The 72,089-nt window shown below is 38.6% G+C and overlaps 1 long non-coding RNA gene across 1 annotated transcript; it reads right to left on the reverse strand.

The window, feature by feature from the left end:
- Positions 1–11,904: 11,904 nt before the first annotated feature.
- Positions 11,905–44,147, reverse strand: LOC128314363 (uncharacterized). Its single transcript, XR_008295912.1, has 4 exons — positions 43,937–44,147; positions 29,847–29,906; positions 14,387–14,499; positions 11,905–12,688 (listed from the first exon to the last, which is right to left on the reverse strand). It is a non-coding gene; the product is annotated as an uncharacterized LOC128314363 (long non-coding RNA).
- Between the last annotated feature and the right edge of the window lie 27,942 nt (positions 44,148–72,089).

Raw genomic sequence — 72,089 nt, forward strand, 5'->3', positions numbered from 1 at the left:
AAGTATGTAAATTTTCTCTCCTCCTTTTCTTTCATGTACTGCTCCAAGGGATGGTTCCTTTTTATAGCCTGGAAGGTTGTACAAGATCATAAAAATTATGAAAATAAGTTAGAAAACATAATTAGAAAAATTAGAGTTTATGGGGTTAAAAATGGAAATCAGGTTAAATCTTAGACAACAGCCAAAATTGTTGTGATTGAAAAACAAACTTAGAAGATTCTGGTCTTGTTTAATATTGGTTAACATTGGACTTTATAAATTTAATCAGGAATATTAAAATTTCCAGAGTAACCAATAAAAAGATATGGTGGAATAATTTTAAAGAAGTAGAGAAAAAAAGGGGAAACAAGCAATATTAAAATGCCTAGTCTAAAATCCACAGCTAATATCGTCCTCACCGGGGAAAATTTTCACCTACAGTCAGAAACAAGACAGGGATGTCCACTCTCACCACTGTTATTTAACATAATCCTGAAAGTTCTAGCCACAGCAATCAGACAGCAGTAAGAAATAGAAATCCTCCAAATCAGCAAGGAAGAAGAAAAACTTTCACTATTTGCAGATGATGATAATCTGTATAGAAAACCCAAAAGACTCCACTAAAAAATTGCTAGAACTGATCCACAAATTCAGTAAAGCTATAGGATATAAAAATCAATGTATAGAAATCTGTTGCATTTCTTTTTTTTATTTTCTCAAACAATTTTAATATTTCCGGGTGATAACTCCATCACATAACATTTGTATTCAAATTATTCTTTAATGACAGTGAAGACAAAGGTGAATGTTAGAACATTTTCTAGGCAAATAATCATAAATTCTGAATAATGAAGATTTTATTATACTTTCCTACCCTCTAGGGAAAATGCAAGTGATATGCAAAATGTTTCTTCCAGTGAACAGGAGTTACTTCTATATTTTAAAATTATGTTAAGTTTCCCAGAGGAAACCATGTCCTGGTAATGTTAATTCTTTTCTTTTTTTCCCCTTTCCTTTCTTCCCCCCCCTCCTTTTCTCTCCTCTTTAATATTTACATCCAAGTTAGTTAGCATAGAGTGCAATCATGATTTCAGGAGTAGAATCCAATGATTCATCCCCTACATATAACACCCAGTGTTCATCCCAACAAGTGTCCTCCTTAATGCCCTTTGCCCTTTTAGCCCACCTTGCTCCCACATCTCCTCCAGCAACCCTCCGTTCTCTGTATTTGAGTCTCTTATGTTTTGTCCCCTCCCTGTTTTTATACTATTTTTGCTTCTCTTCCCTTATGTTCATCTCTTTTGTATCTTAAATTCCACATATGAGTGAAGTCATGATATTTCTTTCTCTAATTTTACTTAGCATAATACATTCTAGTTCCATCCACGTTGTTGCAAATGGAAAGATTTCATTCTTTTTGATTGCTGAATAATACTCCATTGTGTATATATACCAATCTTTATTTATCTGTCAGTGGATATTTGGGCCCTTTCCATACTTTGGCTATTGTCATTAGCCACTCTTCTAGAGTGGCTGGACCAGTTTGCATTCCCACCAGCAAAATCTGTTGCATTTCTATACATGAATGATGAAGCAGCAGAAAGAGAAATTGAGGAATCAATACCTTTTACAATTGTACCAAAAACCATAAGATACCTAGGAATAAACCTAACCAAAGAGGTAAAAGACCTATACTCCAAAAACAATAAAGCACTGATGAAAGAAATTGAAGATGACATAAAGAAATGGAAAGACATTCTATGCTCATGGATTGGAAGAACAAATATTTCTAGAATGTCTATATTACTCAAAGCAATCTACACAGTTAATGCAATCCCTATCAAAGTACCACTAGCATTTTTCAGAGCTTGAACAAACAATCCTAAAATTTGAATGTAACCACAAAAGACCTCAAATAGCAAAAGCAATCTTGAAAAAGGAAAGCAAACCTGGAAGCTTCACAACTCTGCACTTTATATTACAAAGCTTGTAGGGATCAAGACAGTATGGTACTGGCACAGAGGCAGACACGCAGATCAATGGAACAGAACATAAAACCCAGAGATGAATCTATAACTATATGGTCAATTAATTTTCAACACAACAGGAAAGAATATCCAAAAGAAAAAAGACAGTCTCTTGAACAAGTGGTGCTGGGAAAACTGGATGGCCACATTCAGAAGAATGCAACTAGGTCACTTTCTTTTACAGCGTAAACACAAATTCAAAATGGATGAAAGACCTGAATGTAAGCTAGGAAACCATCAAAATCCTAGAGGGGAGAACACAGGCAGTAACCTCTTTGACATCAACTATAGCAACTTCTTACTAGATAGTTTCCTGAGGCAAGGGAAGCAAAAGCAAAAATAAACTATTGGGACTCGATCAAGATAAAAAGCTTCTACACAGCGAAGGAAACAATCAGCAAAACTACAAGGCAACCTACCAAGTGGGAGAAGATATTTTGAAGTGTCATATCTGATAAAAGGTTAGTATTCAAAGTCTATAAAGAATAAAACTCAACACTCAAAAAAACAATTCAATGGGCAGAAGACATGAATAGACATTTTTCCAAAGAAGACCTATAGATGGCCAACAGACATGAAGAGATGCTCAACATCACTTATCGGGGAAATGGAAATCAAAACTATAATATCACATCTGTCAGAATGGCTAAAATCAACAACACAAGAAACAAGTTTTGGCGAGGATATGGAGAAAAGGGAACCCTTTTGCACTGTTTGTGGGAATGAGAACTGGTGCAACCACTGTAGGAAATAGGATGGAGTTTCCTCAAAAAGTTAAAAATAGAAATACCCTATGATCCAGCAATTGAACTGCTAGATAATTACTCAAAGGATACAAAAATATGAATTCAAAGGGATGCACCCTGATGTTTATAGCAGCATTATCAACAATAACCAGTGATGGAAAGAGCCCAAATATCCATCAACTGATGAATGGGTAAAGAAGATGTGGCGTGTATATATATAATGGAATATCACTCAGCCACGCAAAAGAATTAACTATTGCCATTTGCAGTGACACGGATGGAGCTAAAGAGTATAATGCTAAGTGAAATCACAGAAAGACAAACACCATATAATTTCACTTGTGTGGAATTTAAGAAAACAAAATGATCGTAGAAAAAAAAGAGCGGCAAACCAAGAAACAGGCTCTTCACTCTAGAGAAAAAAACTGAATGTAGAGAAATGGGTTAAATAGGTGATGGGGATTAAAGAGGGCACTTGTGATGAGCACCGGGTGTTTTATGTAAGTGTTGAATCACTAAATTGTACACCTGAAATTAATATTACACTGTATGTATAACTGGAATTTAAAAACTTAAAAGAAATTCCAAAAAGCATGAAAAAAAATAAAAGCCCTATTTTATCCAAATAAAGGCAAGAAGGGGAAAGAAGAAAGTATGGCAAATAGAAAATACAAAATAAGATGTTATCTGTAATCACAACCGCATAAGTGGAAGATCTACACCTAAAAGACAAAAGGCCTGGGGCACCTGGGTGGCTCGGTTAAGCCTCCCACTTCAGCTCAGGTCATTATCTCACAGCTAATGAGTTCGAGCCCCTCATTGGGCTCTGTGCTGACAGCTTGGAGCCTGGAGCCTGCTTCAGATTCTGTGTCTCCCTCTCTCTCTATCCCTAACCCACTCATATTCTATCTCAGTCTCAAAAATAAATAAACATTAAAAAAAAAAAAAGGCAAAAGGCCTTAGGCATGAAAACATTGAAAACTGAAGTATATGCTATTTATGAAAACATAACAAAACAGTAGACTCCGGTTGAAGGTCAGAGTTAGGAAAAGATAGTGTCACTCCAATAGTGCCCCCTTGTTACACTGACATAACTGTATTAACGTCTGACAAAGTAGATTTTTATCGTATAAAGCATTTTTGGAGACAAAGAGGATCACCACTGATGAAAGTTTCAAATCATCATGAAGATGCAACGTTATAAACTTGACTGCTTCTAATAACCATTTTGAAATACATAAACCAAATTTACACTGTATAAATAGAGATTGGAAAAACCTGCATCGTAGTGAGAGATTTTAACACATCTCTCTTTGTAACTGTTAAGCAGGCAATTTGAGCAGCATAATTGTTCTTTACCAATTCACTGGTTTAACAATTCAACAAACTTTAACATTTCAATGGTTTAAAACAATACACATTTATTTCTTCTTTCAATAAGTAGTCTAACAGGTGAGCCTAATTGGTAGGAAGGTGTTATGTGGCCTGTGGGAGTCCTAAGTAACATGGTCCTTCAGGGACCCTGGACAGTAGATAGTCTTAACTCACCATCTCCAAGATCATCCTGAGTATCAGACTCTAGCCAGTAGATAGAGAAAGAAAGCATGGAAGAGCACATGGGAAATTTATATAAAAGAGCCTAAAAGTGGCTTGTTTTTTTTTCCATTCTTATTTCATTTGCCAGAGCTGAAATGTATGGCTATCCCTAACTGCATAAAAGGCTGAGAAATATAAGTTCATCTAAGTATACGATCAATATTTTTAAAAGACAAGTTGCATTTTTATGAAAAGTATTAAAAATTTAGAAAATCTTAACATAATAGCAACAGGAATGTGTAGTATTAGGAACAGTTCCTATAAAAGGTATACAAATTGTGGGAAGTCTTACAGAAGACCTGAATAAATGGAAAGAAATATGTTCATGGATAGGAAGAGTTAGTGATCATAAGATGTCCGATCTCCCCAAATTGGTCTAGATATTCAAAGCAATTAACTCAAATCCCCAGTAGGGATTTTTGTGGAATTTGACAAACTGGTTCTCATGTTTGTATGAAACAGCAAAGATGCTCCTTAAGATGAATGAGGTGGTGAGTTGGGGGGGGGGGGGCGTTGATCCAGCAGAGAGTTAAGATTGACATATAGCTGTACTGATTAAAATAGTGTGGTATTGACAGCACATACAACAGATTGATGGAGTAGAATAGAAGGTCCAAAACCAGATCTAACTGTATTTGGAATCATGATTTATGACAGAAAAATACTGTACAAGATTTAGCAAAGATGAACTATTCAATAAATAGTGCTGGGAGAGTTACCCACGAAGGAGAACCGTGATAGGGATTTGTATATATGGCCATGCATACACAAAGATTATTCTTACTAGATCAAAGACACAACTGGGAAAGACAAATCTTTAAAGTGTTTAGAAGAAAATAGAGGAGAGTATCTCTATGATCTCAGAGTAGGAAAGGATTTTTTAAAATAGACAAAAGTGCTAAATACGAAGGCTAACTTAGCCAAATTAACCAAATTTAAACAAAGAAGCTCTGTTCATCAAAAGATGCCTCATGGAGATTCAAATATAAGTAATAAATTGAAAGAAGATATTTGCTGCACAGAACAATCTGCTCAGATCCAAAGTTTATGGATGCGGTCTATGATTTAGTAAGAAAAGATGGTCTGCCAGAAAAATGGGCGAAAGACCAGTCTAGGGACTACACAGGAGAATAAATACAGACAATATGAAAAAAATTAATGTTCTAGTATGTTTATACCAATTGTTAGAACTCAGGAGAAAGAAATGTGAGGCTTTAGCTTTCTTTGTAAAAATATGTTTTTCAGTCTTGTAGACTCTCATCCCTCTATTCTTTACTAGCCATCTTCATTGTTCTGATCTACTGCTTAGCATGACAGCCTGGTAAGTAAAATGTAATTTTAAAAGTCTCAAGTCGGTTTGCTTCCTTTCTTGGGGTATAGTACTGCTTCAGACAGTACTTGGGTCAGTTCCCTGATTTTTGCCTTTATGTCAGTTGAGTGAGTCATGCTGTTCAGTTCAATGGACAAAAAAAATTGATCCCTTTGTTCAAAAATCATCAAGTTTATAATTGTATATCTTGAGCTATCTGATTTTTAACAATAAGGAGACTTAGGTTAAGAGAATTATTTGGTTTAGTCTATTAATTCATGCCTCTGGCCTTTAATATACTCAGTTATATTATTATTCCTGGAAACTAGTTTTCTGTGTACTATTTATCATTTTCTATATGTGAATAATCTGTTCACTTTCCCCCAAATACTTAAAGTTTTGACACAAGCCTAACACCATCGTAGTCTCTTAGGTTTTATTGTTAAGGGCAAAAATTCAGATTTACCTATGAGAAGAAATAACGTTTGTATATTTGCTTACTCAGAGAGTTGAGATGCACTGGAGTACCTCATCTTTTTTGCGTGAGGACCTTGGAATAGAGGAAATCCCCTGCCTCCCAGAGAGATTTATTAGTTCCAGAGAGGAAAGGTATATATTGCCACCTACATTCTCAAGAGGAATACTGCTAATGTTTAATTATTTTCAAGGGGAAAGTGTAGTGAGGTCATGAAGTTTGTGAAAGGAGAAAAGCACTGTAGTGCATGATTTATAGTCAAAATTGGACATAGGTTCGTTTTCCTCTGTGTTTTATATCCTGTGATTTCTGCCATTCACAAGTTCTATTTTCTGGCTCTTTTTCTGACTCATCATTCAGGTTTCAACACGTTTTTAAAGCACAATTACATGCCAAGTCTCTGGGTGCTTGTGGTACATGAGTGAACAAAACTAACAAACATCCTTGTCTTCATGGAGCTTGAATTCCAATGGTGGAAGACTGGCAGTAAACAATACACATAACAAATAAGTGAATTAAATGGAATATTGGAAATTGCTGTGTACCATAGAGGAAAGGAATAGGGTAGGATGAGGGACACTTGATTGTTGACTAGAGGGTAATTATAATTTTTTTTTTAATTTTTTTACATTTATTTTTGAGAGAGAGAGACAGAGCACAAGCAGGGGAGGGACAGAGAAGGAGGGAGACACAGAATCCAAAGCAGTCTCCAGGCTCTGAGCTGTCAGCGCAGAGCCCAATGCGGGGCTTGAACTCACAGACTGGGAGATCATGACCTGAGCTGAAGTCAGGCGCTCAACCGACTGAGCCATCCAGACGCCTCTAGAGGGTAACTATAATCTTAAATAGGGTTTTCAGGCTAGGCTTTCACAGGAAGGGACATCTGAGCAGAAATTAAAGGCAGCAAGGGAGTATGTCAGGCTGATATTTGAAAAGAGTGTTTTAGACAGAAGGAATAATCAGTGCAAAGGCCCAGGGCAGGAGCATGCTTGGTATACAGAATGACAACAAAGAGGACAGAGTGGCTGGAGTGGAGTGAGTACAGGGGAAAGTGATAGGACATGGATTCTGAGAGTCGATGGCAGGGAGTGGAGGGAGGCAAGTTCTTAGAGCTTTGAAGGCTATCAAGAGAAAAAACAAGCATTTTTCTCTAAGTTATGCCTCTGTGTGCCCTACATGGGTGAGCACAGACTGCTAGGGAGCAAATGAGCAAGGAGAGAGCCCAGTTAAGGCACTGTTGTGTTGCCAAGCAGAGATGTTCCTGACTGAGACCAGGGGCAACAGTGGAAGGAATGTAAGTAGACAGCATTTAAGAGAAAGAAGTCAAGCATGACATCAAGGTTTTGGGTCTGAGCAGTGTAAGAATGTTGTCAGGGACAGAAATCATGATGACTGCATACAGAACAGGTTTTGTGGGATGGGAGAAAACCAAGAGTTTGGTTTTGAATATTTAAAACTTGTGCTATTAGAAATTTATGTGGAGTTAAAAAGGTGTGGGCTGGAGATGTATATGGAGGACCTGCCGTATACTGATAACATTTAAAGCTGGGAGTCTGAGAGGCCCAAGGGGAGTGAGTAAGAATAGTAAAGAGATGGTAAAATGCCTGGGGCATTCCAGGGTTAGGAGGTAAGGGTGACCAAGGGCAACTAGCAGAAGAGATGGAGACAGAAGGCAAAGCTAGTAGGACAGAACTTAAGAGAATGTGCGAATCTGGTAACCAAGTGAAGAAAGTATATCAAGGTAGAGGGTTAACTCCATTGTTTTAAAACTGCTGAGAAGTCAAGTGTGTAGAAGACTGGGAATGGGGCTTTGGTTTAGTAGAGCGGAGGTTCTGGTGACCTGATACATAAGGGCTGTATCATTGGTGCAATGGGCATTGAAAGCCTGATGGAGGTGGGTTGCAGAAAAATGGGAGAGGAGTTGGAGATAGTGAAATAGGTAGAAGTATAGACAACTCTTTTGAAGAGTTGGCAAAGAAATATGCAGCTGGCAGGGGAGATTTTGGGGGCTGTTTTTGTTTGTGATTAAGAAGAAAGAAATAAGAGTAGCCAAAGAGAATAATCCAATAGAGAGGAAAAAGAGAAGGGTTTTCATTGCCCTTTTCAGTTTTTTTCTACCATGAATTTTACTCTCTCATCTCCTCAGGTCATCTCTCCACAAAATGCATTTGTTACTTGGCATATCTGTCCAACACAGACTTTGGAATGTCACCCATCAGCACCTCTGTTCATAATAGAGCAGAAATGATTTAAATTGTAAAAAGAATCTATGAAAAACTGACAGCGGGTAATGAATGAAGCACTCCAGATTTTAACAGTCGAATTTTGATTAAACACAAATGCGTACATTTTAAGGATTTAGAGTTTGGAGTTTACAATAAAATTCTAGAAAGAAAACATGAAAAAATAACAAGGTTGTATTCTCTGATGTTCTAGGGAGGTTTAGAAGGGCCTGGAAGAGTCTGCCTTATCTGGCCAAATGGAGAACAATAATTTGCTATAGTGTAGAAGTCACCTTCAATGCTGGTGGTTTCTGTGGTTGTTAGTTACCAGAAATTGGAGATGGAATTCACCCTCTATAGAAGATGCCAGAGAACGGAGAAAACGCATGAAATCTTTGAATACATCATTGCTTTGTAGCCTCTTCTGTGACCTTCAAGAAGTCATTTAACCTTCTTAATCCATCAAATTCACTCCTAGATTTGAGTTCTCTATGCTATCATATTCCTGTTTGATTTCACACACTAATAGCGCTTGAAAGTTTGCCTTCCTTAAGACATTGTCTTGTAATTATGGCAGGGCTTTGGGTATAGGATATGCAGTATTTAAGCCTTTTGATAAAATGTAAAAAGCTCACAGCTATTTTAACACATTTTTGCATGGGTGTGGGGATTTCTTGCCTTTTTTGTTCCCCTCCTCTTAAAGAAAATGAAAAATGACTTCAAGATGAGATCTCGACTATGGAAGAGTGGCTACTCAGTGACCACGTATAGAGGAGATGACTAGAAATACGTACTTCGGAGCTTAAAAAAATCCTAATTTCCATACTGCTTTCAGTTTAAACATCTCAAAGTCTCAGAGCATTAACCATTTCCTGGTGCTATTTTGTACCTATTAGGAATACAGTTTAAATTCTTTTTATTTTTTTAAAGTTTATTTCTTTGAGAGAGAGCACAAGTGGGGGATGGGCAGAGAGAAAGAGAATTCCAAGCTGGGTCTGTGCCATCAGTGCAGAGCCCAATGTGGGGTTCACACTTACCAACTGTGTGATCATGACCTGAGCCAAGATCAAGAATCATATGCTTAACTCAACCTGTGTTGAGATACCCAGGTGCCCTAACACCTTGCATTCTAAAGGAAGCTTAGAAGTTCTGATTGAAGAACAAAGACATAAAAAATATAAAGAAATGACAATAACTTGTACTGATAGCTGTTGTTAACATTATGGTTGTGAAAATAAGTTAAATGAAGCAGCATCTATTCCTTGGTGATTTTTTTTTTACTGTTCACATATGCTGGGAAGTCTGAGGACCTTTAATAACCTTCAATGCTTACTGATTCAGATGCTTATAATTTGATACCAGTGAAGTGCATCACTAGAGAAACCAGCAGCAAAGCCATAAAACCTTTGATTTACATCTTGGGGCTATCTGGAGTGAAATTGCTTTTCCTTTGTGGGCTGCACTCAGAAAGAGACCTCATCATTGGTGGGAAAGCGATTTGAGCTTTATGGTTTCCAAGGAAGATCAATTTTCATTTATTAATAATATCTCATTATGTGGTCCTTAAGTGAAGGATAAATAATTCTTGCTGTATCATGGGTATTACATGGTACTTTTAAGTGCTTTTGTTAAGTGCTTTCTCATTTAGTTAGAGACAGAGCAAAGTAGCTGCTGAAGAATCCTCATTTTAAAACCTGGCTATAAGTTATTGCTCTCCTGTAGTTTTTTTGGGCATATGCTTAGGGAAAAGGTGATGGCTAATGAAAAATATAATTATGTTCTCTTTCCTTGGCTAGGAAGCACAGGTGTGCACACTTTCTGGTAAGCCTGATTCTTAAAAACAAAAGAGCTTTGTGGCAACACAATTGATTAAGAAGGAAAGTACGGAGGATGATGACCTTTGTACAATGACAGAGAAAGATGAAATTGGTTTGAAGTTAAAAAAAAAAGAAAAAAAATAGATTCATTAGACAGTCTGAGGTTTCTATGGAAGGTGACTTTTTCCTTTCCTAATGATTAAAAAAATTCTTAGCAATTCTAAGAAATGGTTCAGTTATTGGTGATATGGTTACCAAGTTTTAGGGAATCTCAAAGACACAAAGGGAGAACTAACTGATTCCTTGTGGTTTCTACTAGCCGAGTGATCTAGTTTAGAAAACCAGACATAGGAAGATAGTATAACTAACTTTACAGAAGTCTAGAAAAAAATGGATAATTAAAGAGCAGCCTGGGTTTAATCTTCATGTTGTATATGAGGATTGAGATTTCCTTTTTGTTGCCCTGCATGATCCTAAAAGTTTAGTTATCCAAGCTCAGGGTGGCAACTTGAAGTGAAAATTGGTGTCTGCCTTTACTGGGAAGGTTTCTGAGGTCAGTTTCAAGGGAAGAAAGGCCTTGGTTGATTAGTGATGCCAGGAGGGAAGGGTAATGGCAGTGTAGTGTGTCCACCATCCAAGTGCTAGATAAGAGGTTGGCAAGCTTTTTCTATAAAAGGCCAGATAGTAAATATTTTAGACTTTGTAGGGCATGCAGTCACTCACTCAGCACTGCCACTGTAGTGTGCAAGCAGCTATAGACAATATAAAAATGAAAACAATTGAGAGTGATTGTGTTCCAATAAAACTTTATTTACAAAAACAGGCAGCAGACCAGATTTAGCCTATGAGCAGTAGTTTGCTGATGCCTCTTGAGTAGACTATTGACCAAGACCTACCTGAGTCAGAGTGGCTAGCTCCCAGCTAATGCCATTGTATTTCTCCAGACACTCTAATCTTTGTGTAAATGCTTCACCCACTGTAGAATCTATTGTGCTTCCACTGAGATTGTCTGGCAACATACTTTCTCAAGGGTAAATGCTGCAGGGGAGGAAAGCTGTGTTACAGTAAATTCTGATGCTTTGTCAAAGGAAGTATTTCGGCAGCACAACTCGAAATGCATGTGCTCACCTTGGCTACATTGGAAGCAAATTTCTGGGGGAACTGACAGAGCATAAAATTAGGTCTATTGAGAAGGAATGCAAGCCCCAAGGTATGGCTAAACTGAGACAGCAGGATGAAGAAAATTAACAGTGGGATAACTTACGAGCTTTAAAAGTACAATATTTTTCATAGGATCAGTGCCTCCTGAGAATGATATTTTATGCAGTTTATTCAATCTTTATTGCTTGAGTAGATTAGAAACTCATCCTGTATAACCTGAATGAAATATCTCCAATTACAATATCTTCTATTATTATGCCTCCCAGATCCTGCCAAGTCACACCTGCACAGGCCTGACTCTGAACAGAGTGCCATTGTGAGTGTACTTTCTAGAAAGGAAGCTTTAATCCATTCCTAGTCAAAAGGAAATTCTAGTTTCCTGCCAAGATAATAGTACGTTTTGGCCTAAGTGTAAGCCAAGTCGGTAAGGTCCTATGTTACAAGACTTGAGCAATGTAGGCTCACCTATTGAAAAAATGATTCCTCTAAAATTTACTTAAATGCTTGAACTTTCTAAATTTATAGTTAGTCTTGAAAGCCCTGTATCTCAAATATGCAAAACAAAGGCATTGAGTAAAAGGGAAAAGAAAGATTCTTTAGGAAAAATTAGAAAAAAATTTTTTAAATGTTTTATTTATTTTTGAGAAAGAGAGAGTACAATCGGGGGAGGGGCAGAAAGAGAGGGAGACACAGAATCCAAAGAAAGCTCCAGGCTCTGAGCTGTCAGCACAGAGCCCGACATGGGGCTTGAACTTGTGAACCGGCCAGAAGTTGAATACTCAACTGACTGAGCCACCCAGGTGCCCCAAGAAAAAAATTTTTAATTTTAGCAGAGACAATGGAAATAATAATATGGCTATGAATTAGGCATGTCAGTCACAAGAAAGATGCTGAGGTTCTTTTTGAAATGGGGACAACTTCCAATTTCATGATGAATCTGATTCAAGTTCAGTGTTCCTATTTTTATGGATTCATCTTTCCAGTTTCAGTAATTCACAGTTGTGAAATAGAAATCCTTTCCCATTTGAAGTGAAGGATATATTTGGAACTAATACAGAGAACAGTACATAGTAAAAGGAGGTAGAGGGAATCAAATGCCATGGAAATGTGGCAGAATTCAATTTTTTACATCATAACTCAGATGCGCACAAAGATACTGTCCTTCATATGTCTACAGGTGGGGATGGTGGGAAAACGCCACCCTTACTTTTGCTGCTGGTAGAACAAAAACTGTAAAGCTATCCCTATTGGTCTTCAGCCAGTTTCAAGTCAACTTTGTTTTGTTTCTCTTCTCCAAAAAATTCTCCCCTCGTCTTCTTTTCCAACTTAGCATAAGGAGCAGAGAATCCTTAGAGCCTGTAGAGAGAGGACTCCTTGGTACAGGTACTGTCCTTCTTTGCTGAATTCTCCTGATATTTGGTTGACCTCTGGTCTCTCAGTTTTGGCATCTGTCTTTATTTCATCCTCCACTAAAGCGACTGTGGGGCTAATTGTTACTTGAGGTCTGTATTCTCTTTGTGGTTAGAAATCACCTACTCTGCCCCATCCAACTGTTGCTATAAGCCTATCTTGGTTCTTGTTTGGATAAAGCTTCTGAGTCCTAACCAGGCCCCATTTTTAGCTCCTGATGTGTAGGCCCTCCCCTCCTTGCTTCAACATGGGAGTAACCATTTCCCATAGGCCTTGCCTTTGCATGCCAAGTTGATATTTCTGTTCTGATGCAGCTGCATCAGCCTAGAGGCACTCTGAAAGGTGCTCTCCTCCCAAGAAACCAAATGTGAACTAGGGAAAAAGCCCCTCTCCTTGACCTCTCCCAACCTCTTTGGAGATGCTGCATTCTTAGAGGCCTCCTTGATTCAGGTCTTAGAGCAGCGGCTCTAGATATGAGATCCTTGAGGGTCCTTGGCATAAAGGATCCTCATGTCCACTCTGAAGTCTCTCTTTCTACTGAGATTTCTGTTCCTCCCACTGACTCCTACAAAGGGGCTGCCCTATGTCCTCCTGAACATCACAGCAAACTGTTGTGGTCCTTGTAGACTTAGAGTGACCAACTATCTTGGTTCACCTGGGACTGAAATGGTTTTAGAACTGAAAGTCCAGTATCCTAGGAAACCTCTTGATCCTGGGCAAACACTGAAGGTTGCTTACCCTGCCTTTGACAAATTAACTTCATGGCCAAGCTTTAGTGGCCAAAAAGCTTTAGGGGAAGGAAAAATAGATTCTCAGAAAAAAAGCCACATCAAAAGTATAGAACTACAAAATATTTTTCTTCACTATAGAAATAATGGTCGAAAGTTTGTTTCTATTACACCTAGCAACTAATTTGTTGAAAAGGAGCTGGTGTCCCAGCAGAAGTAGAAACTGGCCAGAAACCAATTTGTGGAAAGTTAAGTGGCTGCCACATTTGTAAAAACCTCTTTCTCATTGTAGAAGTTTTTGGTCCAGAAAGCTAATCATATTCAAATTTTTGAACAACTTGAGTCATTTCAGAGCATATTTACTGCAATGTAACTTTTAATCTGAGTCCTGAAATAAATTTCAAACTTGGACGTGCAAGTGGATATTTTCATTGTGTTAAAGCAATATCCATTCGGTTTATATTATAATGTTTGAAGTTGAATTAAAAAATGAGGATAGGATTGGAAACTATCAGCAGATTACTAAAACTATGCTTGATTTTAGGCTGTCAAAGGAATGCCAGGTAGCTTAACCTGGGTGTGGGCATGATAGCTCTTGTTAGCATGAGGCAGGCAGCCTGAGATGGGCCTGTGTTGGAAGGGTCCAAGAGGCAGCAAAAAGGGACCACTACACCAGGCCTGTCCATGTCTTAAAGGCACATCCCAAGCCAGTGATGATTCAGGTGACAGACAGCTTTGAAGTTTCTAAGGGGGCAGTAGCTATATTCCAATAAGTAGGTTTAGGGGAAGCCCAGGAGAGAGGACATGGAGACAGAGGAGGATGATGGGCTAGGTGGACAGCTGTTGAGCAGCAGAGGGCTAGCCTTAGGGTAACAGGGCAGAGTTGAAAGACCAGCAGAAGTAAGAAGTCCGTTACCTCAACAGAAGTTTGATCCTGGAGCGGGTGTATGGGAGCAGAAGAGATCATCCAAAGGACCACTTAGCCCAGTGACCTTTAGTGGAGCTGCTAACACTGGATGTCATCAGAAGCTGTAAAGACCAAGGGAGCCAAGTGGGTGGTTGTGCTACAGCTAACAGAACATTACACTACCTATGTTCAAATGCAGTTTGGCCCCTGGGACCAGATGAGCCTTCAGACTGGGACAACCTGGAGGAGCAGGGAAGATACAGGCAGGTAAATAAGATTAGGGACATAGCTGCCTGCTCAAGTGCTATTTTATTAAATTGCCTTACAGGTTGCCTACTGCCAACAGAAACCTTCTTTCATCAGAGTATTAAATTGAAGTATGATTATAAGCAGGAAGGGATTCATTTATTTACATGTTCATTTTTAATATTTATTCTCTAGTAACTGCCTGTATTGGATTCTGGGGATCCAGTGGTGAAAAAATGAGACCAAGTCAAAGGAAGAGTTGGATTCTTGACAGAGGAATCAGAAAACTATACAGATATTTGTGGAGCTGGAATAGGAGAGTCAGAGAGGGTGTAGAAGCACATTGGAGGGCATCCAATTAATCCAGGCTGGGAGGGCTTTCAGCTAGTATAACCTTCTCATTTTATAGTGGGAGAGAGAAAAGATTACGTAAGTTACTTTGTGTCACTGAAAACATCAAGGCTTATGTCCTCTGTGGCAAGAATGTTATCGTCTAGGTGATCCTAGGTACTTGGTTAAGCAAAGCCTTGCCCGAGCTCTTGTAGGACCAGTGGCCCCACATCCTTCCTCCACATGGTGAGACCATACTTGGTCTCACCTCCTCTCAAGACTCCAGGTGATGGGAACACAGGCATGCGACTCCCATGAGTGGTGGGCATTAAGTTCAGATTATTTCTCCATTTGCAAGGCTGCTGTCTTGTTTGCCCTGTACAAGATGGTTGAATTCCAGGGTGGCCACCAACCCCTCCTGGAGCACAGCCCATTACATGTCCCGGCCTCCACATACCTCTCTGTGGGATTCTGACAACTTAGAGGACTATATGCCTCATCTGACTCACCTGCTTGGGAGTTTCCCTGAGACTGTTGCTTCACCCCTGCCCTGCATAATGTTGTGCTATTTGCTTTCATCTGTCCTGCCAAGCTTTCTTTTGAATCTGCCATGTGATGAGGTTTTGGGGGTGATCGTGGGGTTCGTGGCATCCAGAGCTGATGGCCAAGAAAGAATTCTTGAAGACGTCTTTGGTGCAAAAAGGTGATTTTATTAAAGCACAGGGACAGGACCTGTGGGCAGGAAGAGCTGCCCTGGGGACCATGAGGAGAGACTGGTTATATACTATGGAGTTGGGGGAGGTAAAGTCCATGGGAAGTTTCTACTGGGATTTTCATATGCTAAAGAAGAGTCCCAGGATAGTGGAGGCCTAACTATTGTCAAGCTAAGGTTGTTTTTCCCTCTAGCAACCTGGAGAAGTGTTTTACTCTACCAGCCTCAAATATTTGTCAGTGGGCTGCAGGTTATAAGGAAATTGGGTTCTATCTGCCATTTCTGTCTGCCTTTGTTTTCCACATCACCATGCATTCAACACATGGGCAAATGTTCAGGATAAACCTCTGAATGGGTGCAAAACAAAACCAGTACAAATCAAGAATTTGATAGGCAATGCTCAGTGCCATACAGAGTCTGAAAAGTAGGTTGTGGCCCTACTTCCATGTGGTAACCCCCATTAGGAAATTAAATAACCTTACAGAGTATTCACTAAGTGTTCTGGTCACCTCGGGTGAAAAGAAAAAGTAAGATATGTAACACTCTCTTGGAGTGCAAAAACTATTTGGTGGAACAACTGTGCAGTACTGGGGAGTGGAGATCTGTGATTAAATTTCAGTTCTGCCCCTCTGAGTTTGGGTTAGTCACTTAACCTTTTAACATTTTTAAAAATTGGCTAATACTAAGGATACTTTAGAGTTGTGGTAATTGAATAAAAAGTAAACTCGCTGAGCACAACACAGAGCCTGGAATAGTACTGATGCTCTGTAAATGTTTACCAAGTTGAGTAGTGCTAACACGTATGCATTAATAGGGAAGAACCCCAAAGAGCACGCAAAACAGCATATAATCAAGTGCTAAATTGTGTGGAACACAATGGAGGAAGTCATGGAGGCTTATTCACAAGTGGGCTTGATGAAAAATTAGCTGTCACATTGGGGTAATGAATTTCACATGGACTCAGTCACAGGCTGTAGCCGGTTAGATGCTGAATCTGTAATTTTACATCAGATGGAAAGTATTTACGTTTTTCTGATTTTAAACAACATAGACATGTTGTAGAAAATATGAGAGGTATAGAAATGTTTTAAAATCAAATCAACTGTAAACTCATTTTTAGAGATAACCTTATTAATATTTAAAGAATATATCCATAGATGCTTTTTTATATCATGCTTGTGTTTGTGTGGTGAGAAATTTCTCCTTTAAAATTTTTTTTTGAAATACTGTGTTTTTAATAGATACAAAACCCAGTAATTCATTTCTGGATGTACTACATTGTTTTAATTATTCTTTTTATCTGTCAGAAAAGTTCCTTTTTTTATTTGCAGTTAGCAATTCTGAGGTTCAATCTTTGCTGTTATTTGAGATTATTTCCTTAGAACAGAGTCCTGGAGGGGTACCTGGGTGGCATAGCTGGTTAAGCATCTGACCTTGGCTGAGGTCATGATCTCATGGTTGGTGAGCTTGAACCCCCTTTGGGCTCTGTATTTCTCTCCCTCTCTGCCCCTCGTGGGATTCTCTCTCTCTCCCTCTCTGTATGCCTCTCCCTCACTTGTGGTCTTTCTCACCAAAACAAACTTAAAAGACCAGAGTCCTAGAGGTGGAATTGAATGATCAAGTCAAAGTGTATGAACATTTTAAGGTTCTTAATATGAATTTCCAAATTCCTTTCCAGGAAAGTTGTTCCAGTGCATTTCTATCAGGCACAATTCATGAGCAAGCCCATCTCACACGTCCTCATGCAAAAGTATAATTAGTATTTAAAAATATTAAAAAAAATGTTTATTTTTGAGAGAGAGAGGGAGGGAGGGAGAATATGAGCAGGGGAGGGGTGGAGAGAGAGGGAGGCACAGAATACGAAGCAGCCTCTAGGCTCTGAGCTGTCAGCACAGAACCTGACACGGGGTTCGAACCCACCATGAGATCATGACCTGACTGAAGTTGGATGCTTAACTGACTGAGCCACACAAGTGCCACAATACAGTTTTGGGTTTTTAAAAAATTTTCACATAGTCCAAACTTTTTTCCCTTAGTGATATTTTCTCATGCTTATGTTTCTTTGTCTCATTATCACTTAAATACTTGTCTTTAATTCCAAAATTTTAAAAAACAGTTATTTTTAAAGAAATGTCTCTTTAATATCTGTTTAAAAAGTTAATAGATGTAATGTGGCCTTAAGAATACATGCATAAATCTTTTTTTTTTTTTTCAAATTTTTATTTAAATTCTAGTTAACATAGAGTGCAGTATTGGTTTCAGGAGTAGAATTTAGTGATTAATGTTACTATGTATAGAAATGTAGTCTAAGATAAGTCACCATTTCAGATAAGTAAAGAAAGATTTGTCAATAAATATTTTAGGCAATCTAGTTCTTTATTGTTTTACTTACATGTTTTTCTTATTGCTATTATCCTTGTTTCTGTTTTCAGTTTTGTGTATGGACTCTTATTTCCTTGCTTGTGTTTTCTCTAGTATTTTTGATCTACATAGTTTACGTTTTTACTAGTGTTTAAATTTAGCTTTCAAAGGCATACTTTGCTCTGTGTTTTTTTATTGATAAACCATGAAATGTTACCTTTTGAGACTTTTCCACTCAAGGCAAGTTTATATTACTTTCGTTTTCTTCAGCTGTATGTGGAATTCATTTTGTAATTTAGGATTTTTTCAGTTTTATTTTTATCAGTCTTTTCCTTATATTTTAGACATAATATAGAAAATCTACATTACTGTGTAGATGTTTATGTAATCCAAAATGTATATATTTGCACACACACTGTATATATCCATACAAATACTTATGCTATTGACAGTGATCATTTCCAAAGCAGCTTTATAATCGTTATTTAAACTTACTTTAAAACAGGAACATGGGCATTTATTTTCTCTTTTCATTTTCTTTACCCATGAAGAATAACTTGGCTAGGGAAGAATTTTATAGATTAAAATGTTTGCCTGCCAAAATCATGTTGCATTGCTCTGTTGAAATCCAGTATTTCAGAGAAGTCTAAGGCCAACTTGATTTTTGTTTTCAGATTACTTTTTTTCTAAAAAATCTGGATGCTTGAAATAGTTCCCCCTATAAACCAATAATCATGTACTATATGGATGTGGTTCATTTTCTCATTAATATTTCTTAGTATGTGGTAGACTTTTCCTACCATTATATTTTCTTTCAGAGCTGTTGATATGCCCTGGGATATGTAGAGTTCTTATGATATGTCTAATTCTCATGTTTAATAGTAAGTTTCTGGGAGCTTCTATTGCAGGATTGTAGATATCTGGTTGCAGCTTCCTGTTTGGGTAGGAAACTTTACCTCAAAGCTTTCAAGCACATGTTTCCCAACAGGACAGGGATAGGTACTTGGACGGAGCAGGAAACTGAGGCAGAGTCCAGTGGAAGTCTCAGCTCCTGAATTGTCTAATCTTCCTTCACTCAGGAAGGAGTAGGCAGGCACTGGGGGCAGACACAAACTGGTCTCTGTGTGGGTGTGGGCAGGGCATGAAAGCAGGGAATAGGAGTTAGTTTCCCAGATGGGGGCAGATCAGGGACAGGGAAAGATCCAAGGTCCAGTTCAGAGGAATCAGTGGAGGCCAAGAATGAGATCTCAAGAAAAAGTTTGGCATAAAGAGCAGATAATAGGGACTAATAAGAAAGGCAGAACCCACCCCATACTATCTGGATTAGAAGTATGTGTGGCCAGCAGAACTTTATATGATGATGGAAATGTTTTATGTCTACACTATTTAATATGATAGCCACTATTCACTGTGGCTATTGAGTACTGAAGAACTGGATTTTAAAATTAATTTAATTTCAATAGCCTCATGCAAATAGTGGCTACAGTACTGAACAATGCAGCTCCAGAGAAGCTTCTTCTGACTAGGAAGGGAGCCATGGGAGGCTGCAGGGTTAACTCCAATAGTATCAACTTCCTAAACAGTGAAAGTTCATCCCAGGGTTGGCAATAGATTGACTGTAAGCCTTGTTATTTGATATTGGGAAGTACTATCACTTCCTGTGTCTTCATAGATTCTTTGGTGGAAATTTGGGAAGCACTGCACGGAGGTGTGAAATATATATAATGTGAAATACCATTTTAGAGCATAAGTGTACCATATTCTTCTCCCTTTTTTCCCCCTGCTTGCCTGTGTGCCTGTCATCACTTTGTAAACAATGGTAACAATCCTTAAGCCAGGGTTTAAAAAAATCACTTTTTCTTCTACTTCCTTCTCTTTGGGGCCCTTTGGAACCATATTTTATTCATACAAAAATGAGTGTTGAGCTGTTTATGGCAGGTGGGTGGGGTGGCACATAGAGAAGAAATACGTTCTTTCAAATTCTTAGGTCAGAGCTTATCTTAGCCATTTTACAGTAGTATCTTCCTTAAAGATGCTTTAACATGAAAGAAAATTAGAATGTGTTTTCCATGTCAGGAATGATTTTTTAGGGTAGTGACTATAACAGATTAAGCCAGTAATTGATTAACTGATTAATTTAGTAATCAATAAACATGGTGAGTTTTTGTTTTATGTATGTCTGTGTGCTACTCTGCAAGAGAAAACGATAATGTGATGGGATGTACAGTATGGAGGATGCTGTAGGGATTTTTGAGTTAAAATAAAGGTCCAAGAAAGATAAAAATTAATACTTGCTTATGTATTAAGTATATTTACTTTGTGGAAAAGAATGTGATTAGATGAAATTTGGAAAGCCCTAGAAAAACTGGGACATGGTTTTTATATGCACTGACAGTTTTTACCTTAGAGAAGGTGATATTCTAGCTAAGGAAATAAGATATTTACAAAAATGTAGGTAGCCTGCCCAAGGAGCAATACTGAGCACCAACAGATTACAGTAATTAAAAAAAAAATTTTTTTAAATGTTTGTTTTTGAGAAACAGAGCACAATCGAGGGGGGAGCAGAGAGAGAGGGAGACACAGAATCCAAAGCAGTCTCCAGGCTCTGAGCTGTCAGCACAGAGCCTGACATGGGGCTCGAACTCAAAAACCATGAGATCATGACCTGAGCTGAAATCAGATGCTTAACCGACTGAGCCACCCAGGTGCCTCAATATTATAGTCATTTGTTTTTAATTAAAAATTGATCTTTGAGACTTTCTACGAAGACACAAAAACTTCTGCAGTACTCCTTCACCTTCTCTTCTTTATGATCGTATCTTACAGCTTTAATATTTCCTTTATAAGAGTAGGATCTAGGGTAAATCAGAATGAATGATGTGTGTTGTATCTACTACATGCCAGGCACTGGGCTAGGTGCTGGTCAGGGGCAGAAATGCCCTTCACCTAGACAACACTGCAAAAACATAATGGATTTACACTTGACACAAATAATTTCTGCTGCAGAAAGAGAATAAAGTGTGACAGAATCCAGAGGGGGCTTTCAGTCACAACAGAGCTAATGTGCTACTACTCTGAAGTGCAAGTGGAAAGCTTTTGCATTATTTTTAAGTCCTTGGAAGACCTTCATTTTATTTTTTCTGCTTTTTGCCTTGGTAAACCTTAGCATCAGATTGAAGGAATTTTATGTTTTAAGAAAAGAGTGAATGGAAAGGAAGGGAGACCATAAAAAGTCAACCACTCCAGTCTTCCCTCCCCCACCACCATGACATGGGCTGTTGATGATGGAACATTTGAAAAGTTTTGCGTTGACTGTAGCTTTTTCTGGGCTGCCAGGTAATGGCATCTCTAAAGATCTTTGGAAACCATTTGGATACAGTAAGATTTTTTTTTCTTGGAAAAAACAATCTTGCTAACCAATACTTTCTTTTTTTTTTTTCCAATGTTGATTTGTCCATGGATCCATGTGTTTACTCTTGAGCACCCTTGAGGGAGAGTTTAGGTTATTTATAAGACAATAGAAGTACGGAGCAGAAGAGCACAGATCAAATGGCCTCTGAAAGGAGTTGCAGTGAAGTCCTGAGCTTTATTCTGTACAACCTCAGTACCTGCTAGCTTTGGTTACTTGAGATTCCCTGTATTTCTTTAATTTCCTTTTTCCAGTTATGATGGAGAGAGGAATGCAATCCACTGGCTTGCTTCTACATAAAGATAAAGAATGGTATAACTCTAAATAGATTAAGGTGATTGGTTTAGGGTGAACATATGGCAGGGTTGGTAAATGCTGTGGTGGGCAGGAGTAGGGGGGACGACCCCTCATGCATTAAAGACTGGGAAAAAATGTAATAACATGAATTACTTGCAAAGGTTCTGAGATGAAAGTTGACAGCTGGATCCTATTCTCAGTCCTAGGATTAATTCTGTGAGCCTGGTCCAAGTCATAGTAACTTGTCACGTCTCTGGTGCATTAGGGTGTGAAATAGAGTTTTTGGACATGCTACTCCATTTTCCTGTTAACACTTGATTTTTTCTTCTGGCTTTAACTGGTCTCACTCAAAATCCTCTGCTTTCCAAAGCAGTGTTAAAGGTTCACTCTACTAGAGTGGCCCTTATTGAACTACTTAGGGGTATCCATAGGCTGACCAGGGACCTATGGGCAGGCTTTCATTTGGAGGTTTCTTCTCAGAGATAAGAATTGTTACCTGACACAAATAGGCTTGATCTCTCAAAAATTGGAACCAATTAGTCCACAGGGAAGTTATTAGTTGATGATAGTTGCTGAAGCTGAAATGGCTGGTGATCATGCTGGTGTGTGGTCTTTCCTTAAGGTGTTTTTTTAAAACCAAAAGAATCTAATCTAGATTAAGCAACATAAAGATATAGCAAAAGTTGATTTGATTTCTTATCCTTTGGTTTTTGCATTGATTGAGGAAATTGTTGGCTCACATCTTTTTCCTTTATGCAGTATTCCCTAGAGCAGCATTTCTCAATATGTTTTTTTATTTCATTTATTTTTTAAATTTACTTCCAAATTAATTAGCATATAGTGCAACAAGATTTCAGGGGTTGATTCCTTAATGCCCCTTATGCATTTAGCCCATCCCCCCTCCCACAACCCCTCCAGTAACCCTCTGTTCTCCATATTTAAGAGTCTCTTATGTTTCATCCCCCTCCTTGTTTTTATTTTATTTTTGCTTCGTTCTCCTATGTTCAGCTGTTTTGTATCTTAAAGTCCTCATATGAGTGAAGTCATATGATATTTGTCTTTGACTCATTTCGCTTAGCATAATACGCTCTAGTTCCATCCATGTAGTTGCAAATGGCAAGATTTCCTTCTTTTTGATTACTGAGTAATACTCCATCATATACATATACCACATCTTCTTTATCCATTCATCTGTTGATGGACATTTGGGCTCTTCCCATACTTTGGCTATTCTTGATAGTGCTGCTCTAAACGTTGGGGTACATGTGTCCCTTCGAAACAGCACACCTGTATCCCTTGGATAAATACCTAGTAGTGCAATTGCTGGGTTGTAGGGTAGTTCTATTTTTATTTTTTGAGGAATCTCCATAATGTTTTAAAGAGTGGCTGCACCAGTTTACATTCCCACCAGCAGTGCAAAAGAGATCCTCTTTCTCTGCATCCCTGCCAACATCTGTTGTTGCCTGAATTATTCATGTTAGCCATTCTGGCTGGTGTGAGGTGGTATCTTATTGTGGTTTTGATTTGTATTTCCCTGATGAGTGATGTGGAGCATGTTTTCACGTGTTGGTTGGCCATCTGGATGTCTTCTTTGGAGAAGTGTCTATTCATGTCTTCTGCCCATTTCTTCACTGGATTATTTGTTTTTTGGGTGTCGAGTTTGATAAGTTCTTTATAGATTTTTGATACTAATTCTTTACATGATCATTTGCAAGTATCTTCTTCTATTTTGTTGGTTGCCTTGTAGTTTTGCTGATTGTTTCCTGTGCGGAAGCTTTTTTTTTTTTTTTTTTTTTGATGAGGTCCCACTAGTTCATTTTTGCTTTTGTTTCCTTTGCCTCTGGAGATGTGTTGAGTAAGAAGTTGCTGTGGCCAAGGTTAAAGAGGTTTTTGCCTGCTTTCTCGAGAATTTTGATAGCTTCCTGTCTCACATTTAGGTCTTTCATCCATTTTGAGTTTATTTTTGTGTATGGGCTAAGAAAGTGGTCCAGGTTCATTCTTCATGTCGCTGTGCAGTTTTCCCAGCACCACTTGCTAAAGAGACTGTCTTTATTCCATTGGATATTCTTTCCTGCTTTGTCAAAGATTAGTTGGCCATACATTTGTGGGTCCATTTCTGGGTTCTCTGTTCCATTTATCTGAGTGTCTGTTTTTCTGCCAGTACCATACTGTCTTGATGATTACAGCTTTGTAATACAGCTTGAAGTCCTGGATTGTGATGTCTTCAGCTTTGGTTTTCTTTTTCAAGATTGCTTTGGCTATTCAGGGTCTTTTCTGGTTCCGTACAAATTTTACGATTGTTTGTTCTAGCTCTGTGAAGAATGCTTGGTATTATTTTGATAGGTGTTGCATTGAATATGTAGATTGCTTTGGGCAGTATTGACATTTTAATAATATTCTTTATATCCAGGAGCATGGAATATTTTTCCAGTTTTTTGTGTCTTCCATTTCTTTCATAAGCTTTCTATAGTTTTCACTATATACATCTTTCACCTCTTTGGTTAGATTTATTCCTAGGTATTTTAAGGTTTTTGATGCCAAGTGTAAATGGGATCAATTCCTTGATTTCTCTTTCTGTTGCTTCATTAGTGGTATATAGGAATGCAACTGATTGCTGTACATTGATTTTATATCCTGCAACTTTGCTGAATTCATGGATCAGTTCTAGCAGTTTTTTGGTGGACTCTTTAGAGTATCATGTCATATGTGAAGAGTGAAAGTTTTGGCCTCCTCCTGGGCAATTTGGATGCCTTTTATTTCTTTGTGTTGTCTGATTGCTGAGGCTAAGACTTTCTATACTCTGTTGAACAACATCCCTGTCTTGTTCCTGACCTTTGGGGGAAAAGCTCTCAGTTTTTCCCCATTGAGGATGATACTAGCATTGGGTCTTTCATATATGGCTTTTATGATCTTCAGGCATGATCCTTCTATCCCCACTTTCTTGAGGGTTTTTATCAATAAAGGATGCTGTATTTTGTCAAATGCTTTCTCTGCATGTATTGAGAGGATCATGTGATTCTTTTCCTTTCTTTTATTGATGTGATGAATCACACTGATAGTTTTGCAGATATTGAACCAGCCCTGCCTCCCAGGTATAAATCCCACTTGTTTGTGATGAATAATTTTTTTTAATGTATTGTTGGATCCGGTTGCTAATACCATGTTGAGGATTTTTGCATGAATGTTCATCAGGGAAATTGGTCTATAGTTCTCCTTTTCAGTGGAGTCTTTTTCTGGTTTTGGAATCAAGGTAATGCTGGCTTCACAGAAAGAGTTTGGAAGTTTTCCTTCCATTTCTATTTTTTGGAATAGTTTCAAGAGAATAGGTGTTAACTCTTCTTTAAATGTTTGGTAGAATTCCCCTGGAAAGCCATCTGGCCCTGGACTCTTGTTTTTTGGGGATATTTTTGATTACTAATTCAACTTCTTTACTGGTTATGGGTCTGTTCAAATTTTCTGTTTCTTCCTGTTTCAGTTTTGGTCGTTTATATGTTTCTAGGAATTTGTCCATTTCTTCCATATTACCTATTTTATTGGTATATAATTGCTTATAATATTCTCTTATTATTGTTTGTATTTCTGCTGTGTTGGTTGTGATCTCTCCTCTTTCATTCTCGATTTTATTTATTTGGGTCCTTTCCTTTTTATTTTTGATCAAACTGGCTAGAGGTTTATCAATTTTGTTAATTCTTTCAAAGAACCAGCTCTGGTTTCATAGATCTGTTCTGTTTGGTTTTTTGTTTGTTTTGGTTTTGGTTTCAATAGCATTGATTTCTCCTGTAGCCTTTATTATTTCCTGTTTTCTGCTGGTTTTGGGTTTTATTTGCTGTTTTTTCCCCATCTTTTTAAGGTGAAAGGTTAGGTTGTGTATCTGAGACCTTTCTTTCTTCTTTGAGAAGGCCTGGATTGCTATATACTTTCTTCTTATAACTGCCTTTGCTGCATCCCAGAGGTTTTGGGCTTTAGTTTTATCATTTTCATTGGCTCCATGTACTTTTTAATTTTCTCTTTAACTTCTTGGTTAGCCCATTCATTCTTTAGTAGGATGTTCTTTAGTATCCAAGTATTTGTTATCTTTCCAAATTTTTTCTTGTGGTTGATTTTGAATCATAGTGTTGTGGTCTGAAAATATACACTGTGTGATCTTGATCTTTTTGTACTTGTTGAGGGCTGATTTCTGTCTCAGTATGTGATCTATTCTGGAGAACATCCATGTGCATTGGAGAAGAATGTGTATTCAGCTGCTTTAGGGTGAAGTGTTGTGAATATATCTGTTAAGTCCACCTGGTGGTCCAGTGTGTCATTCAAAACCATTGTTTCCTTGTTGATTTTCTGTTTAGATGATACTGTAAGTGGGGTGTTTATGTTTGTGATTGATTTATATATTTGGGTGCTAACACATTTGGAGCATAATGTTTGCAATTGTTAGGTCTTGGTGGATAGACCCCTTAGTTATATAATGCCCTTCTGCATCTGTTATAGTCTTTAAAAAAAAATTTTTTTTTCAACGTTTATTTATTTTTGGGACAGAGAGAGACACAGCATGAACGGGGGAGGGGCAGAGAGAGAGGGAGACACAGAATCGGAAACAGGCTCCAGGCTCTGAGCCATCAGCCCAGAGCCTGACGCGGGGCTCGAACTCACGGACTGCGAGATCGTGACCTGGCTGAAGTCGGATGCTTAACCGACTGCGCCACCCAGGCGCCCCTGCATCTGTTATAGTCTTTAAAATCTAGATTGTCTGATATAAGTATGGCTACTCTGGCTTTCTTTTGTCAGCCATTAGCATGATAGATGGTTCTCCATCCCCTTACTTTCAATCTGAAGGTGTCTTTAGGTCTAAAGTGGGTCTCTTGTAAACACCATATAGATGGATCTTGTTTTCTTACCTATTCTGTTTCCCTATGTCTTTTGATTGGAGCATTTAGTCCATCGACGTTTAGAGTGAGTACTGAAAGATAAGAATTTATTGCCATTATGATGCTTGTAGAGTTGGAGTTTCTGGTGGTGTTCTCTGGTCCTTTCTAATCTTTGTTGCTTTTGGTCTCCCCTTCCCCCATCTTTTGTCCCCTTAGAGAGTCCCTCTTAAAATTTCTTGCAGGGCTGGTTTAGTGGTCACAAACTCCTTTAATTTTTGTTTGGGAAACTTTTTATCTCTCCTTTTATTTTGAATGACAGCCTTGCTGAGTAGAGAATTCTTGGCTGCATAGTTTTCTGATTCAGCACATTGAATGTATCCTGCCGCTCGTTTCTGGCCTGCCAAGGTTCTGTGGATAGGTCTGTTGCAAACCTGATCTGTCTTCCCTTGTAGGTTAAGGACTTTTTTTTCCCCTTGTTGCTTTCATGATTCTTTCCTTGCCTGAGTATTTTGTGAATTTGATAATGATATGCCTTGTTGATGGTCGGTTTTTTTTTTTAATCTAATGGGAATCTTCTGTGCTTCCTGGAATTTGATGTCTGTGTCTTTCCCCAGGTTAGGAAAGTTTTCTGCTGTGATTTGCTCACATAACCATTCTACCCCTTTTTCTCTCTCTTCATCTTCTGGGACCCCTACGATTCTGAAGTTGTTCTTTTTTAATGAGTCACTGATTTCTCTAAGTCTTAAATCATGCTATTTTGCCTTAGTCTCCCTCTTTTTTCTGCTTCATTATTCTCCATAAATTTGTCCTCTATATTGCTGATTTCCTGCTCTGCTTTATCCATCCTTGCTGACGTGGCATCTATTCAAGATTGCAGCTTAGTTAAAGCATTTTTTATTTCATCCTGACTAGATTTTACTTCTTTTATCTCTGCAGAAAGGCATTCTGATCTATTTTCAACCCCAGCTAGTATTCTTATCATGATTCTAAATTCTGGTTCAAACATCTTACTTGTATCTGTGTTGACTAAGTCTCTGGTTGTCATTTCTTCCTGTTCTTTGTTTTGCGGAGAACTCTGCCATTTCGTCATTTTGAAGGAAGAAAAGGAATTAATAAGGTAAAAAAAATTAAATTATAAAATTAAAAATAACCCTGTGAAAATCGAATAAATGATGCTAGGTCCTAGGTGTGTTTTGGTCTGGTTGTTGGAAGGAGATTGATAGATGAGAGAAAAAAGGAAAACGTTTGAATATTTGAAAAAATGAATACAATGAAATAGAATAAAATGGAAGTAAAATAGATTAGAAAACTTTTCAAGTAAAAATACAGTAGAAGAAAATTAAAAATATTTTTAATAAAAATTGAAAAAGAAAATAAATGTTTTCTTCCTGTATTCAAGAAAAAGAAAGGAAATGAAAAAAAATTGAGAAGATGGATCAGCAAACAGACTGAAATACGATTGAAATTATATTGTTTTCCCCTACAAGTCAAACTTTGAAGCACTTTATAGTCCATCAACTAAGCAGGTGGAGATACTTGTGTTTCTGAAGAGAGAGGTTGGCCCAGGTGCGGGGGCTTAGTGTAACAGCTTCATTCTCCACTTGATGGCGCTGGTTAGCTTACTGGAGTGGATTGTTACCACGCTTGTAGGTGTGTATGTGCATGCATGGGAGGGGTGAACATGGTGTAACCTAGCTACCCAGTTTTTAGTATTGGAACTCTGTTCTCCCTGATCAGCAGTCATACCTGTCCTTTGTCTCTGGCTTCTGTCCACTCCCTGCTTTACACTGTCTGTGACCAAGCCATCAGGTTGCCAGGTAGCACCTCCCTTATCTTAGATGCAGCAGTGTTTCCCAACCCTTTACTTTTCAGGGACTGCGGCTTTGACCCACTAGACCTTCTGGAAGAGGGTTTCACCGAGCAGTGGCCGGGAGCTGGTCACACCCAGGAAGGTTCGCAGGACTGTGCTGCTGCTGATGCCCAGAAATCGCAGCTGAGTGCCAGCCCACCCCAGAAAAAGTTCATGTGATTCAGTAGCAGCAGCTTTTCAGGGATTATGGTAAGTCACAACACACATCTGGCACCAGGCTTCCCCCTTAATGTCCTTGTTCCAGCACCAATGAATGTGGTTGTTCTCCAGGGTCCGCTGGAACCTTTGCCTTTGGGGGTGGCCGCAAGGCCTCTACCGAATGTCCTCCCAGCAGGGGAACTACCTCTTCCCACGTGCCCTGTGGACCCCCAGACTTCACTCTCTGATCCTGGGGATTTACCATTCTCACCAGACCACCACCAGGTATTGAACTGTGGAGTTTGACTCTGTGCTCCCCATGTTTATGAGTCTTAATGGAATTTAAACCCTTTCCTTTCTCCCTTTTTCATTCAGTCCCTGCAGCTGTTTCTACTTTTCCACTTCTCTCCAGCTGCTTTTGGGGAGGGGGTGCTTTTCCCCATACTCCCCCCACCCTGTGCCATCTCCATATTTTTTCCACACGCATAAGCGGCTCCCTGCTCTCGTGGCTTCTCCAGTTCCCCTCTCCCCACTGGGTACCTGCTGAGTTCTCTGGTTCAGGTTGTGCAGATTGTTGTGTTAATCCTCAAATCTGTTTTCTAAGTGTGCAGGATGGTTTAGTGTTGATCTGGCTGTATTTCATGGATGTGAGATGCAAAAAAACCTTCCATGCTGTTCTACCATCTTGGTGCCTCCTCTCAACATTTTTTTTTAAATTTTTTTTTTTAACGTTTATTTATTCCTGAGACAGAGAGAGACAGAGCATGAATGGGGGAGGGGCAGAGAGAGAGGGAGACAGAATTGGAAGCAGGCTCCAGGCTCTAAGCCATCAGCCCAGAGCCCGACGCGGGGTTTGAACTCACGGACCACGAGATCGTGACCTGAGCTGAAGTTGGACGCTTAGCCGACTGAGCCACCCAGGCGCCCCATCCTCTCAACATTTTTAATCTCAGCATTTCTTTATACTCTTCAAAGTTACTAAGGTCCCCAAAAAACTTTTGTTCACATAGGTTTTATCAGTGTTTACCATATTCAATTGAAAATGATCATAGACAAATATTTGTTTTGTTGTTAATGTGTTTAAAAACAATAAACCCATTATGTTAATATAAAAAACACTTTCTTTAGGGCAAAATCCATACACTCTAGAACAGAAAAGTTCTAGTGAGTAGAGCAGCATCATTTATTTTTGCATATTTTTAAAGTGTCTGATAACAAGAGATGACTAGATTCTCACATATTCATACTCAGTCTGTTATCATATGTTCCTTGATTGAAGTATGTGAAGAAAACCCAGCTTTACATACCTTGAAGGTAGAAAAAAAAGGAGAATTTGAATCTTTTCAGATAGTTGTAGATATTCTCCTCTAATACTATGCCAAAGTTTGATAAGTAGCAGTTTCTTAAAAATTAGTTGCAAAATAGACTGTAAAACTGTTATCAAAGGACTTTTTGTAGTGTTTTATTAAAATCCATTACATTTGAAATATATCTTTCCCCATATATAATTTTGTAAACTTATGTCTTGGTCATTTGGAAACTGCTGGTTCATTGAGTTTTTCAGATTTTCAAAACGTTGACATGATTCATCTTAAAATATGGAAAGTCACATTTATTAACATCAACAGAAAAGTCTTTAAATCTTGGAAAGTGTCAAGGTTATTATGTTGGACATGTTTTCCATAATTCCCATTTTTGCTGGAAAGCTAGTATTTTATCATTAGCAACAAATATAGTCTGTTTTCCTCAAAGTGGTGGGCTTACTTTATGTTTGAGAGAAAATGTTTTGCAAAATACTTTCTTTTTCTTCCAAGTTTTAAAATTCCACTTTGTCTTTCTTTGACTATTTCATTTAGCGTAATATCTCTAGCTTCATCCACATCATTGCAAATGGCAAGATTTCATTCTTTTTTATGGATTTTTCATTCTATATATACACAGTATTCCATTGTGTATGTATACAACATCTTCTTTGTCCATTCATCAGTCGATGGACATTTGGGCACTTTCTATAATTTGGCTATTGTAGATAATGCTGCTATAAACATTAAAGTGCATGTATCCCTTTGGATCAGTATTTTTGTGTTCTTCAGGTAAATATGTAGTAGTGCAATTGCTAGATCATAGGTAGTTCTATTTTTAACTTTGTGAGGAAACTCCATCGTGTTGTCCAGAGTGGCTACACCAGTTGCATTCCCACCAACAGTGTAAGAGGGTTCCCTTTTCTCTATATCCTCTACTTAAGTTCAAACGATCATTTTTTGCCTGTCAGTTCTTCCCAGTAAATACATTCCAGAAAGAAGTAGCTGGTTTAGGTTGCAACTCAATTTCACATGTGCTTTTCCTGAAGACAACCAGTGAATTAGATATGTTGCAGAAGAGCTTTATAGGAATCTCCTATTTTGGGGGAAGTTATATCCCAAATGTAATGGATTTTAATGTAACAGTACAAAAAGTCCATCGATACAGTTAAAGCAGAGTTTCAAAGGGTATACTCAAGGGTTGAGATTTAGTAAGATTATGGGGTACCTGGGTGGCTCTGTTGGTTAGGGCGTCTGACTTCAGCTCAGGTCATGATCTCATGGTTCATGGATTCGAGCCCCGTGTCGAGCTCTGTGCTGACAGTTCAGAGCTTGGAGCCTGCTTCAGGTTCTGTGTCTCCCTCTCTCTGCCCTTCCCCTGCTCGCTCTCTGTCTCTCTGTCTCTCAAAAATAAACATTACAAAAATAAAAATAACAGTAAGATTAAGAATATAGCTTCCCTGAGGACATTCTTAAGTGGAATGTGGAATTGGCTTTTTTTTTCCTTATAAATACATGTTGGTGAACAATACAATGATACTGATACAGTTTGGTGGTACTTGTTGCTTTCATTGTAAACCAGCACTGTTATCTACCACTATTTGTGTATGCAATGCGAATATCAACACAATGAGAAAAGCAAGTAATGCCTTAGTATTATTGTAAAAATAGTTTTGACTCTGTGGATTCCCTGTAAGTATTTCCCAGAATTCATGCAGACCTCTGGGCTCTGTGGGCCATACTTTGAGCATAGTTACCCTAGATGATAAGAATAGGTTTTAGCACACTGGTCCTTAAGCTTTTGTGTTTTATCACACGTTCAATTACCATGGATTGAATAGCAAAAGTGAAGGTATTAAAAAGCAAACGCTTTTTTTTAAAAAAGCATATTATTGAAAAGTTAAAAGAGATTCTAAAAGACTAAATACACTTCCTTGAGGATTTTGTTTTGGTCTTTACCCGAAACTCTTATTGTGTAATTTTAAGTCAATATCATGTCAAGTGTCCCATAGTTAAGGAATATGGCATTGTGTACTTAGGAGAAAGATTATCTCCCAATGAGATAAACAGAATCAGCTTCAAACAAATATGTGTATTTCAGATTCATGCAATTTATGCTTTGGAGGATTAGAAGAAGAGAACTACAGAATTACAAAAACTGTGACTTTGTGCTATAGAAGTATTACTAGAAAAAGTAAATGATTAGAATAAATTGGTAAATAGGGAGTCTACGAGGGAAGGAGATGATGATGGAGTAGGAGGACCCCAGGCTCCTCTTGATTCACATATACAACCAGATAACTATCAAATCATTCTAAATAACACTGGAAATTGACCTGAAGACTAACAGAACCCTCCAGAACTAAACAGCAGAGGCCACAATGAAGAAGGTAAAAAGTGTGGAGACATAGTTTAGGAGAGAAACAGATCCTGGCTACTATGGAGGAAAGGGAGCCATAGTCATGGAGAAGCACAAGAGAGTGGAGCACACAGGAGAAAGTAAAAGAACATTTCTACATAGCCATTGGCTGGCTGAATTTCCTAAGTTTTTGCTGCCAGTGGGGCTTAAAGCCTGGAGTTTTAAAGGCCAGTGGGCTTGGCTGGGATAGAGCCTAGAGGACACTGTGCTGCTTTTGGAGAGAAGGTGGGCAAACAACCTTGGGGGAATACAATCTGGGAATAATGATTTGAAGAATGCTTGGGGCATACAGTGTGGAAAGTATTTGCTCCTCAGAGAGCCTGTTCCCAGGAGAGAGCATTCATGGAGATTACTCTCTGGGAACAAATGAGGTTGCATCCTTTTCTTTCCCTACTCCTCTGAATAAACACAAAACTCTCTGTGGGAAGCAGTGAAATGCCAACACTTGCTGCCTAATTTACTTACACCCTGTGCTCTGGTGGAACTGCCTTTTCTAGTTATGTTTACTTCAGTCCCAACCTGGTGGACCCTTTCCCCAGAAGACCAGCACAAACCTTCACCCACACTGCATCTCTTGACTAGAGAATTTTGCAGGGCCTCAGTTCTGGTGGAGGTGATGACAGGCCTCATTTCATAAGCAGACCAGAGCACACCTAGTTAATGCTTGCCTCATTCAGGCCAAGGACCAAACACTGCCCACAGTCGGTAAGGAGAGCCTCTGCAGACAACTGGCCAGAAGAATAAAGCAGTCATGGGACGTCTGGGTGGCTCAGTTGGTTAGACGTCCAGTTTCAGCTCCGGTCATGATCTCGTGGTTCATGAGTTTGAGACCCGTGTCGGGCTCTGTGCTGACAGCTCAGAGCCTGGAGCCTGCTTCAGATTCTGTGTCTCCCTCTCTCTCTGCCCTTCCCCTGCTCACACTCTTTCTCTCAAAAATGAATAAACATTAAAAAAAAAAGTATAAAGCAGTAAGAACACAATAGTGAAGTGCATGCAGCATACACCAAACACACTTCCTGAAGTATCACTCCACGAACACGACATGGCCTCTTCTTCATAAGGCTATTACTTTCAGGAACAGGAAACGACTGGCTTTTCTAACAAACAGAAGAAAACAGAGACTTAGACAAAATGCCAAGAGAGGAGTTTATTCCAAATGAAAGAACAAGATAAAGCCACAAGCAGAAATCTAAGTGAGACATATATAAGTAACATGCCTAATGGAGAATTTAAAGCAATGATTATAAGGATACTCACTGGCAGTTGGAAAAGAACAGAAGTCTTATCAGGGAGATCCTTACCACAGAGATAAGAGATAAAAAAGAATCAGAGATGAAGAGTGCAATAAATGAGATTAGAAAAATGCTTGTGGGGTGCCTGTCTGGCTCAGTCAAACATCCAACTTCGGCTGAGGTCATGATCTTGCAGTTGGCGAGTTTGAGCCCTGCATTGGGCTCTGGGCTGACAGCTCAGAGCCTGGAGCCTGTTTCATATTCTGTGTCTCCCTCTCTCTGCCCCTCCCCTGCTCATGCTCTCTCTCTTGGAAATAAAAAATAAACATTAAAAATAATTTTGAAGAAAAGAAAGAAAAATGCTTGATACAATGCACAGTGGGCTGAAAGAAGCAGAGTAATGACTTAATGACCTAGAAGACAGTAATAGAAGGCAATGAAGCTGAACAAAAGAGTTCTGCAGAATGAGAATAGACTTAGGAACTCAGTGACTCTGTCAAACAATAACCATTGTATTGTAGGAGTCCCAGGAGAAAAAGAGTGAGAAAAGGGGGCAGAAAATTTATTTGACCACTAAACTGTCCTGCAAGAAATATTAAAAGGGGACACATTGAGTGGAAAGAAGAGATCAAAAGTCAGAGTATAAAGGCAGGAAACACAAAAGCATCAAAAATGAATATTTCTGTAGAAAATCAGTCAAGGTACTCACAAAAAAAGGATATAAAATATAGCAACATATTCCTAAAATGTTAATAGAGGAGAAAAGAATGTGTTCAAAATTAAATGACCATCAACTTAATATAGACTGCCTTTTACAGAAGAGGTTATATACAAACCTAATGGTAAGTATATATCAAGGGCTAGTAATAAACATGCAAATAATATAAAGAAATCCAAATACATCACTAAAGAAAATCAGCAAAAAGTAAAAGACAAGATCAGGGAGCCTGCTTGGGATTCTCTCTCTCCCACTTCCTCTGCCTCTCCACTCTCTTTTTCAAAATAAACAAAAAAAATTAAAAAATAAAAACCCACAAACTATTAGCAAACCAAATCCAACAATATTTTTTAAAAACTCATTCACTATGATCATGTAGAATTTATTCCTGGGTTACCAGGGTGGTTCAATAATCACCAATCAGTGTGATACACCACATTAATAAAAGAATAAGAACCATATGATCGTTTCAACAGAGGCAGAAAAAACATTTGACAAAGTAAAACATCTGTTCATGATAAAAAACCTTCAACAAAGTAGGTTTAGAGGGAACATCAATGTAATAAAGGCCATATATGAAACACTAAAGCTAATATAATTCTAAATGGGGAAAAACTGAAAGCTTTTTCCTCTATGGTAAGAAACAAGACAGGAATGTCCTCTCTCACCACTTTTATTCAATATAGTATTGGAAGTTCTGGCCACAGCAATCAGACAGTGAAAACAGATCAGGCATACAAGTAAGAAGTCAAGTTTTCACTATTTGCAGGTGAGATGGTACTCTATATGGAAAACCCAGGGACATCTGGGTGGCTCAGTCGCTTAAGCATTCAACTTCTGCTCATTCAAACTTCTTGCAGTTTGTGAGTTCAAGCCCTGCATTGGGCTCTGTCCTGAGAGCTCAGAGCCTGGAGCTTGCTTCAGATTCTGTATCTCCTACTCTCTCTGCCCCTTCCCAGCTCACACTCTGTCTCTGTCTCTCTCAAAAATAAATATTAAAAAAACAAAACCCAAAGATTCCACCAAACAATTGCTAGAACTGATAAGTTCAGTAAAGTTACAGGATCCAAAATCAATGTATAAAAATTGGTTTTATTTCTATACACCCTTAATGAAGGAATAGAAAGAGAAACTAAGGAGTTAGTCCCATTTACAACTGCACCAAAAAGCATAAGATACTTAGGAATAAATCTAACCAAACAGGTGAAAGACCTGTACTCTAAAAACTATGAAACACTAATGAAAGAAATTGCATATGACCCAAAGAAATGGAAAGACATTCTAGACTCATGGACTGGAGGAATAGATATTAAAACGTCTATAGTACCCAAACCAGTTTACACATTTAATTCAATCCCTATCAAAATACAGCATTTTTACCGAGTTAGAAAAAACATTCCTAAAATTTGTATGGAATCACAAAAGACCCCAAAGAGCCAAAGCAGTCTTGAAAAAGAAAAGCAAAGTTGGAGGCTTCACAATTCTGGACTTCAAATTATATTATAAAGCTTTAGTGACCAAGACCATATGGTACCAGCACAAAAATAGATACATAGATCGATGGAACAGAATAGAAAACCCAGAAATGAGCCCACAATTGTATGCTCAATTAATCTTCAACAAAATGGGAAGGAATATACTGTGGGGATAAAGATAGTCTCTTCAACAAATGGTGTTGGGAAAACTGGACCACTTTCTTTGACCGTACACACAAAACAACCTCAAAATGGTTTAAAGACCTAAATGTGAGACCTGAAACCATAATAATCCTAGAAGAGAACACAGGCAGTAACTTCTTTTGTATTGGCCATAGCAACTTCTTTCTAAATATGTCTCCTGAGGCAAGGGAAACAAAAGCCAAAATAAACTCCTGGGACTTCATCAAAATAAAAACTTCAGCACAGTGAAGAAAATAGCCAACAAAACTAAAAGGAAACCTATGGAATAGGAGAAGGTATTTGCAAGTGACATACCTGCTAAATGGTAAGTATCCAAAATATATAAAGAATTTATCAAACTCAACACCCAAAAACCAAATAATCCAATTAAAAAATGGGCAGAAGGCACGAATAGACACTTTTCCCAAAGGAGACATACAGATGGCCAACAGACACATGAAAAGATGCTCAACATTACTTATTGGGGAAATATAAATCAAAGCTACAATGAGATACCTCCTCACGCTGTCAGAATGGCTAAAATTAAGATACAACAGGTTTTGGCAAGGATGTGGGTTAAGGGGAACCCTCTTGCACTGTTGGTGGGAATGCTAACTGGTGGAGCCACTGTTGAAAACAGTAGGGAGTTTGCTCAGAAAGTTAAAAATAGAACTATTCTATGATCCAGCAATGGCACTACTATTTATTTACAAAGAATATAAAAATACTAATTCAAAGGGATACATGCATTCTGGTGTTTATAATGGCATTATCTACAGTAGCCAAATTAGGGAAACAGCCCAAATGTCTATCACTTAACGAATGGATAAAGAATATGTGGTGTATATATACACAATGGAATATTACTCTGCTACATAGAAGAATGCAGTCTTGCCATTTGCAGTGGTGTGAAATGGAGCTAGAGAGTATCATGCTAGGTAAAATAAGTTAAAGAAAAATGTCATATAATTTCACTCGTGGAATTTAAGAAAATGCAAATGAGCAAAGGAGAAAAAAAGAGAGGGAGCAAACCAAGAAATAGACTCTTAACTATAGAGAACAAATTGATGGTTACCAGAAGGGAAGTGGGGGGGGGGGGATGGGTTAACTAGGTGATGGGGGATTAAGGAGTACCCTTGTTGTGATGAGCACCAGGTGTTGTATGGAAGTGTTGAGTCACTATACTCTTGATACTCATAGTACACTGTATGTTAACTAACAGCAATTAAAAATAAATTAAAAAAAAAGCGATAACAGTGCAGTGAGAGAAAAAAAAGTGCTCTAAATTCTGTGAGGTCTTAAATACTGAGAATAAACTATAAAAATCTGGATGGTAGTTAAGATTTGGAGGGAAAGAAAGAATAACTTAAGTTCATTAATTAATGCATGCTGGTTAAACTATAATGTTAGCAAAAAAGAAGGCTTTTTAATAAAGCGTTATGAGAATATGCCAATAGAGCAGTGTATTCATTAGAAAAATGTCAAATATGTGGAGAATGCTGAAATTCTATTTAAAAGACTGACTTTAATGTTTGTATTGAGTCTAGACTTCAAAAATGGTCATTTTTGTGTGTTTTTTAAATAAGATCCTTGAAGTGACATTCATCCTATGAAAACAGTACATTGACTTTATTTTTAGAACTTCCCCAAACTGTGATGTGTGACATTCATACAAAATTTTCTCTACTCTCACTCTGAAAATAGAAGATATTTTCAGAAAAATCTTGTTTATTTTATTGATTTTGAGAGAGATTGTGCTTGAGTTGGGGAGGGGCAGAGAGAGAAGGAGAGACAATCCCAAGCACACTCCATGCTGTCAGTGCAGAGCCCAGTGCAGGGCTCAGTCCCATGACCATGAAATCATGACCTGAGCCAAAATCAAGAGTTGGCCTGCTCAACAAACTGAGCCACTCAGGTGCCCCAGAAAAAATCTTATTTCATATTTTATGTGAGAATACTGCAGCATATGTGTATCCTTTGCACAACAGTAAAGTTTAATTTTTAAATCCTTTTTCCAACATAGCTCTGTATAATTTATTCTTTTCTATCTGAAACAACTGCCATAGTCCACAATGGCTTCTGTATCTCTTAAGTATTTCTCACACCGCTAGAGGCTATGGGACACAATACAGCCTGGAAAGAATGATATGGTGGAATATACTAATAGATTTTTACATGAAAAAATTAAGTTATATGTATGTCAATTCATAGGATAAAAAAATATAAACATACACACATCGCAATGTTAATAGTGGCTTTCTCTTGAGTGTTGCAAAGGTGGTGGCAGAGGTTTACAATCGCAGATGCACTCTTTACTCTTATTTCTGTGATATTTTTTCCCATTAACTCTATTCCCTCAAAACTCGAGGAAAAGACACACACTTATTCAAAACAAAAGATAGGGCACCTGGGGATCTCATGGCTTGTGAGTTCGAGCCCCGTGTTCAGCTCTCTGTTGACAGCTCAGAGCCTGGAGCCTCCTTCAGATTCTGTGTCTCCTTCTCTCTCTGCCCCTCCCCTGTTCATGCTCTGTCTCTCTTTCTCTCAACAATAGATAAACATTAAAAAATATAAAAAACAAAAGTAATATATTGCATTTTGTTTATAGTAGAAAGTTTGGAAAGCTGGAAGTTACAGGGAAGAAAATAAAAATCTTAAGTTAGAAAAATAAGACCTAAAAATAACTAGAATTCAAGGTAGAGCCCTACATTAATTAGTATTCAAGTAACATAGTTTGGCATCTAAAACCAGTTCTAGCTATAAGGTTAGAAATACCTTGTACCACCTTATAATCATGGTGTCAGGCCCAAATTTTGCTCCAAGATTATTTTGTTGTCCTTATGAATGAATAAAGGTATAAAGTCAGGATAGAAAAGACATATGCTCAGAGAGGTTTCAATTTATACTACTGATAAACTTCGTTTTTATCTTGATTCAGGGGGATACTACCCTGACCATTTGTAAATTGTCAATACTGCCTGATTTGAGAATCTCAGCCTTATTGAACACTGTCTTCCTCACAGGCAGGGTGTGGGAGAAAGCCATGGATAATATGTGCTCTGAAAAGACTTTGCACAGAAGTTAGAGAAGAAAGCACCTCTGAGTATTATTTGCCAAATGATCTTAACAAAGTCTCCCATAGAAAAGTTGGTCTACTCCAAAGTGAGGCATGTCAGGCATAAATAGAAAATTCAAGCATTCGAAGATCCTGGGTCTAGCCTGGGAGATTTTATTCACCCAAGAAACAGATTTTCAGTTCCCTGTCAAACTGTGGAGGGAAGTGGGGCTAATTTCTCAGAATACTTTGTCTATGACTACAGTGATCATATATTCCAGTTTTCTCAGGACAGTCGTAGTTAGCTCCTGTTTTCTTGGCATAATTGTTAACAGTTTTCTCTTTTACTCTCGAAAGTGTCCTAAAAGATCAATCCTGGCATTCTTCTTGTAGCTGAACTGCTGGGTAAAATATATTGGATGTGGCAGACTATTGATTAGTTTGCAAAACAGTCATTTTCAACTGTCGTTTCTTTTATCATCTTCCATTAGAGAAGCCTAGTGACTTTTGTAGCCTTCTTACAGCTGGAATTGGTCATGTTACACAGTTTTGGCCAATGAGAGAGCTTTCTGGGAAAGTTAAAAAATCTATTGATATTGACTTCTTCTCTTCATATTTTGAGGGTGGATGTAATATCTGGAGTCACCTTTAAACTGAGTGAAAGGCCAAGAATATCTCAGAGACTCAAGCCCTAACAGTGTTGGCCCCACTGATCCTATACCAGCAGTCAGCTAATCTGAGAACAAATTAGAGCTCTATTTGTTTCAGTTTCTTTTAGTTGGATTTTGTTACTTGCAGCTAAAGTCATTCCCACTATGCATGGTGCTTTCTTTTCTTTTTTTCACTTTAGATGAGTCAGTTGTGCTAAACCTGGGAATCATCCTCTTCTTGGCATGCAGCTTACTGCCCTTTGGTGATGGCAAGTCAACCATTTGAATAGCTCTCATTCACGGGTACTAAATGCAAATGCCGAAACACAACAAGAGTGTGTAGAGTGAAGATGCAAGAACTGGGGCACAGGTGGGGTGGGCAACAAGTTTGTCTTCTTTCATCAGAGGTAGCTCTTACTTTGGAAATGTAACATTTATTTTCTGAGAACTCTAAGGACTCTGCATTTGGCAAGGACTGTTCATTTTTCATCTTCTCCACTAATGTCTTAAGGGAGGGAAAAGATAAATCTGAATGTCATCGGGATACATATGGAGCTGAGGGCCACAGTTACTAATTAAGTCCTCTCTGAAGACCCACTTGAATGTCTTGGCATAGGAGATAAACAGAGTATCTAAAGATATCTTTTCCTAGCAGTCAAAAGACCCCAGATCACTTTGTGTTCACGAGAGTGGTAGAAGGGGGATAAGATACTTATACAGTCCCTCCCACATAGTGATGGCTGGATGGCAAGGTCCTGGTTCTCTGATAATAACTACTTTAATGGGGTAGGTATTTTATTGCAGTGCAACTGAGGGAACAGAATTCCAATCAGAGCAAGCCCTGAAGCAATTTAAGTGTTGCAAACTAACCCCAAAGAGAATTCACTTGAACCTTGCCAGAAATCAGAATGTCATTTTCTTAAAGCTTAAAGGGAGAGCAAAGTAATTTGGGAAACACACAATCCTTTGAAATGTTCTCTTTTGCCTTCCTGGGGTTTATATCTCCACTGAGTCTAACAGGGTGGTAATTTCAAAAAATCTATTTTATCCTATGTTTTTTTCTAAAGAGTTCCCTCCACCTCTTAGTACCGTGAGAACCCCACAGGAAATTATCAGTGCTTTTCCTGAGTCTGGTTCTGCCTCTACCCGTCGCTGCCAAAATTAAGCCAAAATGATTCCAGAATCCATCTGTGAGAATAGATAAGAGTGCCTTTCTGTTTACATCAGACAGCTGGATTCTGGCTTTGATGATTGGTCAGCAAAAGAGTCAAAATAGCAAAAACAGAACTCCGATTTTTGTCAACTTTTTATTTTATATCTATATATATCTATATAGATATAGATATATATATATATTTAGTTATATATATCTATATATAGATCTATATCTATATCTATATATATGTGTGTATATATATATATATATATATATATATATATATATATATATTTAGTTATTTATTTTACCTGAGGATAGATGGACAGGGAGAGAGAGAATTCTACATTTTTGGCAGGAAAAGTACTTTAATCTAGATACCTAGTTTATTTCCCTAGGGAAACAAGTTCACATCAGTAAATGGCCTATTTTTCCATGAAATTTGTGCTAAAAAAAATGGATGTAAGTCTCTAAAAAATTTTAAATCTGGTCATGGAGGATGAAGCCTTTCTCAATCTATCTTTCACTAGCTTACTTTTCAGGAAAAGTTAACAATAACTGAATTTTAAAATTTGATTTACATGCCTACGCAGCGTATTCCTATGAGAGTCTGTCTTTCTGCTTGGTTAAAGTAGAATGAAACATTTATGATTTTGGATATTCTCTGTTTAGGCTAAGGGGATGGTGGTAGACTGCTCTGCATACATTGTAGACTGCTAGCCCATGAAGATTAAACATGAAATTCGCTGGGCAATATCTAGTTAAATGCCAGAATGGAGCAGGTCAATCACGAGGGTAAAATCAGATGTAGGTTCAATGGAGATGGGAAGTAAATTATTCCAGTTTTGCTCCAGGATAAAAACATTTATTTCATTGATTTTTGTAGAGTAGAGGTGGTATTCCACAGTGTTTCCAGTTTTTACAGCAAATTTCTAACATTAGCTGCCTAGCTATAAAGTTTCTGGTTATTGGAATGTAATCTCTAGATGGCAGATGGAGTTCTATTAGGTTATCATTGTGACATCAATAAATAATGACACAATTTCCCAATAAAAAGGATCCATTTGGTAAAATTTCCATCAATGCTATATTCTTGCTCTCTGCAGACCTGAGAATTACCAGTTTGTTTATATTAAATCTGATTTGTATGATTGCAAGGAGGGTAGGCATTTTCCTCAAAGTGTAGATAGAGGGACAAGGAATGTGAGTTGAAATAGAAACTAAATTCTCTTAGTATAGGTAGACACAATTAAGTTTCCTATCAGCTTATCTCCCAATGTATTTGCCTTTATTTCTCTGTTATCTGAATTCCTAAAGGAAGTTAGGGTTAGGTAGAAGATATGTTGAGTTGCTTAATGATAATGAGGAAGAGGTCAAAAGATTCAAAGAAGTAGGAATGTGATAGTAGACTAGAAACCCCAACACCTGATAGTATTTTGCATGAGAGTCTGGAAGACACTTAGTTTTCCTAGGTGATAATGAATGTGCTCATGGGAGGGCTACCAGAATCACTGAGAAGCTTCAAAGCTCTGTAGAACAGGCTAATAGAAGATGCTGTTATAGAACTGAGCTCCTGATAGGAAAGGTGATGAAAATCTGAAACATTAGAATCTAGGTGGCAAGCAGTTTAACCACAAGTAGAAAGATACAGACAATTATCACAATAAGTGACAAAATCAGAATGGCAGCCAGAGGTCTCAATCTGCAGAGAGCTATGGACATGCTGAATGGGATACAGTATTCCTAGAGGCAAGAAAGATGGGCAGTCAATAAGGATACTACTTAATGTAAACAATCAAACCAAGGACAGGTGATCAGGAATCTAAGGGCAATAGTCCAAACAAAAGTCATGATCCACTGCTTAGTTTTTGGATCTAGGCCAGTTCTCAGACTCCATATCCGTTGATTGAAGGACAGGCCAGTGCCCTATGAGGAAGGACCCTGCAACACCATGCTACATTTAATCAGTAGTAATTCTCTACATCTTTCCTCAAATGGACGTAAAGACATTTACTAGGATATCTTGCATTGGAGAAAGGAGAATACCTGGGTTTTTGAGGATTGTTGTACCATTTCATTGGTATGTGGGGACCCAAAGTACCACCATGATTCCTAGTGGGCGGTAAATGGAATCTTGGCTCAGGACTGGCTTACTGTGAGTCCACCTGGTCCATGGGCCTACAATGGATGCTATTTCTTTGATTCCCTAATATATAATTGGAAGGGACAGACTTGGCAGTTGGCAGAACACTCATATTGGTTCCTGAACCTGTGATGTGAGAGATCTCATAGAAAGGGAAGGCCAGTTCAAAGTCTCTAAATCTTGTCCTTCCTCCAAACTCTCTATCCTAGGCCCAGCTAGAAAATAAAAATAAATACCGCGTCCTGTGGGGACGATTAATGCCATTTGTTTAAATGCTTAGTGCAAGGGTGGTGGTCCCTCCCAAAGCCCCATTTAGTTCACTAGTGTGACCACTATAGAAACTATAGTTTTCATACTAAATGACAGTCACCTACTGCAAACAACCAACTGGTAGCCTCAATTGCAGCTGCTCTGCCTCTCTCCCTTCTTCCTTTCCTCCTTCTTTCTTTTCCTTCCTTCCCTTTTCTCTTTCTCTCTTTCTCTTTTTTCTTTTTCTTTTTCTTCACCCCCATCCCTTTCTTTCTGCAGAATAACACATCCTCTGGCATGTAACAGGCAACCATTTATCTAGCATATGTATTATTTTCCAACCCTCTTCAAAAGGAGGCTGACAAGCAGTTTGCATTCCCATGAGATGGAGAATAGTATATATTTAGTTGGGATCTTCCCACAGGTCAATGTTCACTCTTCGACTTTCAGTCATGATGTAGTTTGAAGGAACCTGAATGATCTGGACATCTGTAGAACATCAAATTCATCCACATACTGATGACATGGTAACTGAAGCAGAAAAGAAGTGACAAGTACTTAAGACACATGTGTTCCAGAGGGTATGTGATGAACCTATGAAAATCCAGGGGCTCTCAGAGAAGTTTGTAGGGATCTGGAGTTTGGGGGGCATACTATCACATCTAATTCAAAATAAAACATACTATCTCACAGCTCCCACTAAGAAAGAAGCACAATGCTTGGTAAACCTCTCTGACTTCTGGAGACAGTACATACCGTATTTGAGAATACTGCTACATTCCTTTTAATGAAGATCATAAGCTGACAGTTGTAAATCTAGGAGAAACTGCAGCAGGCTCTAGGCTATGATGTAAACAGTTCTGCGCCTCATCTGTTCAGCCTGGCCAATCCTATAGTACCAAAACTATCTGTGGTGGGAAAGACACTGTGTAGTTTATAGCAAGCTCCAAAGAAGAGATGCCATGTAGAATTCTAGGGCTCTAGAACAGTACTGTGTAATAGAACTTACTGTGACATCGAGATGTTCTATGCAATATGGTGGCTACTAGCCACATACACTACCAAGCACTTGAAGTGTGGCTAGTGTTACTTCATCGATCTTTCTGTCTCTCTTTTTAGTTAATTTAATTTTTAAATAATTTTTTTGGATTTTAAAATGTTTTAAAATAAAATTTCAAAACAAGAGGAACAGACAACAGTAGTAGTTGCCTGGGGATAAGAGAAAGGGACTCAGGTGGGCATAGAGGAATATTTGGGGTGATGGAACTCTCCTGTATATTGATTGTTTACACGACCAACAGATTAGACATTAAAGGATGATTTTACTAGATGTAAATTATAGCTCAATTTTTAAAAAAAGAGACAAGAGCCAAAAATTTATCCCATGTGGAAAAAAATAGTATTTAGTTTTCTCTCTTGAACACTGAAAACAATTACTATGGGCATAAACAAAGGAACAATAAAATGAGATTTTCTGTATGTAAACATTTTTAAATGTTTTAAAGAAAAAATAAAAATACACTTAGGCAGAGGTAATACTTTTTTTGTATTTGATTTAATTAACATGCAATTTTTCTCTAGGAACAAAAATGTTAGAAATTTTTAATTTTTTAATTTTTTTAAGTTAAAAAAATTTTTTAAATGTTTATTTATTATTGAGACACAGAGCATGAGCATGGAAGGGGCAGAGAGAGGGGGAGAGATAGAGTCTGAAGCAGGCTCCAGGCTCCAAGCTGTCAGCACAGAGCTGGATGCAGGGTGTGAACTCACAAACCGCGAGATGATGACCCCAGCCGAAGCCGGTCCCTTAACTGAGCCAGTCAGGCGCCCTGATTTTTTGTTCTTGTTTATTTTAAGAGAGGGGCGGGGCAGAGAGAGAGAGAGGGAGAGAGAATCCCAAGCAGGCTCCATGCTGTCAGCCCAGAGCCCAGTGGGGAGCTCCATCTCATGAACCACGGGATCATGACCTGAGCCTAAAACAAGAGTCAGAGGCAGAGGCTTAACTGACTCAGCCACCCAAGTGCCCCCAGAAATGCTTATTTTTAAATTTCACAAAAATCTCAGGTAATAAACAAGGCATTAGAACAAAAGATGGCTCCAAAACTAGTTCTATAAGGCATTTACTATAAAAATACATATAGTTTTTAATAAAGAAAAACATTTCTTTATAGTTAAAAAAATGCAATATTTGGACAAGAGTCAGGTTTTCTTGAAATAGAAAAAATCAAATGTAACATACTACCCATAAGCTACATACTTCGCTCAAACTAGTTGTTTTTTTTTTTTTTTAACGTTTATTTATTTTTGAGACAGAGAGAGACAGAGCATGAACAGGGGAGGGGCAGAGAGAGAGAGGGAGACACAGAATCAGAAGCAGGCTCCAGGCTCTGAGCCATCAGCCCAGAGCCCGACACGGGGCTCGAACTCATGGACCGTGAGATCGTGACCTGAGCTGAAGTTGGACTCTTAACCGACTGAGCCACCCAGGCGCCCCTCAAACTAGTTGTTTAACAAGAACTAATTTCCTAACAGGCATCTATGAATTTACGCACATTTAGCGGCTCCTCAAAATGTATCCGTAAATTAAAAAGTTAAACAACATCGTCTTTGTCTTTACAGCTTACAGCTGCACCTGCACATCTGACAGTGCCCGACTGCACAGGCAGCTCTCTTGGTAACCCCACTGCAGCATGGGCTCGTCAGAGAGAGGCTGCTGTCTGGGTTACTTTCCTTCTGGCCATTTATGGTGTGGGTGGGCACATCGGGTGCTGGCTCTCAGCCTGGAAGGAATATGATGTGCTTCAAGTCTCTGAAAAGTGAGTCTAAAGTTGCACAGTGCTATGCTTCCTTCAAAGCTGTGGTGCCAATCCAGGGAGGTCCTCAGCCGGCTGATTTTTAAAATACTTCTGTTTTTGTTTAGGATTCTGCTTCATCTCCATACTTGCATCATTGTTGTCATTCTCTTCTTTGTCTTGCCTTTAAGCTTTTACAGATATTTACTAGCTGAAATCATCTATGGTAATAAATCTGCAAGAAACTAAAAAGTTTCCCATTCCTCTGTAGTGTTTGAGAAATCACTGAGTGCTTCCTTTACTTTTCCACCGCCATGTCTGTAGCAATGGGTGGCTAGATAGAGAACAGAGTTCCGTAGCCTTGGCGGTGAGCACCAGCAGCTCCTGGTTGATGGTGGGCCCTGGCGGGAGCTCTTAATGATACCTGCATGTGGGACACGTGCTGCTACTCCCAGCACTCATCTCTGCGGCAGTCTCATCCACAGTCTTCTTGTGCCTCCCGCGTGTGAGACCAGCACTGAGGTTGTAGGCTCATTTTACTTTTAATTAATTTAATTTAAGCTTAAGTCATCACATGTGGTCAGTCACCATCATATTGGGCAATACAGTTCTAGAGCAAGTCCATTTCCTCTGCAGCACAGATTTATACCATTCAGAAAGCAATTCCTGCATGCTGGTGGGATCTGATAGAGTATCTGACCACGGGCGGTAAGTGACTGTGTTGCTGGCACTCATCTTCAGTAGCTGCATACTCTCACCTGTTGAGTCATAAATTTGGCTGGGCCCAGCAGTACTCTGTTATAAAATGGTGGAAGTGGTCCATCCCAGTTTGGGTGTGAGAAGGGCTAGTGGACATGAGTTAGCTGCATAGGTAGATAGCCTAGACCACTGAATGCCTTCTGCTACTGTTGCACTGATGCCTCTTCTTCAGCTCAGACCCATAGCTACTTGGTGTGTACCTTTGGAAGCAATCACAGATGATGATGAAGACTGATGTAAATTTACTATTAGGTTAGCTTTCTGTGTCAGTATGATCTGACAATAGACTGATGATGCTCTACAACCTTACTGAGGAGTGACTTTGATCCATATCAGTGAGGAAAATCTTCCCAATGGGCAAAGCCCCAGGTTGTGCAGGTGGTCATCCACTTTGTGTTGAAGGGCATATGCCAAGGTAAGACTGTACATGCATTCATGAGCAGAAACAAATAATCTGCTAGTTTGTCACGGCCCTGTAAGGAAAAAATATTGGAGAATAAGGGACAAGGATAACTGAGGAAGGATGTGAATGGGCTGATTGAAATAGTAATGAAGTGTGAAAACTTGTTTTTTCCTACTACAGAGCATCAACCACAGACCTGGCACTGATAACCAGGTAGATAGGATGCTTTGATCATTTAAAGTCAGTCAGCCTCTTTCACTGGCTCCAATGACACTGGCAAATTGAATACATTACTAGAGTCTAACACTGTGGAAGAGATGGAGGCTATGCACGGGTCCAACAACATCGGCTACCAGGGCTGACTGCTGTTGCCAAATCCCCAACTGCTAGCAACAGAGACATGGCTGTTTTGTACCATCATCCTTCAAGAAAACTAATCAAATATGAGGTTGCAAGTTCACTACTTTGGACTTCTATCCAAGAAAGAGCAATGATTCATCTTGATTCAGATTAACACACATTCTGGATATGTGTTTGACTTCCCTTGCTGCAGAGCTCCAGACAGCATTGCTCTCCAGGGTCTTACAGAATGTTTAATCCAATGACATGGGATCCATATAATGTTGCCTTAGACCAAGAGACCAACTTTAGGGCAAAGGAGGTAGGGAAGTGGGCTTATGACCATGGAATACACTGGCCATATCATATACTGTGTCACCTAGAAGCTTTTTACCGAGTAGAGTCACAGAATGGTCTCTTGGAGACACAGTTGAGGTGCCTGCTTGGAGATGACTCCTTTAGAAGATAAGGCACTATTTTCCAGGATATGGTATGTACATCCTAAATAATAATTATCTGGTATCATACCCCCAATAGGTATAATACATGAGTCAGGGAATCATGGGATAGATGTAGGAATGGCTTCACTTATCAACGCCGATTCACTTGGAAAATTTGCATTTCCTGCCTTCACATTTATAGGCTTTGTAGATATAGAGATTTTTTTTTAAGTAATCTCTACATTCATTGTGGGGCTGCAACTCACAGTCCTGAGATCAAGAGTCAGGAGCTCCTAGAGATCTTGGTTTTCAGAAGAAGGATGCTTACTACCAAGGGGCATCCAGTAAGAGTTCCACGGGTCTCTGAGTTGTGTTTTGTTCATTGGGTTCCTTATGCCTGGAGATTATTAGGCAAGGATAGGAGTCACCATAAAGGCAGAATAATTGACTGTGCTGGTTATCAATATATTGCTTCTTACATCCAAATCCACCTTTGCTCACCTTACTTACTATACTTCAGATAGACATTAAATATTTCTCCTTTGTTGGCCAGCCAAGTTTGTTAGTAGAGGGTGCAGGAGGAAACCTGTAGAAGGAAAGGGCTCCTTTTTCTAATTTCTATGTGATTTCCCTTTCTTCTTAATCCTGACCTATGGCCTAGGCTCTCCTGGTGGGCACCTAGTGACATTCACCCCCAGTGAGTTCCATATCACATTGTGTTGCTGGGAAAGTTTTGTGGGCATCCCACCCTGATATTCTCCCCATAGGTAACTTACTGGTAAGTTCTGCCAGTTCCCCAGCTGGGTTCAGCATCCCTTGCAGGCAGCTTTCCAGCAAGTATCATTGTTGTCACATTGGTGGGAGGCTTCCTGCTTGGCAGTCCTGGTCTGCAGCACCTCAGTGAACTTCTCCACCCCATCTAGTGGGCTAAAGCCACACCCACTCCACTGCTCTCTCATTCTCTGCCTTGGGGGCTGGGGCGTCACTTCCCTTTTTTCCATTCTTTGGGTGCTCTGCCTCAGTCCTAGAGGTGGTGACTTTGCACCATATCTACTATTTCTGCATTCTTTAAAGTTCTTTTTAGCCCTTGGAAGCCAATTATGTTATTCCAATTCCATGCTAGTATTTGGTAATTATGTTAAACTTTTTAAATTCAACTTGCTTGTGTTTTTTTTGTCTTCTGACTGGACTCTTACCATAAAAGAACTGAAGGCTACTGCTACACAAGTGGGGCAGAAATGAATACATTCAGCATTCAGATGATCTGTTGGGTCTTCTCTTGAAGCTCCTGTGTCCAGTTGCAGTAGTAAGTGGACAAGTTAGAGTACCCATAGCCAGAGAACTGCCTGGTAACCAAGTTCTCAGGCTCCTCAGGAAAGAGACCCTGGACAGTCTGAGCAGGCAAACTGGCCTGACCAGTAATTCTGCTGGCTGAAGGAGAGGAGAGCCAAGATTGGCTGAAAGAGAAGAGGGATGATGACTGTTAGTTGTGGCTTTAAGATCAACGGCAACCTCTCTTGTCATCTTCCTCGATAAGGAAGACCAACCAGAGCCCTGAAGATGGAATTTCCCGATGGGTGGACTTCCACAAGAAGAGGGGGATGAGGGTATAAAGTGTGCACTGTGGTGGATACTGTAGTGCTCTGTGTGGATCCCCTCTTGGGGAATGAGATGTTTATCCTTCAGATGTGGGAAGTGACAACTGCTGACGTACAGCTCACAGCTTATCACTTGCCGGGAGTTGTTCTCAGCCACAAATTATCTTCCTCATCAAGGTTTATGCTCCATATCAGTGTTGACCAGCAAGCAATTACTGGTGGTTACAAGGTGACAAAAGCCCAGACCCCTTGCTTTATCTGGGACACGTGTAGGGCCATCCTAGTTCCATGTCTTTGTTTAAGACAAGCTAAGTCATGAGCTGCATTCTCAGTATGAGTCAGCTTCTCCCTTGGCCCATTCCTGCCTTCCTCATTTCCTTCCAGGTGCATCTCTCTTGAGATCACTTCCCAGTAAACCTGCATGCATGTTTCCATCTCAGATTCTGTATCTAGAGAACCCAATCTAACACATGTTTTAATGTTCTCCATGTATGATCTCTTTTTATAGGAAGAAGATTTGAAATTGTCCATGGCAATGTTTTTCCCCCAGAGTCTCAAAATTTATTAGTTATTTGGAAAATAATGAGTAAGAACATTTGTCCCTGAGGTGTGAATAAATGCTCCCATGGTCATTTGCTCAAGAGGAGTGTTTCTGGGTTACAGATCTGGGGAAGATCAAAGCTTATTTTTGTTTCAGTCATTGGTCATCTGAGGGATGACTAGAATTTAACCATCACAGTGGTTAAAATAATGTACAGCATGACTTATGGGCAATAAGAAGATATGCTGATGTCATCAAGCAGCATTGTATGTCTGATAGAAGCTTGTTTGGTCTCCAGTAAGTGCTGTCTCATCCAACTCACTTGCCCATGTATTTGATGTCAGGGATATGAAGCTGGGGAGCCATTTTCAAGTCACACATTACAGACAGTGTATTTGCTACTAGTGCTGTAACAGCGCCACCCTTATGGGTGTGACACATTATATTAGTGGATTCTGTGGGTCAGTAATTTGGACAGAGCGTGTATGATTTCTAGGCCTGGTCCACACCATATTCTGTATGGTACTCTACATTTTCTTCCCCAGTGTTCCAGGGGATGGAAATAGCCAGGACAATCTGGAAGGCTGTATAAGACAGGTTTGGAAGGTGGCAGAGCCTGTATCTGTCTGGGTCCCTATGTGACTACAGGGAGTGGAGTTCTCTCCTGGCAACAAGTGGATTTTATGTGCGTGAGAAATAAGCATTTATTGTGAGATTTTGGAATTTGTAGGTTAGAATAGCCAATGTTGATTTCACAGCACTAATTTCTATACCAGTAGTGTGCTGTTGTAATAAAAACTTAAAGTGACGTTAGCAGTTAAGTGGTGAGAAAATATCAGAAACAGAAACACTGCAGTCTTATCTTATACAGTGACAGTGTTTTTGGTAAAATCATGAGCCTGAGGAAACTTGACATCAGGTCCTGTGACTACTGAGACTCCAGGGTACAAGACCAAAAAGCAATATGTTAGGAGTGTGTATGGGTTGTAATTGGTTGCCACTAGCAAGACTTTGCAAGGAAGAGATGAGCTCAGGGAAGAATTGGCTTGTTTGGAAGGAAAGATTGAAGGGAATAGAGAAAGCCCAGAAATCAAACATTTCTCAGAAGGTTGCAAAAATTTGACTCTGCAGGACCCCAAAACAGTAAAAGTAAGATAGAAATGTTTTGAGTAACAGAGATCCATTAAAAATCAGCCTTAGGTAAAAAAAATCTTTCCATAATAGCCATCATTTGCATATCTGAAAAGTCACTAATGTGCTATGCTAAATTTAACTAAATTGATTATTAACCTTGAGATACCTGTAGTGGTATAAAGATCTGCCAGAAGCTATGAAATTTGAATTTCATAAAAACACAACCTAGATCAAATTTTTAGGCAGAGCCCCCATATGACTAAGCAAACCATGGTGGTTGCTTAGCAGTGGTGATGGTGGTGATTTTTTCCCTCACTTAACCAAAAGAAATACATGAGTTATACCCTCATTTATTGAGCACTTCCTATGAAGATGGTGTAACCCTAATGAGACCCAAATTGGGTGCCCAACAGCAGAAGTGACACAGAGCCAAAATACAAAGTAAAAACATTAAAAACTGTCAAAAGAGAGATAGCAAATGTTCTAGGATTTCAGAAGAAGTTGAAACAACTGCCAGCTGACATATTTATAAAAGACTCATGTCAGGCAGAGCATTTGACCTGGGCTTCAAAGGCTAGGTAGGACTTTGATATATACAAACAGTGGTGGGCAAGGACATTGTAGGTGAGTAGCAAGGCAGGGTGAAAGACTTGAACTGTGAAAGTGTCCTCTTGGCCTGAGATGGATTTAGGGAAGATTTAAAAGATATGCTAGACATTTGAGGACCCAGGATTTGACATTGAGAGTGTATTCAGGCATATGTTAATGTGGGTGATGAGGGATTATAAGGAAAGCTGAGGGCCAAGCACAAGCTAGCATACACCTCCCCCACACCCCCAGCAAGGTGGGATCTGTGTGATATTCCTCAGACACTCCTACTGCCCAAGGACAAAGGAAAGGGAAAATAAATAGTTGACTGATAGAGATCACAGTCATGCAGGACATGAGTCTCCGTCAGTTTAGAAATATCTTAGTAAATTACAAGAAAAAGGCAATCTTATCAATAGCCTGATCTCCAGAAACCTATGGACTCAGTTTCCCGGAGCCCTAATGTCACCTTCTCCTCCACAGTGATGTGGGGAACACAGGCAAGAACGAAATGGCAGGTAAAATTAAATTTCTTTATAACCTGCAGCCCATTGACAAATACAGAGTATACCATTTCTCCAGGAACCCCCTACTGTCCTAATGTTAATGCCTTACTGGAGGGAAAACAACCTTAGCTTGACAATAGCAAGCCCTCTGGCATCTTAGGAGTCTTCTTTAGCATATCAAAGTCCTTCTGGAGGCCTCCCTTTTGTCTTTACCTCCCTCAACTCCATAGTATATAACTAGTTACATCAGCTCCAAACCCTGCCATCACTACAAAGCCCCATCAGCGGATACTTTCCAACATTATCAGTTATATTATGTGTTATTAGGCATATGGTTAGAACTATGGTAGCAGAATGTAACATTTGCAGAAAGAATAAAATGGAGAGAGGAGACCTGTTTGGAGATCATCACAATAATCTTGACAATGAGAAGGCAAAGGACTAACATATGCATTACAAGAGAGATTGGCTCAGAAAATGCCTCAATATAAGAGAGGAAGAGGATAGGTTCAAGATGTAGGAGGGAGAATTTGAAAGCCTTGACTTCTCTGTCTGTCCATACTTATGCAAAGATAAGAATGCACTGGCTTTTATAAGGTAAGAATTTTGTGAACCCCAAAATGCTGATGGGTCATAACCTCTCTCAGTGACGGTAAGGAATAAAGTGTTAAAAAAAATATTTATAATCTGTTGCACACAGAGGCACTATAAAGAAGGAGCCAGGTAGGGCAAACATCTCAAGATTAAACTAAGTATATTTTGCTGTCTTAGTTTAAAAGTCTCTAAGTTAGATGATAGTTAAGGAGAATCAGACATGTGTGTACATATTATATGTAATATAATGTATATATGTAATGTATATTACATACAATATATACACACATACAGTTAACTACTTATAATGTAGAAAACAAAGGCAGAAGGAAGTGGCAGATAAAATTAAATTTCCTTATAACCTGCAGCCCATTGACAAATACTTGAGGCAGGCAGTATGTAACTTTTCTCCAGGAACTCCCTACTGTCTTAATGCAAATGCTTTGCCACAGGGAAAAACAACATGAGCTTGACAATAGCTAGGCCTCCAGAATCCTGGGAGTCTTCTTTAGCATATGGAAATCCCTTTGGAAACTTCCCCTGGACTTTACCTCCCCCAGCTGCCAAGTATATAAACAGTCTCTCCTTACCATCCTGGCGCAGTGCTTCCTACCCATGGGTCCTGTCCCTGTGCTTTAATAAAATCACCTTTTTTTTTTTTTGCACTGAACAGTCTCAAGAATTCTTTCTGGGCCATCGGCTCTGGAAGCTGCCACTATTCCAAAGCCCCATCACTTATATTTCTAAGTCATGGTTGCTATAGGAAATTATGATTGTTCACTTTACAGTTATTAAATTGTTTTTCACCAGCAAAGTGCTACTGGCTAATGTCAGCTTTGGGCGAGCAGGGGACCCCAGGGGGTAGAAATACACAGATGTGGTCTGGGCCCATCACCAGCAACTGAACCAAGCTGGCCACTGGCAGATAAGATCTAATTCCCATATACTCATAAATCAAAGACCCCACCCTACTGTGGTAAGACTTGGAGGTAGCGACAATCGCAAGAGGTGTCGTGTCCTGCCCATGAAGTGGAATGCTTAGACAGTGAGAAAGAAAGAAAAAACTACCAAGGCCAATATAACCTTAATATGCAAACTGGACTAGGGCAGCTAAAAAGGAAAAATACACAGGCTCAATTATTCATGTAAATGAAAAAAATCCTAAATGAAATCTCAGTAAATTAAATCCTTAAATAAGCTATTAAATAAAATTCAGTGCTAGTAAGAAAATCAGAGCTATACTATATTGATTAAAGTGAAGTTAAATTGTTAGACAAAAAAGGCCTCAGTGATTTAAAGAGCAGGGAGATATAGTCCTGTTTTATGTGAATGCTGCAGGGTGGGTGCCCCAGGTTAGCCAGCCGCATCACATGTTCCTTCAGGGATCCAGGTTTCATCAATGGTGTGGCTTCATTAGCTGTTAGGATAGTGTATTTCAAACTTTAGTGGCAATCGGAATCACCTTGAGAGCTTTAAAAAATCCAGCCTGCTGGGTCCCCCCTCAGATTTCCTGGTTTAGTAGGTTTTGAATAGGGCCTGAGAATTTGCCTTGTCAAATAAAAATTCCCACGTGATGATGATGATGACAGTGAGGTTTTGGAATGGTGGGGGTTCAGAGCTGATGGACAAGAAAGATTTCTTGAAGACATCTTTGGTGCAAAAAGGTGATTTTATTAGAGCATGGGGACAGGACCCGTGGGCAGAAAGAGCCACACTGGGCTTGTGAAGAGTGACTGGCTATATGCTATGGAGTTGGGGAGGTAAAGACAAAAGGGAGGCCTCCAGAAGGACTTTGATATGCTAAAGGGACTCCTAAGATACCTAAGGCCTTGCTATTGTCAAACTAAGTCTGTTCTTCTAGTAAGGCATTAACATTAGGACAATAGGGGGTTCCAGGAGCAATGGTATACTCTGTATTTGTCAATGGGCTGCAGGTTATAAAGAAATTTAATTTTACCTGCCATTTCGTTCTTGCCTGTGTTCCCCACATCACTGTGGAGGAGAAGGTGATATTAGGGCTCCGGGAAACTGAGTCCATAGGTTTCTGGAGATCAGGCTATTGATAAGATTGCCTTTTTCTTGTAATTTACTAAGATATTTCTAAACTGACGGAGACTCATGTCCTGCATGACTGTGATCTCTATCAGTCAACTATTTTTCTTTCCTTTCCTTTGTTCTTGGGCAGCAGGAGTGTCTGAGGAATACCACACCGATCCCATCTGTGTGTGGGGGTGTGTGTGCTAGCTTGTCTATTGCCCTCAGCAGCTTGCCTCATGCTCCCTCATCAATGATGCTACTAATATGGGACCATACTTTTACTGAAACCTCATTATCAGTAGCATGGTTTATCAAATGGGTCACCAAGAGTTCCAGGTCACAGAAAAGGTAAAAAAGAATATGGATATGTCCAATTACTATCTTAAGGTAAAAGGAGTTGCATGCATGCATCAATTTCCCTTTCATTTTACTGGTAATAGCCTAGTCACCCAGGTATGTCTAACTCAAGTTGGTCTGGAAAATGTGGTCTGTAGACAGTGGGGTGCTGGGAAAAATCTCTTCTGATTCTGTATTTAGTGGTATCGCACTCCTGGCTTGAAATTGACCATAGCGTAAATATGGTGTAGAAACTGGCAAATGCTACATATCAGGGCTCTCCCCAGTGTAAAGGCCAGTTAAACATTTACCAGCACTCTACTGTTTATAATTCAGTCACCACATTTAATTTCAACTCTATTATGGGGGACATAGGGGAGATAAATAAATTTTGGTGGACAATTAGCTTCTGCCACAATGACCAAGTAGGTTTTATTCTAAAAATGCGAAGATAGATAAATATCCACTAAATAAATGATCTACATAGAAAAATCTATTAAAATTATAGATTAAATTGATGTCATTAATTCCATGTGGTTATCTCAATAGATGGTAGAAAAGGTACCTGATAAAATTTAACACACTTAGATGATAATTCAATGAGCAAACAGGAGCAAGAATCTTGATAGTGTTGAGGAATAAAAACTTTTCTTCTACTCTCTTAGCTAAAGTAATTGAGGGCCTGCAAATGAAACTGACAAAAGACAAAGCAAGAGAAGAAACAAAGTCTATCCATGCATCCACATAAATGGGAGCTCATAAAAAATATAGCTCAAAATGACAGTAAGAATTTGGGGCTTATATACCATCTTGATGGGGAAGGGGAAGTACACTTAAGGGAAAACAAATGACTTTTAGGAAAGATAAATAGGCCTCTAGGAGAATAGGTAGGAGATAGGATCGTTTTGTGATAATTGCCTATTTCGGCAATTTCTTATCTCAGTGCTGATACCTTATCTCCTGTGATGGGAGTTAAGCTTCCCTGGTTGCAGTTCCTGGGGAAGGGCTTTATGACCATTGACTTCTTTTGGGAGGCTCTGCTTTTAGGCTTTAAGAGGAGCTCAGAAAAAAACTCTTCCTGCATCTGTTGATTCCAAAATGTCATCAGCTCAAAATAATCCTTATGCACAGTGGTATGTTCTGGATCCCTTCAAGAGTCTCTCTATATAGAAAACCTGCAGCAAACATAAGGATACATCTGTTTTTAAAAAGTTTTGGCCTAAAAATGACACATTCCACTTCTGTTCATATTCCATTTACTAGCGTTTAGTCACATGGGTAAATCTAACTGCAAGAGAGGCTGGGAAATGTTATTCTGGAATATTGATACAAGAAAACTGCTAGCAGTCTCTGCCATATCCTCTTACCTTGCTTATGTTTCTCCGTGGTACTTATCACCACTCAACACACATATTTACTTGTTAATTTGTTTATTGTGTGCCCTCTTCTCTAGAATGTAACTTCTACAAGGGCAGATAACTTTATTCGGTAATTAATGTATCTGTAGCCTAGCAGAGTGCCTGGAATATGGTAAATATTCAGATATTGACTTAATGACTATATTGAATGACTATAACAGATATATATCAAAAATTAATGCAAAGCCTCATCCTTCCACAAAGAGGACTCTAAGTATTGATTCCCCAGCTGACTGAGAGAATGGTGGTGCCAGGTACAAACATAGGAGAGAAGGAGAAAGTTGAAGTTTTTCAATAAACGCGAATTTCTGGTGCGGTCAATCAGATAGGTGTAGGCTCAGATAGGTTAGTTGGAAAAGCACAAGCCTAGACCTGGGTCCATAGAATTGGTTATTACGTGCATCATTGTTAAAGCTGTCAGGATGAGATTGTCAAGGAGGAGGTATACAAAGAGGAGAGCAGAAGCCATGGAGAAAGGGAGGGATGAGAACCTTGTCAGAGGAGGCAGAGATTGTGTGGTTCTAGAGATAAGTGAATAAACAGAGTAGTGAAGAATCAAGGAATCCATAAAAGAGAATTTCAAGACCTATGGCATCTTTATTAAGGTCTGTAGAGAGTTTTGAGAAAGCAGAAGAAGAGAAATTGAAAGGGATCTGGAGACACATCATCTAGCTGTGTGATCAGGAAGACCAAGAGACCGTAGATGTGGGTGTAGACTCTTGGACCCATCGTCCTGTGTTACTGTAAAAAAAAAAAAAAAAAATGACCACAGGGGTGCCTGGTTGGCTCAGTCAGTTAAGCCCCCAACTTCAGCTCAGGTCATGATCTCACGGTTCATGGATTTGAGCCCTGTGTCGGTCTCTGTGCTGATGGTTCAGAGCCTGCTTCGGATTCTGTGTCTCCCCGTCTCTCTGCCCCTCCCCTGTGTGTGCTTGGTCTCTCTCTCTCTCTCTCTCTCTCTCTCTCTCTCTCAAAAATAAATAAACATTTACAAAAATTAAAAATATCACAAACTTCGTAGCTTAATAGAACACACATTTATTCTCTTACTGTTCTGGAAGTCAGAAATCTGAAGTGGGTTTCATGGGGCTCAAATAAGGTGTTAGCAGGGCCATGTTACCTCCAGATTCTGTAGGAGGGAATCTGTTTCTTTTCATTTTCAAGCTTCTAGAGCTGCATTCCTTGGTCTCTGTCTTCAGGGTCAGTGGAGTGGTGTCTTCAAATCTCTCTCTTTGTGCCACTTTCACATTGCCTTCTTCCCTTCCATCTTCAGATCTCTGTCTACATCCCTCTTATAACAATACTTGTAATTATGTTTAGGGTCCACCTGGATAATCCAGAATAATTACCCTATCTCAAGATCCTTTAATTATATAGGTAAAGTTCTTATTACCATGTACAGTAGCAATCACAGTTTCTAGGGATGAGGACCTGGGTATTTTTGGGGAGACATCATTCAGCCTACCATCTTCTCCTTTGCCGGGGTTACTCTTACGAAAGGTCATTGAGGGAACTGCTCAGCAGAATGTTTCGAGGCAAAAATGGGAAGAAGTTTAAAGTTGAGAAAGAGGAGATCTCAAGGAAACCCTTTTTGGCAGGGATTGGGGGGTGTCGAATGGAATAAGGCAGGAAGGGTAACCGTTTCATGCTGCAGAAGACCACAGTGTGTTTGTAGACAGAAGACAAGGAGCCAGTAGGGCTCTCACTGAACAAGAGACTCAATCATTACTCCCTTCTCAAATGTAATCATGTGAACAGGGGTCATGTTTATTTTGTTCACCAGTACATTCTAAGCACTACAGGCACTGCTTAATATATAGTATGCACTCAATAAAAATGTGTAGAATGAATGAATCATTTATGAAGCAGTAGTGTAGACCTTTGTGCTCATTCTGAAGAACTAAAGAAACCACTGAAATCTGCTTTCAGCTGGTCTGACACCATACTGACAAAGTACAAAAAAAGTTATGAGTGCCAAAATGTACTTATCAAAGTCCAGAGCTACTCAAATACCTACATAAATTTTATGGCTTTCAACCTTCCAAAGAGGTTGGGAACTTGTTAGAAAGCTTTTTCTACTGCGTCATCTGTGGTGTCTCTTTTCTTTTCAATTATGCTACATATTTTCTATACCCTGATAAGTTCAGAGAAATCTTTCGTAAACTAACTTTTTTTATAATGTTTGTGTAAAGGTTGGAGCATTTATTCTGTCATAAGGAGGACCTGAGTAGGTTTGAGTGGGACCTTAGAACTACTATCTTTGAGGCATCTTAGCAAGTTCCTTTATCTCTCTGAACCTCAGGTTCCTCATCTGTAAGTGGGGATGATGATAATATCTACCTTAAAGAGTTGTGATGATTGAATGAGTTAATGCATTAAAAGGGCTCAGAACTCAGCAAACTCTCAGTACACATCAGTATCTGTTTTTTCTACCATCACCACCACCGTCGGCTTTTTGGCTCATGTCCCATGTAAGTGCATGAAAGCGTTCTCGAAAGATCACTTTGTACAACTTGGAAGTCATATAAACTTAGTTTTACAACATCAAAGGTGAAGTTAAACCCTTCATAATGAAATCTGGGTTTAGCCACCAATTTGGCATTTAGTAAGTAATTTTACTTCTGTGAGCTTTATTGGCAAAATGAAGGGCTGGTGATTTCCAAGGTCTTTCCAGCTTTATTTTTCTCTGACTGTATTCACTGGACTCCTCTCTGTGGGGGGAGGACTCGTGACTTTTGTTTACTATTATTACTAAAACCTAGCATTAGTACTCAGCACTTTGTAGGACCTCAATAAATACTTGTTGCATAAATGAATAGCATAGTTGCGTCAAAGTCCATCTAATGAAGGGAACCATGGACTGGGTTATTATTTTTACTACAAAGTGGATTTTTATGACTTGGGCTTATGCTTTTGAGTTTTCTGTTCGTCTTTATAAAAGAGGAGGGTAATGCTACCAAAATAACACCAGAAGGCAGGCATGGGGTGAAAATTAATCAATCTATTCTAATTGAGTCTTTGGGCAAAAATGCTAGGTCAAGGTTAATAACAACCAGGAGTATTTTTCAGATAATGATTATAAATTAGCATTTAATGGTGTTTGCAAATGAGATATATATTCACAAATATAACAACTTAATACTTGAAAACTTAAAACCTGAAAAAGTTTATTAACATACTATGGTATTAGCGGTCTTAATGGCAGTGAAGGAGAAGGAATATTTCCATACTTGGATGAAAGGTAAAGTCTGGAAGGAGAGGACATTAACTGTATGAAGTGAGAGAGAGGGGGGTAGGCATGCAAAAGAATGGATGGTAGGCAACAACACTACAGTGAAACCCTGCCCACTAGTGAACTATCAGAAATACTTGATATGGGTCTGAGCTTTCTCTACTCACATAGGATAGGATATTGAGTAATTTTTTAAGAAGTAACAAAGTTGTTAATGATCCCCAAATGCTGGATGATGTGAGACAAACAAAACTATGGTACCTATCCATGAAATTCAATATAGTAAACCTTCATTGATGGACAACTATCATGGTTTGAATGTTTACACTGCAAAGCAGGCATTACTATATCCATTTCATGATGAGAAAATTGTAGTTCTAAGAGTTGAACAATTACATTTATTTTGAAAGGCAAAGGGCTTAACTGTGCATGTGTTTTGCCGAATGCCAAATCCTAAAACGTTCCCAGTAAGGTATGGGGTCTTCTTAGGTTCCATTTGTTCTGATAGTACAACTCCGTGGGAGACTGAATTTGCCATGGAAAACTCACAAATTACCTCTAATTTCAATATTTCAAGGTCCAATACTATTGCTAGGAGTAATGACCAGTGATAAGATTAGGGATATCATAGCTCTAAAATATGTCAGTTAATATGTTGTTGTTAAGGGACATTCTAACAGAGCTTAGAACTATTTTGCTTTCTATTCATCATTATTTGTTTTTTTATGTAGGAATTATATTTAGTGTTATCTTTTTTTACTTAAATTTTTGTGTCCTATTTTTAGTGCTAGAAAAAGGTAGGGAATAGATTTTAAAATGAGGAAAAGTTTTGATGGTTTATGAATAGTATAGAACAGAATATCTGAAATAAAGATAATTGCAAGATCTATGATTTTTGTTCTTAATTCAAACAGATGTTTCCTAAACCAAGTGTGATTGATGACTGGAAATATATACCTCTCCCACATCAGTATTTTTTTCCTTTACTTAAACATGAAAACTGAACTTCTTAAATTATCTTCTAGAAATTCTAGATTTGGACTTTTGAGGCTAGCATTCCCTTTCATAGTGACTGCCTGACTAATCAAGCCCCGAAATAATGTCCTCAATAATTAGTTAATTGTGGCACACTCAAGGCATTTGCAGGCAGTTTAGACACTCTGCTCATTTTAAAGGTGAAACATGTTGACTGTGTTTCTTCTATATGTATGTATGTATATATTTATATATATATGTATATATATTTAAATATATATATAAATATATATGTATATATTTAAATATATATGTATATATATAAATATATATGTATATATTTATATATTATATATATATATAATTTATTGTCAAATTGGTTTCTATACAACACCCAGTGCTCATCCCAACAGGTACCCTCCTCAATGCCCATCACCCACTTTTCCCTCCCTACCCCCCCATCCACCCTCAGTTTGTTCTCAGTATTTAAGAGTCTCTTATGGTTTGCCTCTTCCTCTCTAAATTTTTTTCCCCTTCCACTCCCCCATGGTCTTCTGTTAAGTTTCTCAGGATACACATATGAGTAAAAACATATGGTATCTGTCTTTATCTGCCTGACTTATTTCACTTAGCATAATACCGTCCAGTTACATCCACATTGCTGCAAATGGCCAGATTTCATTCTTTCTTACTGCAAAGTAGTATTCCATTTTATATATAAACCACATCTTTATCCATTCATCAGTTGATGGGCACTTAGGTTCTTTGCATAATTTGGCTATCGTTGAAAGTGCTGCTATAAACATTGGGGTACATGTGCCCCTATGCATCAGGACTCCTGTATCCCTTGGTTAAATTCCTAGCAGTGCTATTGCTGGGTCATAGGCTAGATCTATTTTTAATTTTTTGAGGAACTTCCACACTGTTTTCCAGAGCGGCTGCACCAGTTTGCATTCCCACCAACAGTGCAAGAGGGTTCCCGTTTCTCCACATCCTCGCCAACATCAACAGTCTCCTGATTTGTTCATTTTAGCCACTCTGACCGGCGTGAGGTGGTATCTGAGTGTGGTTTTGATTTGTATTTCCCTGATGAGAAGTGACATTGAGCATCTTTTCATGTGTCTGTTGGCCATCTGGATGTCTTGTTTTTGACTGTGTTTCTAATTAAGCAGTTAAAGGTGCATTCTTTCACGGACTATTTTTATCTTACTAGGAACTTTTTTTTAAGTTGGTTTATTTTTGAGAGAGAAAGGACACAAGTGAGGGAGGGGCTGAGTGAGAGAGGGAGGGAGACACAGAATCCATAACAATCTCCAGGCTATGAGCCATCAGGGCAGCGCCTGATGCGGAGCTCAGACTCCCAAACTGTGAGATCATTACCTGAGATGAATTTGGATGCTTAACCAACTAAGACACCCAGGAGCCCCTAGCTTACTAGGAATTTTATTTCCAAAGGCTGGATAAAAAATGAGTGCAACCCAGTAGTTCCTGTATTTTTCCCCTGTACTAGTTTCTTTTCCAAGTTCTCATTTGAATTCTAAAGTGAGTAAAGAGTATAATTAAATATTTTTTAAAAAGTCAAAAAAAACAAGAAAATACAAATAAACATTGCATTTCTGGATGGCAAAGAAATACTGTAGTTTGGAAACAAAAGATTATATAAAGAGAAATACTGAGAAATCGGATAAAACAAGCTTTATGTATCTTTTGCCTTTTTCTCCCAAATTTATGGGTGTGTAAGTGAAATGTATATATTTCAAGTGTAAATCTGATCAGTTTTGACATGTATACACTGGAGAATTCATTGACATAATAAAAATAATAAATATTTACATCATCTCTGCAAGTTTCCTTGGGACACTTTGTAATAAATCTCTCCCTCTACCTACATTATCAAACACAGATTTGATTTCTCTTAGTATAGATAAGTTTATGTTGTTAGAATTTTTATAAATGGAATCATATAGCATGTACACTTTTTTGCCTGATTTTTTTTAAATGAGAACAATGATTTTGAGATTCATCCACACTGTTGTATGTATCAATAGTTACTTCATTTTTTTGTTACTTAATAACATTCTACTCAATGAATATATCATAGTTTGCTTATATATTGTCAATGGACATTTGGATTGTGTCCAGTCTTTGACTATTACAAATAAAGCTGCCTTTGTGGACATATATTTTAACTTCTCTAGGGTAAATATCTTGGTAAGTGTATGTTTAATACATTAACAAACTGATAAATTGTTTTCCAAAGTATTGTAGAAGTTTACCTTACCATTAGTAGTGTATGATACTACTAACTAACATCCTCACTAACACTTGGTATCATCTGGCTTCTTAATTTTAGCCAATCTAATGGGTAGATAGTGGTATCTTTTAATTTTGTAAAAAGTTTTCGTTTGTTTGTTTATTTATTTATTTTGAGAGAGAGCACGAGCAAGGGAGGGGCAAAGAGAGAGGGAGACACAGAATCTGAAGCAGGCTCCAGGCTCTGAGCTGTCAGCCCAGACACTGATGTGGGGCTTGAACTTACAAACTGTGAGATCATGACCTGAGCCAAAGTTGGATGCTCAACCAAATCAGCCACCCAGGCGTCCCCAGTAGTGGTATCTTAATGTGGTTTTAATTTGCATTTTCCTGATGAATGATGTTTAGCATCCTTTCATGTATTTATTGGCCATTTGTATATTTTCTTTTATAAAATGCCTGTTCAATTCATTTACCCAGTTGTTTTTTCTCCACAAATAATTGTATTATCTAAAAATAGGGAAATTTTTATGTCTTCCTTTCAGAGATTTATGCTTTTTATTATTTTTTTCCTGCTTAATTGCAATGGCTAAGACCTCTAGTACAATGTAGACCAGATGTGATGAAAGCGAGCATGGTAGCCTTGTTCTTAATCTCATAGGGATGTTATTCAGTATTTTACTATTAAGTGTGATGTTGGCTATAGGTTTTTGTAGATGTCCTTTAGCAAGTTGAAAATTCCTGTAATTCTAGTTTCCAGAGAGATTTCATCATGAATGACTATTGAATTTTCTCAATTTTTCTGTATCTGTTTATTAAGGTGGTTTGCTTTATCTAAAGATTGTCCTTTGTCCCAGCTCCTGGTAAGTAGCCTTTAAATCCTTGAAGTATTTTGAGTGATTGGAATGTCTTTGTTATTAATGGTGTCTTTGTTACTGATATTTTATGCTGATGAGGTGACTCAGGGTAGGGGCTGGCCAGAAAGACCAACCATGTGATTAGGGGACTGTGATTTGGAGCCATGTGGTATCAGCTCAACCTCTGGGGAAGGAAGTAGAGCATCGCACATCAACTACATGGGGAATGATTTAATCAATTGTATCTATGTAATGAAGCCCCAGTAAAAACTCTGGAAACCAAAGTTCAGGTGAAGTCCCTGAGTTGATGATATTTTCACACTTATTACTGTACATCAATGCTGGGAGTGTAATGTATCCCTGAGGATGATAGAGGTTCTGCCTATGGAGTCCTTTCAGACTTTGTCCTATGCATCTCTTCATTTGGCTGGTTCTAATTAGTATCCTTTTGCTGTAATGAAATTGTAATAGTAAATATAGAACTTTCCTGAGTTCTGTGAGTCATTCTAGTGAATTATGAAACCTGAGGGAGTCCATGGGGACCCTCAAATTTGTAGTCAGGGAGTCTGAAGTGAGAGCAACTCTGGAGAGCCTGAAACTTGTGGCCAATATCTGAAATGAGGGCAATCTTGCAGGGACTGCTCTCTCAGACTTTTCAGTTTGCGAGACTTACTGCAATTGGTGTTAGAAGTCTTGGGCAGACTTGCCAGTTTGGAGGACTGTGCCCTTGACCTTGTGTTTGCCTAATTGTAGCTAACATCTATTAAAATGATTTTGTAGCTTTTTTCCCTCCTTTATGCCATTAGTAAAATTATATTAATTACATTCATTAATTTTTTGACTGTTAACTTTCCACTCTGGGATAAAACCTACTTGATAATCATGCATTATTTTCATATAGTAATAGATTTATCTATCTATATAGATAGCTATATATAGCTAATATTTTGGTAAGGATGTTTGCATCTATATTCATGAGAGGTATTGGTAATGTTTTGGTTTGGCTTTGGTATTAAGAGTATGCTGGTTTCACCAAATTTGCTGGACAGCAGCCCCTCTTCTTGTAATATCTGAAAAAGTTACTTTAAGATTGATATTATTTATTTCTTGAATGTTTGATATCATTTAACAGGGAAATCATCTGGCCTTACAGTTTTCATTTTTGGTAATGTTTTGATAGCAAATTCAATTTCTCTAATGGTTACAGATATATTCAGGTTTTCTGTTTTTTTTTTTTTTCCGTAGGCCAATTTATTAGTTGTATATTTCAGAACATTTGTCCATTTCATGTAACCTGTCATATTTGTTGGCCTATTTTGTTCATAGAATTCTGTTATGCTTTTAACATTTGTAGGATCTGTGATGGTAAAATATTTCTGATATTTGTGATTTTTTTTCTCCCTTTAATTTCCTATTAGTCTAGGTAGGAGGTTGTCAATTTTGTTGATCCTTCCAAAGAACCAGCTTTGGGTTTTTCTAGTTTTCTCTATTTGTCTTTGATTTTTATTTCATTGATTTCTATCCTTTTTAAAAATTACTATTTTTTTTCAAGAATTTTTAATTGTAATTATCATAAGGGATGGGTGGTTGTGGTCTTTTGCTCTTACAATGGAGCCAAAAGTTTTTAATTGGATTTTAAGTAGGCCTTTATCTGAAGGACTGCATCATAATGCATCATTAAGTATTTTCATAATAGTTTAATTGTTATATAATTTCACAAGCATATAATATACCCCCCAAATGTATATTTAATGGTTTTAATGTATGCATAGAGTTGTATAACCCTCACCATAATCAATTTTAGGACATTTTTATTACCCCAACAAGAAACTTTCAAAAGCCACTTTCATTTTTGAAATATACTTTCTTTGGATATGAGATTCTTCTTTTTCTTTGAGTACTTTGAATATGTTATTCAACTTCTTCTTGCCTACATTGCTCTTGATGTTAAATCAGCTGTTAATATTTTGAGGGCTCCTTGTATGTGATTATGTGATGAGTCATTTTCCTCTTGCTGCTTTCAAAACATTCTCTTCTTGCAGTATTTTTTCTTTTTGTTTTTGTTTTTTGCAGTACAATTAACATACAGTGTTATATTAGTTTCAGTTGTATACTATAATGACTCTGTAATACTATACATTATTTTGTGCTCATCATAAGTGTACTCTTAATCCCCTTTATGTGTTACTCCAGTACTGGGTGTTTACCCAAAGAAAACAAAAGCACTAATCTGAAAAGATATATACACCTATGTATTTATTGCAGCATTATTTACAATAGCCAAGATATGGAAATAACCCAAGTATCCATCCATACATGAATGGATAAAGAAGATATTGTGAGTGTATACATAATGGAATCAGTATTTTTCTAATAATGTGTCCAGGTGTGGCTATCTTTGTTATTATGTTACTTGAAGTTTGTTGAACTTCTTGCATATATAGGTTAATGTTTCTCATCAATTTAGGATGTTTTCAGCCATTATTTCTTCTCCTCCTTACTTTGTCTTCTCCAGTATTCCCATTATGTGTATGTTAGTGTGCTTAATGCTGCTTTACATTTTTCTACATCTCTGTTCATTTGTCCTGATTCTTTTTTCCTTTGTTTTTTGGGGGGATTGATTGTTTCTATTGACTTCAAGTATGCAATTCTTTCTTCTGCCAGTTCAAATATACTGTTGCACACTATTGGTTTTTCTTATCTCAATTATTGTAGTTTTTCAATCCAGAATTTCTATTTAGCTCTTTTATTTAAAGTAATTTTTTATTTCTTTATTGATGATCTCTATTTAATAATACATTGTCATCATAGCTACTGTTACTCCAAGCATGGTTTCCTTTAATTCTTTAAACATATTTATAATGATTGCTCTGAAATCTGTTAAATCTGACATCTGTGACCCTGTAAGGCAATTTCTGTTATCTGTTTCTCTGTTATGTGGGTCACACTTTTCTGGTTCTTTGCAGGTCTCATAATTTTTTTGTTGAAAATTGGACATTTTAAGTAACATGTAAGTAACATATAGACACAGATTTCCTTTTCATTTGTGGGGCTTCTTTTTGTTGTTCGCTCATTTGTTTCGTAACTTGGCTGGACTTTCTTAGTGGCATCTATTTCCCTTGTAGTATAAAGCCTCTGATGTTGCACTTCAGAGATGTGTAGTTTTGGCATGAGCACAGTCATCCTGGGATGACAGTGGTTTTATTAGGACTCTCTTTGACTTTCTCTTCCTGATTTCTCTGTTAATCTATCTGTCTCTGTTGGTATCACAAACAGCTGTTAGTTTCCACTGAGTTATGGCTGACGTCTTTATTGTGTTCGTCGGTGCCCTGGGGCATAGATTGCTCTATGATCTGATCCAATTAAATATGGCTTGGAATATTTTTTGAGGCCAGATTTGAGGCTTGTTGTGTTCCCATGGTGGCTCTTCTTAGCTGTTTCTTTTTCTGGTGCTCTCTGGTAAACTAGCTGGACCTATAGCTTAGTTTGTTGCTCACATAGTGCTGCAAACCTTGTCTTAATTGCTTATACCAAAATATCCATAGATTTTGAGACCTTGAAGTCCCCACTCTGCTTCAAATAACGTCAGTTACTTTGGGGACAGCTTCAGAGTTCTCTGTTCTTGACTGCATTCTTGTTGACTGGGAAGAATCTCTAAATCATTCCTCCAGAGCAGGGGGTAGCGGCAGTGGCATAACATATTATGACCAGGATGCTCATTGGGACAGTAGCTTCTAGTCTTCTTTGCTTGCCTCTGCTTTATGAATGAGCTGGGCTAAGGGTGATTGGGGACACAGTGTTTTGGACCTGTTAAGTTTGTGAGTGTGAGTAGGGGCTGGATGGAGGAAGGATGCCCTTGGCCTCTTGCCTGCACTGACCAGGAATTTAGCCTCTGCGATTTGGAGTTGAGGTGATGAGAAATGTTCCTCCTAATGAGATACTATATCTCTTTATTGGAAACTGAGGGAGAAAGAGTTTGTCTTTTTGGCCATATTTATCCGCCATTAAGCTATTGTTTTTTGTTTTTTTGTTTTGTTTTGCTTTTGAAAGAGAGAGAGAGAGAGAATGAATAAGAGTGGGAGAGGAGAATAGAGAGGGAGACAAAGAATCCGAAGCAGCCTCTAGGCTTTTAGTTGTCAGCACAGAGCCTGACGCAGGGATCGAACTCACAAACCGTGAGATTATAACCAGAGCTGAAGTCGGACCTTCAACTAACTGAGCCACCCAGGTGTCCCTCCATCATTAAGCTATTAAGCTTCACTGGCACACAGGGTGAGATGGAACAGTGCAAGTGCCTCAGATTCTTATTGTTCTTACCAAGGATTAGATTTTTGAAGTTGATTTTTATTTATTTTTAAAAATTTTAATGTTTATTTTTGAGGGAGAGGTAGTGTGAGTGGGGAAGGTGTGTGTGTGTGGGGGGGGGGACAAAGGATCCAAAGTGGGCCCCATGCTGACAATGGACAGCGCAATGCAAAGCCTGAACTCATGGACCATGAGATCATGATTTGAGCCAAAGTTGGATGCTTAACTGAGCCACCCAGGTGCCCCTGAAGTAGATTTTCAAAAATAAATATTGCCGTGTACCTTAGAGCAAGTTCAAAGACTTTAAATGTTGTTTTGCAAAGATTTTTTTTAGACCAGATATAGTTGTTTCACTGGGAAGTTGGTCTATGGACACCTCATGTCACCATTCCAGAAGTGACCTCCCAATATCTATTTTTTTAATGTTTTACTTGTTTCTGAAAGAGAGAGAGAGAGAAAGAGTGAACAAGTGGGGAAGGAGCAGGGGGTGGTGGGGACCGAGGATACAAAGCCTACTCTGTGTTGACAGGGTCAAGCCTGATGTGGGGCTCAAACTCACAAACTGTGATATCATGACCTGAGCCAAAGTTGGACGTTCAACCAACTGAGCCACCTAGGTGCCCCATCAATAACTATTTTTTTTTATTATATCCTATATGTTCTTGATTTGGCTAGGCAAGTTGAGGGTGATAGAGAATTCATTTAAAATATACATTTGTATAGCATATAAAGTTAGCTAGGGTATGAGACTGACATATATGAACGAATAGAAACAGTTCAAGATAATATATAACTAAATGTGAAGCTAAGTATGGTAAATTATAATTATCAGTAAAGATAGACCCACAGTGGATGAAGGGTTAAAGAAAACCTCATGGTGAAGATGGAAATTTAGTACAGTCTTTGAAGTTGTACATAATTTGATAGGTAGAAGTGGTGAATAGGAAATGCAAAAGGGAATTACCCTGAATAAAGGCAGTGGAAAAAGAGTATATGGCACATACTTACAGCCCAGCTAGAACATAGGATGCATGTGGATACAGTGTAGTTCAGTAGAAAGAGCACTGGCCTAAGATTAAACCTCCTGGCTTCAAATCCCATTCTACCTCTATGTCTATGAGGGTCCTGGCAATTTTAGGGATGGTTGAAGTGTACTAGTTAGAAAGGTAAAGAATCCTGAGGTGAGCCATAGCATAGAGCCACTACTGCATATGAAGGGGCAAGGAAAGGGAATGGTTGTGAGAAACCAGAAGAAGCTGTGGTTCTAGCTGTGACCATAGGAAAGTGCTTCATGACAGACAGGAAGTTGGGACCTGCACTTCCTGCCTTCACTTTTGAACTTCAGTAGAGGAAGACAGCTACCATTGACCTGTGGTATTGAGATAAGAGAGCCAGGGGGATGACCTATAATTTCCTTTTTATCTCCCATTTTCTTAATGTAGCTGGAAGTCAGAGGACAAAGAAAATGTGTTTATATGGTCCATGGAGATCACTTGCCCTGGATGCACAGCAAGGTGGAGAAGGGTGGAGAATGTGTTTGGAGGGCGATGGAAATATCTAGAACAGCACTCACTAGTTAGATGACCTTTAGCAAACCATTTACCCACTTGGATATTCACTCTTCCCAACTATATAATTATAAACTATTAGGATAACAGTGTTTTACGCTGGAGAAAACCAAGAGGCAAAGTTAAGGATAAAGTCGAACTATTCTTCAAGAGTCTGAGACTTTTAAATGTTGTGGAATAACTATTGTCATAAGAAGAGCATCATTAGCGTGTATTGATATTGTGGACTTTATAATCTCTGTTTCCTTCAGCCTTGTGAGTTATTTTATGTGATAGGTTATTACTTGAACTTAAAGGTATTTAATGTATGGGGTGCCTGGGTGGCTCAGTCAGTTAAGCATCTGACTTCAGCTCTAGGTCATGATCTTGTGGTTTGTGGGTTTGAGCCCCGCGTCGGGCTCTGTGCTGATAGCTCAGAGCCTGTTTCGGATTCTCTGTCTCCTTCTCTCTCTGCACCTCCCCTGCTCATGCCCTGTCTCTCTTTGTCTGAAAAATAAACATTAAAAAAATTTTTTTTAAGGTATTTAATGCATGGTGATAGCTATTTCCTTTCTTAAAAGCATGTATCAGTATCCAGGAGTAAATAATTCCTTCGTTGATTTACTTTGGTAAAGAGAGATAGGGTGCATTTGAGAAAATTTTGGACAATATTTTTTTCATATGCTAATTTTTTTGGAACTCTGTAGTTACACCAAGTGGGGAGGAGCTGTGTGAGAAAGTGAAGGGACTTGTAGAGGCGATGCAGGTGATACTGTGTCTTTGCCAGCAGATAATAGTGACAGTTTTAAAGGATGGGGACTTCCTGGCTATTTTTCTGGTCAAGTGATTTATATGATCACTGCAGTCCACTCAGGAGTCACAATCCATCCCACACCACAGGTGTGGTAGTCACCATTACTGAAGCAGTCAATAACAGTCAAGTGCAATAGTCATTTGGGCTTCCATGTCCCTTGCTTCAGTTGGCTCTTCATCACAATCAACCACAGGTGGTAATGCGATTAACTGTGATGCCACTGCATGCCACGGATTACTAGTATCTTGTTACCCCTTGGCAAGCTGTTCAGCACTGGGCTTAAGCTCAAAAAGATGCCCAAACTAATGACCAAATCTCAACTTTAAAGGTCTGTCTCCTGGGACTACGTCTGTCATTGTCCCATTAGGAAACACAGTAACTGGAACAGGGAAAGTTAAATAAAAAAGATTATTAATTACAATAAGAGATTACCTACAAAGGAATCAAAAGATACTCTAAGGAATATAGGAATAGTACATCTAGGGAACAGTTACTACCGCTACGGCTGAGTTAGATCATCTGAGGAAAGAAGAACGTTTGAAACATACACGCTTCCCTAGGCTGAGATGACAGGAGAAGGTGTGAGTGTGGCCCACTGAGTGGCAGGAAAATCTTTCTCACATGCCATGTCAGCAGAACTTCCTGGAAAGGTGTCCTGTATGGTACTGGGAAAAGCCCTTTGTTGGGCGCTGCTGTACTGGTAACATTAGCTGAGAAACCACTCTCTGGCATACCTGGTGAAGACAGCCAGGGAGGTTCTGTACCCTGGAACCTGCTGGAAAGATGTCCATGGGGGTGGTGCACTGGTTAGTGACATTCCACTTTATTAGGGAGAGGTGTCCATGGAGAGGTCCCACTGAAACTTGCTGGGAGTGAACACCACTGGGTGTCCCCCATGTTCATGCGACAGGTGCAAGCCCACAAGACCCTGTTGGTCCCCTACTTCGTTCGTTCGTTCGTTCGTTCCTTCCTTCCTTCCTTCCACCCATCCATCTCCCATCCCACCCCATCTCTCTTCTCTTTTAGCCCTGACTCCTTTGTACTCTTTTAACCGAAGACAGTTTCTTCAGAAGACTAAGACCATTTCTGTGAGTCTGGCCATTTATCTATGAGTTTCCTATGGACATATCAAAATGACGGTTTCAAGTATGAAAGGTAGAGTTGGCTTGTAGTTAGCTTATCTCATATCAGCTGATGGGAGATGGGGCTAACAAAATAGAATGACGTTTTGCATTACGAGATTAGTTTGTCTCTTTGGATCATGTTTTCTTACTTGAATTTATATATAAAATGCACTATTCCTACACTGAAATTTGCATACATGAAAAGAACACAAAGCTAGGAGACACAATAGCTGGCTTCTGCCACCAAATAGCATCATACTCCTAAGCAAAGAAACTTCCTATGGACTTCAGTTTTCTTGTTATTCAAATAGAAATAA

The sequence above is a fragment of the Acinonyx jubatus genome, chromosome B1 (genome assembly GCF_027475565.1).
Source record: "Acinonyx jubatus isolate Ajub_Pintada_27869175 chromosome B1, VMU_Ajub_asm_v1.0, whole genome shotgun sequence".
In the NCBI taxonomy this organism is placed as follows: Eukaryota; Metazoa; Chordata; class Mammalia; order Carnivora; family Felidae; genus Acinonyx; species Acinonyx jubatus.